General features: G+C 57.0%; 3 protein-coding genes across 5 annotated transcripts; 2 read left to right on the forward strand and 1 right to left on the reverse strand.

Moving 5' to 3' along the window:
* Window positions 1-256: 256 nt before the first annotated feature.
* Window positions 257-10,119, forward strand: TMEM145 (transmembrane protein 145). 3 transcript variants are annotated; one of them, XM_027515697.1, is made up of 15 exons: window positions 257-458; window positions 1,330-1,404; window positions 1,511-1,588; window positions 1,667-1,753; window positions 1,834-1,935; window positions 2,036-2,120; window positions 2,224-2,295; window positions 2,414-2,482; window positions 2,805-2,885; window positions 2,971-3,049; window positions 3,199-3,292; window positions 4,007-4,179; window positions 6,057-6,177; window positions 8,632-8,838; window positions 9,313-10,119. In XM_027515697.1, the coding sequence occupies exons 1-15, from the start codon at window positions 339-341 to the stop codon at window positions 9,559-9,561; spliced, it is 1,692 nt and encodes a 563-aa protein (XP_027371498.1). In that variant the 5' UTR covers window positions 257-338; the 3' UTR covers window positions 9,562-10,119. The 3 variants fall into 3 exon arrangements, with proteins under 3 accessions (XP_027371498.1, XP_027371500.1, XP_027371499.1); XM_027515699.1 differs by having other exon boundaries at window positions 9,777-10,119; XM_027515698.1 differs by lacking the exon at window positions 4,007-4,179.
* On the forward strand, window positions 9,963-51,494 carry MEGF8 (multiple EGF like domains 8). The gene is made up of 42 exons (XM_027515696.1): window positions 9,963-10,053; window positions 10,145-11,456; window positions 17,163-17,326; window positions 17,563-17,769; window positions 18,736-18,916; window positions 19,003-19,091; window positions 19,799-20,214; window positions 20,658-20,803; window positions 20,924-21,046; window positions 22,982-23,136; window positions 23,472-23,591; window positions 23,924-24,068; window positions 24,181-24,344; window positions 26,522-26,722; window positions 27,101-27,301; window positions 27,707-27,943; window positions 28,740-28,858; window positions 28,963-29,094; window positions 29,186-29,299; window positions 29,791-30,039; window positions 30,536-30,735; window positions 30,974-31,184; window positions 31,279-31,528; window positions 32,022-32,154; window positions 33,611-33,858; window positions 33,948-34,058; window positions 34,218-34,336; window positions 34,707-34,914; window positions 35,431-35,611; window positions 36,396-36,559; window positions 37,210-37,354; window positions 38,376-38,607; window positions 39,743-39,866; window positions 40,008-40,221; window positions 40,381-40,595; window positions 43,334-43,541; window positions 43,735-43,894; window positions 44,319-44,511; window positions 45,188-45,358; window positions 45,451-45,581; window positions 46,272-46,404; window positions 48,554-51,494. Exons 2-42 carry the CDS (start codon window positions 11,270-11,272, stop codon window positions 49,820-49,822), a joined length of 8,370 nt encoding a protein of 2,789 aa, XP_027371497.1. The 5' UTR covers window positions 9,963-10,053; window positions 10,145-11,269; the 3' UTR covers window positions 49,823-51,494.
* A 3,495-nt stretch (window positions 51,495-54,989) lies between these two features.
* On the reverse strand, window positions 54,990-57,229 carry CNFN (cornifelin). The gene is made up of 4 exons (XM_027514512.1): window positions 56,491-57,229; window positions 55,928-56,038; window positions 55,335-55,471; window positions 54,990-55,237 (listed from the first exon to the last, which is right to left on the reverse strand). Exons 1-4 carry the CDS (start codon window positions 56,525-56,527, stop codon window positions 55,148-55,150), a joined length of 375 nt encoding a protein of 124 aa, XP_027370313.1. The 5' UTR covers window positions 56,528-57,229; the 3' UTR covers window positions 54,990-55,147.
* Window positions 57,230-62,454: the final 5,225 nt, after the last annotated feature.

The raw sequence follows: 62,454 nt of genomic DNA on the forward strand, positions 1-62,454 counted from the left end.
ATCCTGAGATGGCAGCCTGGAGGAGGATGCTCGACTTGGGGGAGTGCATTGGAGTTCATTTTAGGACACCAGGAGCCTGAGGTATCAAGGAGACTACCCAAGGGGAGTACTGGGGCTGGAGAGGTGTGGTGCGGATGGGAAAGGGGCGGACCTTCCCACGGCGGTTAGATAGGGGCCAGGCTGGGTCATCCCGGAGGAGAAGGCAGGGAGCGCGGTGCCCAGCGGCCCCTTTAATCGGGGCCGCGCGCCAGCCGGCCCGCGCGCTCTCGCCACCGTCGCCGGGCCGGAGTGGGAGCCGGAGCGGAACCCGGGCCGGGGCCGGGGCCGGAGCGGGTGGAATGGAGCCCCCGCGCGCGCCCGCTCTGCGCCGCCTGCTGCCGCCGCTGCTGCTCCTAATGCTGCCGCTGCCCCCCCGCGCCCGGGCTAAGTACGTGCGGGGCAACCTCAGCTCCAAGGAGGTGAGCGCGCCCGGCCCTCCCCTGCCACCCGCCGGGCCCCCGAGGGACCAGAGGGAGAGAAGGGGGAAGGTGCCGCCCCGCCCCCTGCCGCCTCTCCCGGAAGGTCCCTGAGAGCCTGGGGGCTTGGGGCCAGGGGCGATGAGGGACTGGGTCTGGGTTGAGGCTGAGGGGGCCCCGAGGGTAGAGAGGAGCCTCGGGGATTGTAGGAGGGACATTGAGGTCAGAGTTGGGCGAGGAGCGGGGCGGGGTTGGGAGAGTCAGAGTTTGGGGTGGGGGTGGGGGACGCCGAGGTGGTGCTGAAGGGACAGCACTTTTCACTGCAAGAGAGCCTGAGTTCACTCTCCTGCTCAGGACCCAGAGGGGGCTATTTGGAATACTCCCCAGCATCTGATGGGTTCTGGGACCTGTGTGTGTGTGTGTGTGTGTGTGTGTGTGTCTGTGACAAAAGATGTCCTGTGTGTGTGTGTGTCTGTGACAAAAGATGTCCAGTGTGTTTGTGTGTGTGTGTCTGTGACAAAAGATGTCCAGTGTGTGTGTGTGTCTGTGACAAAAGATGTCCAGTGTGTGTGTGTGTGTCTGTGACAAAAGATGTCCAGGATGGGGATCTGGCCCTCCAGGCTTTCTCTGGCACCTGAGAAATGGGAGAAGTGTTTGAAAGGAGGGGAAGAAACTTGGGGGACATCCGAAGCAGGAATCCTGGAACCAAGGTGAAAGGATAACAGAAGAATTTTGGAGGTGACCTGGTCCCCTTTATGTTTCTTAGGAAACCAGGAACTCCAGGGTAGGGAGGAAAAGTTGAGGGGGGGGACTATGGAGTCAAGGAGAGTTCTCAAGGGGCTCAGAAGAAAGTCTGAGTGGGCCCCTTTTCCAGGACTGGGTGTTCCTGACGAGATTTTGCTTCCTCTCGGATTATGGCCGACTAGACTTCCGTTTCCGATACCCTGAGGTGAGCCTTCCCCAATCACTCACCATGCTGAGGCTGGACACCCCCTTGGCCTCCCAAGGCAAGGGCTACCCCAGCTCTCCAACTCCCCACATCTCTGGGTCTGCAGGCCAAGTGCTGTCAGAACATCCTCCTCTATTTCGATGACCCATCCCAGTGGCCAGCCGTGTACAAGGCAGGGGACAAGGTGAAGTCTGTGAGGAAGGTGGTGGGGGGACAAGGTTGAAGCTCGCCAAGGAGTGACCACATCCCTGTCCTTGCCTAGGACTGCCTGGCTAAGGAGTCAGTGATCAGGCCAGAGAACAACCAGGTCATCAACCTCACTACCCAGTATGCCTGGTCAGGCTGTCAGGTATGGGCCTGGCCTGGGGGAATGGGCAGGTGCTGAAAGCCCAGGTCCAGGCAGGCTTCAGCCTTTGCGCTCCTCCCCAGGTGGTGTCAGAGGAGGGAACTCGCTACCTGAGCTGCTCCAGTGGCCGCAGCTTCCGCTCCGTGCGTGAAAGGTGGTGGTACATCGCGCTCAGCAAGTGTGGTGTAAGTGACCGGGGCCTTCTCCTCCTTGCCTTCTTGCCAACCCCTTCCCTGCCCAGGGCTACCCCTGCCCCCCTTCCTTAGGCCACCACACTCCCCACAGGGAGATGGGCTGCAGCTGGAGTATGAGATGGTCCTCACCAACGGCAAGTCCTTCTGGACGCGGCATTTCTCTGCTGATGAATTTGGTGAGCACCTGGGGACCCAGCATCTCAGTGGGAACCTAGAACTGGGAGCCTGTTGAGGGAAGACCCCTCCTGACTGCAGGGTTTCCTTCTGCCAAATTGGCAGGGATCCTGGAGACCGATGTGACTTTCCTCCTCATCTTCATCCTCATCTTCCTCCTCTCCTGTTACTTTGGATGTGAGTCCAGCCCATGGCAGGGGCGGAGCGAGAGGGGAGAGGGAAGATGGGGGAGGGGGGACAAGGTTGGAGGGCAGCCAATCTGTCTGTGTACAGCCTTCCCTTATCCTCCTCCTAGATTTGCTGAAAGGTCGTCAGTTGCTTCACACGACTTATAAAATGTTCATGGCTGCAGCAGGAATGGAGGGTGAGGTTTAGAGTATCTTAACTTTTGAGTTCTATGAGAGGAGGAGCTTAGGGCTCAGATACTTAGGCCTAAGAAAGGAAGGGCTGGGGGCCTGGATTCTTAGGTCTGAGGGAGGGGGGCTGGGGATCTGGACTCCTGGGTCTGAGGGAGGAGGGGCTGGGGGTCTGGACTTCAGAGCATCCCAGGAAGTCGGCAGGAGTAGAGTCTAAATCCTGATAGGGATGAACGAAGGGCTCTGGTCATCTGGATCACAGTGCTAGGGAAGAGTGATGCTCTAAAGCCGGTGTCTGTCCTTTCCTCTCACTGCCTGTCCTCCCCTCAGTCCTGAGCCTCCTATTTTTCTGCATCTACTGGGGCCAGTATGCCACGGATGGCATTGGCAACGAGAGTCTGAAGATCCTGGGTGAGAAAGAAGTGGGCCCGGGAGGGTGTGGGGCTCCTCCCCCGGCGGAGCCCGCGTCTGAGCTGCCCTCTCCTCCTTCTACCAGCCAAGCTGCTCTTCTCCTCCAGCTTCCTCATCTTCCTGCTGATGCTGATCCTTCTGGGGAAGGGATTCACGGTGACACGGTGCCCATGCTGGGGCGGGAGGGAGCACAGCAGGGATAGGGTGGCTGGGCAGGGGGGCAGGGCAGAGATTGGGTTGGGGGAGGGGGTGGCCACCCCCTCCTCTCTGACGGCCCCCACCCCTGCTGTCTCCCCTCACGGCCTGTCGCCAGGGGCCGCATCAGCCACTCAGGCTCGGTGAAGTTGTCTGTCTACATGACCCTGTACACCCTCACACACGTGGCGCTGCTCATCTATGAGGCCGAGGTGAGTCCCCCTAAAAGCTCAGGCTTTGCTCCGTCCTCCCTACCCGCAAAGCTTTTAGTGGCCTCTTCCACCTGTCTGCTAGTGTTCTTCCTGGCTCTCCCACTCGGTGGTTTTCCGCCTTTCCATCTGTCTCCCTAAGTGCATTCCCGTCTCTCTACGTGGCTCTCCTCCTTCTGTCTCTCGCTGTCTGTCACATTTCATGCTCAGTGTCGTGACTAAGTTCAGGAGTCACACAGACCTGGAGTCCACTCTGGCTCTCCCATTTCCCAGCTGGTTGACCTTGACTGATGCCCACCCCACCCCCAAATCTGCTTCTTCTTTTGTAAAATGAGGAGGGTTTTACCTACCCCAGGGGACTTCTCTAAGGCTTTATATATCACCTTGACTTTGGCCGAAAGGCTTCCTGCTTAGCCTCAGTTTCCCCCTTCTGTAAAATGGGGTGAAAATAAGACCTGCTTTATCAACTCGGTGCAAACAGAAAAACTTACACTTGGTGGTGTTCAGCTCTGTGCTGGGCCATGGTAGCAGGGATAGTTTCTATCTTTTTACTCTCTCTCTGTGTCTATCCTTTCATCTCCATCTCTCATTCTCCTACTGCTTCTGTCTTGATCAAGTACCTCTGAGCCCTTTGAGGGTATTTGAGGGTGGGGTCTGGGGTCCCTGTGAGGAGGGCCAAAGGCCAGGGCTGTGACTGACCCTCTCCCTTGGGTCCAGTTCTTTGACCCGGGCCAGGTCCTGTACACCTATGAGTCGCCAGCGGGCTACGGGCTCATTGGGCTGCAGGTGGCGGCCTACGTGTGGTTCTCCTATGCTGTGCTCGTCTCCTTGCGCCACTTCCCGGAGAAGCAGCCCTTTTACGTGCCCTTCTTTGCTGCCTACACCCTCTGGTGAGATGTGCTGGGCCCCCAACCTGTCCATGCCTTCCCCGGCTCCCCAGAAATGGCTGTCTTCAACTCAGACCCTCTTCTGGGAGGCAGATGGACTTTAAGTTAGGCAGCTGTCACCAGAGTCTGCCACTTACTCACTGTGTAACCTGGAAACGATTCCTTTCCCAAAGTGAAAAAAACTATAAAAGCCTCAGGTTGCCTACCCAGAAAGAGGGATTGTCCAGAGTATCTCCTGCAAATGGGTGTCTTGAGAGTTGTATAGGGCAACAGATAAGGGCTTTGAGTGTGGCACATAGTAAATGTCCAACAAAAAGTAGTTGTGATTCTTTTCATTAACATAGCATAGCAGTAAAGTTCAGAGAAGGCAATGGCACCCCACTCCAGTACTCTTGCCTGGAAAATCCCATGGTTGGAGGAGCCTGGTAGGCTGCAGTCCATGGGGTCACTAAGAGTCGGACACGACTGAGCGGCTTCACTTTCACTTTCACTTTCATGCATTGGAGAAGGAAATGGCAACCCACTCCAGTGTTCTTGCCTGGAGAATCCCAGGGATGGCGGAGCCTGGTGGGCTGCTGTCTATGGGGTCGCACAGAGTCGGACACAACTGAAGTGACTTAGCAGCAGCAGCAGCAGCAAAGTTATGGGCTTCCCAGGTGGTGCAAGTGGTAAAGAGCTCGCCTGCCAATGCAGGAGATGTAAGAGACATGGGTTTGATCCCTGGGTGGGGAAGATTCCCCTGGAGGAGGAAATGGCAACCCACTCCAGTATTCTTGCCTGGAGAATCCCATGGACAAAAGAGCCTGGTGGGCTACACAGTCCAGAAGGTTGCAGAGTCGGACACGACTGAAACAACTTAGCACACACACACAGCAGTAAAGTAGGTGGATTCTTTTAAATGATTTACTTTCTCATATATGCATTTTAAATATTTATTTACTTATATATTTGGTTGCGCTGGGTCTTAGTTGAGGCATGTGGGATCATTAGTTGCAGCATGTGAACTCTTAATTGCAGCACGTGGGACCTAGTTTCCTGACTGGGGGTCAAACTCAGGATTGGGAGTGTGGAGTCTTAGCCACCGGACCACCAGGGAAGTCCCAAGTAGGTGGATTCTAAGCCAGATTACCTGGATTTAGATCCCAGTTCTAAAGCTTGTGGGGGTTCCCTGGTGGCTCAGATAGTAAAGAATCTGCCTGCAATGCAGCAGGAGATCTGGGTTTGATCCCTGGTTTGGGAAGATTCCCCTGGAGAAGGGAATGGAAACCCATTCCAATATTATTATTTTTTTTTTTTCCACTCCAGTATTCTTGCCTGGCAGGCTACAGTCCATGGGGTTGCAAAGAGTTGGACATGACTGAGTGACTAACACTTTTACTTCACTTTCTAAAGCTTGTAAATTGTGTGACATTACACACATCAATTAAATTCTCTCTGCCTCAGTTTCCACACCTGTTTAATAGGGATGGAAATTGTACCTGCCTCATAGAGTCACTGTGAGAGTTACATGAGTGTGTATTCATGAAATGCTTAGTAACAGGTCTGGCATGCAGCAATTCCTTAATTATTATTATCATATGTTAATTCAGTCATCAAACATCTTTGATTTCCTATCAGGTGCCAGAATTTGGGGTGGGGTTAGAACTGAGTTAAATTCAACCTACTGCTTGCCCACCCCCCTCACCACATTTCCCAGGCCAGTGGGATTCCTGTCTCCTTTTAACCTCTGGCTCTGAAGGTCACACTGGCTTCCCTCCAATTTGGGACCCACTTGGGGCGTGTGTGTGTGTGTGTGTGTGTGCATAGCAGGGGATTTGGGGCCATGGGGTGGGGTGGAAGGCAGGGATGGTGTCTCTACAGACCCACTGCCTCCCCTTCAGGTTCTTTGCAGTTCCGGTCATGGCCCTGATCGCCAACTTCGGGATCCCCAAGTGGGCCCGGGAGAAGATTGTCAATGGAATCCAGTTGGGGATCCATCTATATGCCCACGGCGTGTTCCTGGTGAGGCTGGGCATCCAGGGTGGGAGGCAGTGGGAAACCAGTGGGTGGAGGATGCATGAGGCCATCCACCCCTGAGCTGCCTGAATTTCTGTTCTGAGTGCTTGATCCATTTCCTTCAATTCATCCTTTAGGCATTCAACACATGCTTATTGAGAGCCTGCTGGGTCTTTGCAGGCTGTTCCACTGTATCCCCCAGAGTCCACCCTCTTCTATTCCTCTCTCCTACTTTTGTGTCCTGGGCTCTTCCCCCAGCCCTACTCTCTTTCTTTGCCCCCATCCCCATTTCCATCCTGACCCTGGGTCCCCGGACTCTCACTTTCCCCTTCTGTATCTCCACAGCCTTCCCTAAGCCCCTTGGTCTCTACTCTCCCGCTACCCTTCACATTCTCCCATCTCTGCCACTCCATCACAGGACGAAGCCACTGGGGTGGGTCAGGCTGGGGCTCCAGGGGGCCTAGATCTGAATGGCAGCAGGGGTTACTAACACCAACTCTCTTCTTTGCTCTGGTTTACATCCTATCTGGCTTTCTGGGAGACAGTCCAGTCCTTCTGTTCATTCATTCTTCCATCCATCCATCAACCATTCAGTGGGCACCTTTCTCAAACCACCCTGTTTCATGCTGGGAACACCCATATGCCTTTATTTCTGCTGTATTGTTTACTTGGCAGAGCAGCCCCAGGGCAAACAGAGAGGGGAAGCTAACGCCCAGAGAGGGGAAGTGACCTGCCAGGCTCCGTGGCCATTGGTGGGGGTGGTGGGGTTCTAAGATCTGGCATAAGTGGGAACCAGACAGGAAAATAGGCATTGCTGAGGGTCCCAGCTCCTGACTTGATGGGTCCACCATGTATTCTTTGTTGGGAATATACTCAGCCACTGAGAGAGGGGGCCAGGTTCCCCATGTTCTACCCTGGAACCCGACTTAGGTACAGACTCACTTTCCTGGGATGATTCCTCCTGAGGCTCTGCAGGAAGTCACAGAGGGACAGAGAGAGGCGAAATGCTAAGAACCCACCATGTGCCAGGGCTTCCCAGGTGGTGCTAGCAGTAAAGAACCTGCCTGCCAATGCAGGAGATCTAAGAGATGCAGGTTTGATCCCTGGGTTGGGAAGATCCCCTGGGGGTGGGCATGGCAACCCACTCTAGTACTCTTGCCTGGAGAATCCCATGGATAGAGACTGGCAGGCTGCAGTTCATAGAGTCGCACAGAGTCAGACACAATTTAGCACACATGCACACACCATGTACCAGAGTCTGCACCAGCGGTTTTCATTTCCACCCTCTTTTCATCTCCACGTAGGCACTGCAACTCCTTTTGTGCAGTGAGGCTCTGGGAGTGTAAGCAGCATGCCGCAGGTCCTATACTCAGTGAACTGTGGGGCCAGGAGGTGGGGTGCAGGCTCAGAACACAGTAACCTTTCTACTATACTTCACCTTCGCCCAGGTTCCTTCCTAAAAACACTCACATTGGCTCAGAACAGCTCCACCACCAGCAGGCATTCCATCGCTCTGGTTTCAGCTCCTTGTTCACTTATTCAGCAACAACCTTGGAGGGACTGAGCTGGGCTCCTATGTGCAGTGCTAGGGTCACCCCAGTCCCTGCCCTTGTGGCCTCCCAGCTAATCCAGAGACATGTCTACATTCAACCATTATTTATTGAGAGCTTATATGTGTCAGGCACTGTTCTAGAAGATGTTGGGGATTCAGCAGGGAAAAGAACCATCAAGTACCTGCCATCAAGGAGCTAACTTTCTAGAGTCTGTCAGTTGCTCTCCAATTGAATTTTCTGTTTATGAAAATATTTTACCATCTGTGCTGTCCCATACAATAGCTACTAACCCCATGTGGCTACTGAACACTTAAATGTGGCCAGTGTGACTGAGAAATTAAAGTTTTAGTTTAATTTTGGTTATTTTAAATTTAAATAGCCACAGATAGCTAGTAACTATTGTACTAGATGGGCTTCCCAGGCGGTGCTAGTGGTAAAGAACTTGCCTGCCAATGCAGGAGACCTAAGAGATCCAGGTTCAGTCTCTGAGTGGGGAAGATCCCCTGGAGGAGGGCACAGCAACCCACTCCAGTAGTCTTGCCTGGAGAATCCCATGGACAGAGGAGCCTGGCAGGCTACAGTCCATGGAGTTGAAGAGAGTTGGACACGACTGAAGCGACTTAGTACACCCACATCCTACTAGATATCATAGGATGCTGCAGCTTAACCATTCAGTGATAACTGGGAGCTCAGGGCTTTGACTGAGAAAGCGCCTGCAGAGTAGTGACGGACTGAAAGTTAGAGCTCAGGACTTTGTGAGAGCCCAGAGGAGGTGCCACATCCAGTTCAAGGGTTTCAGAGAAGCGGGGGTATCGAGTGAACAGGAGAATCCTTAGGGCTCCTGTTTATGAAGGCAGCCTGAGGCCTGGACAGCCCTTCTCCAACCTGCGCCTGCCTTTCACCCCAGATCATGACACGCCCTTCGGCGGCCAACAAGAACTTCCCATACCACGTGCGCACGTCGCAGATCGCCTCGGCCGGAGCCCCAGGCCCCGGAGGCAGCCAGTCCGCAGACAAGGCCTTCCCGCAGCACGTCTATGGGAACGTGACGTTCATCAGCGACTCGGTGCCCAACTTCACGGAGCTCTTCTCCATACCCCCGCCCGCCTCCTGCGTAAGCCCCGCGCCCCCGGCGCCCGAGGAGCTGCTGGCGCCGCCCCTGGAGTACCTGACCCCGCTCCCGGCCCCTCCACCGCCCTCCACGCCCAGGCGCCTGAGCCCACCCCCTGCCTTTCGCAACCCCCGCGCCCCCACGCCGCGCCGCGACCGACCCCCGGCGCCCGCGCCCACCTTGCCAGACTGGGTCCTGGCGCTGTTGCGTACGCCCCCTCAGACACCCCGCGCGGTGCCCCCGCCGCCGCTGGCCTTCCGCGGTTCTCCCCCACCTCCCCGGCCACCGCCGGAGTTCGCCCGGCGCACCCCGACGCCCCCGCTTGAGTACCTGGCCCCACTGCCCAGGCGCCCCTGACTGACCCCTGAGCCCACACCTCGGGAGGGGGGATCATCGCGGGGAGGGGGATGGGCCTTCGGGGCTGCATCTGCCCCTCCGTGGGTCCAGGACGGCATCTGATCCTGACCCCCCTCCCAGGCCGGGAAGCAGGTGGAGGAGACAGCGGTGGCGGCGGCGGTGGCCCCGAGGGGCCGCGTGGTGACCATGGCCGAGCCGGGCGCGGCCTCCCCGCCCCCTTCCTCTCGGTTCCCCAAGGCGGCCGACCCAAGCTGGGATGGCCCGACGCCGCCCTACCAGCCGCTCGTGCCCCAGACAGCGGCGCCGCACACCGGCTTCACCGAGTACTTCAGCATGCACACGGCCGGGGGCACCGCACCCCCGGTCTGAGCACCCCTGCCCCATGGGCCGCGCGCCGGGCCCCGGCCGGGCTCCAGATCCCCTCTCTAACCCGGCCCCAGGGCTCTGCCATTCCCGGCCTTGCCAAACCTCCCCACCCCTCGTGCCCAGGTAGGGGTGCGTAGTGTCCCGCTCCCTCCCAGTCCCCCTTTGACTTTTGTGCCAAACGGTCCCGCGGGAGCCGCTCTCCCCGTCCCCTCCCTCAGCCCCTGCCCCGAGCGGCACCGGATTCTGGGCTCCCGCTGTTCCGTGACCTCCGGCCCCCTGGCCCCCTCCGAGACCTCTGACCCCGCCGGACCCGGAACACCAGTGACGATCGCCGGGACCCTGCCTGAGGCTCTCCAGGAATCCGCGACCCCGAGCCACTGCTCCCAGGACAGATATTGTGAAGCTACTCTCGACTCTGAAACCTTCCCCTGGATCTCTGTGACCTCGGACCCGTACTCTGCCCACCCTATCTCCATCCCGGAGGCCCTCCCTCAGGTCCTTGGCAGAAAGACTTTTCCCCCTTCTTGCCAAAATAAAGATTCGTTGAGTTTTTATCTTTAAGATGGACTCTTTTACATCTTGATAGTGCTCAGAGACTGGGCTGAACACGAACCGTTCCAGGCTCGGGACCTCAGTGTGCCCAACTGTGAAATGGCATCTTGTGAGGGACCTGCATAACCTGACCTTTTGTTGACCCATAATCGGAGAGCCCTGAAGGTATGAATCATCATCTAGCAGAGTCCTCTTACTGTACAGCTTTATTTTTACCATCTCTGCCCCAGTTATAGGTAGAAGCGCCCTCCAGTGGCCGATGCTTTGTTCAGCCACCTGCACCAGGAGTTCGGATTAAGATTTGAGCACCGCGCATGTGTAATTCTCACTTCACCGGCCGAGGCGGTCACTGCTGCGCCTGCGTCTAGGAACAAATGGGCGGGGAAGTTTCCGGAAGTCTCCCTTTGTGGAGGGGTGGGGTTGGGTGCTCTGCAGTCCTCCCAGGGCCGCTCTGACCTGCGTCTCTGCAACTTCTCGCCTCCTCTTTATTTTTTATTCCACAGCGGCTGCTAGGCCCCCTCCCTCTCGTCCTCCCCGCGTTCTTCCCGTGGCCGCTCTCGCCCGAGTGTCCCCTCGTCTCTCTGATCTGGCTCATCCGGCTCGGACGGGAGTCGCGGGTGGGTGAGCAAGCGAGTTCGTCTATGGGGTCCAGGCCTGAGCCCCTGAAGACTGACTCTGCCCCGGGGCAGCCGCTCGCGCCCCGCCCCTGGCTGGAGGGTTCTCTCCCGGAGGACCCTCCGGTCCAGGACGTGCCCGCATCCTTGATGTAGGCCCCCGCCGAACTGTACACCTCTTCGCCCACTGGGGACCCGAGTGGTCTATAAGGTCCGTTTCGGCCTGCAGCGGCCCGCGACTGTAACTGCTGGACATCGTTTATGGGGTCAGCTAGCCTATGGGGGCCCATGTCTACAAGAGACTCCCATGGCCCCTAAGGGTCTGCCCCGACCATAACGACCCCCATTACAGGGTTTTCCATGGGTCTGTAGGGCCCACCCCTCCATCTCCAGAGCCCGGCGACAACGGCTGTCTCAGCGGCTCCTGGACCCCGCTGGTCTACAAGGCCATGTCCCATCCATAGAGGTCGCATTTGCAGGGCTTCAAACGGGGTGGAAGGCCCTCTCCGGGGCTTTACGACCCCTCAGTACGGGAGGAGGCGGCGATGGCCCTGGGTCGGGCTCTGGCTGTGGCGCTGGCTGTATCATTGGCCGTGCTGGGGCCACTGTCTCCTGGAGCCCAGGCAGGGGACTGCAAGGGGCAGCGGCAAGTGCTGCGGGAGGCTCCAGGCTTCGTGACAGATGGTGCGGGCAACTACAGCGTCAATGGCAATTGCGAATGGCTCATCGAGGGTGAGTGGGGCCGCGTGGGTCACACACCCGCTGGTGCGCTAATTCATTCATTTGTGCCCTCATTCATCCACTGACCACGAACGGGTCCAGGCCCTTTGCTCTAAAATGCAGCCAACCTGGGCCCTGCCTTGGAAGGCCTTGAAGTCTGGTCGGGGAGTTGCAACCAGCCTCAGATGGACAATTACAAGCCACAGCATCAGTGTGGGCTGTTCAGAGTAATCCTTAGATACTTAGGGACTACTCTGGCAGTCCAGCAATGAAGACTCAGTGCTTCAACTGCAGGGCAGGGGACCTGAGTTCCATCTCTAGTGGTGACTAGGATCCTGCATGCCGCTGGATGTGACCAAAAAAGTAAAAATAAATTAAAAAAAAATTTTTTTAATCTTCATTTAAAAAGAAGTTGTTGGAAACTCAGGCTTTGAGCCCAGCCACCTGGCTTCAAATTTGCGTTCCGCTTCTTCCTAGCTTTGTGAATTTAGGCAGGTGGCTTCCTTTCTCTAAGATTTGGCTTTCCCTCCCTGCACGTGGTGATAGTAATAGTACTCACCTCCTGGGGCTATTGCAATTAAATGAGAGCAGGTACTTACTGTGCCTGGTACATAATAAATATCCAATAAATGGTCTTAGGATTATTAGTGTTGTTCTTTTTAAAGTACTTCAACAAAAGCATTTTTTCAGTCATTCATGTACCAGGCATTGTCTTTGCCACTGGGATTCAGCAGAGAGACCCACAAGCCTCAGCAATCCGTGATGACTTGGGGCTTGGAATCTAGTGGCGGAGACAAACATGTTAATAGTTCAACCCGGAGTGGTCGGGGCTCTGATGGGGAACCCCACGGACCTGGGGGTGCCCAGAGGAGGTGGCTGATCCTGTGGGGTGAGTGAGAGCAGAGAAGGCTTCCTGGAGGAGGAGATGTCTGAGCTGAGGACTAAAGACCTATGGGAATCAGCCAGGAGGAGGAGAAAAGCATTCCAGGAAGAGGAAATAGCCTGTGCAAAGGCCCCATCTTTACTCTTCTGGGCTCCCAGTCTAGTGGGGGAAACAAACCCACCCCTAGGGAGTGATAACCTCAGAGATGGCATCTGATTTAGCCTGGGCTATGCCTGAGACCAGAGGTGAATGTAGGAGAGAGCAAAACGGCATTCCAGGTAAGGAGAATAGCCCACGCAAAGGCCCGGAAATACGAGTGTATGATGCTTTTGTGTGTGTGTTGCTCAGTCATGTCCTACTCTTTGCGACCCCATGGGCTGTAGCCCGCCAGGCTCCTCTGTCCGTGGAATTCTCCAGGCAGGACTACTGCAGTGGGTAGCTGTTCCCTTCTCCAGGGGAATCTTCCCAACCCAGGGATTGAACCCAGGTCTCCTGCATTGCAGGCAGATTATTTAAGATATCTGTGTGTTAGGACAGAATCCAAGGAGACAGTGAGCCAGAGGCTGGAGGGTTGGGAGGAACCGGAAGGTTTAGGATGTGGTGATTTTGAGCTGTGCCCTGAGGACAATAAGGAGGTGAAGCAGCAATCTAAGGCAGTGGCTAGAGAAGTCCAGGAAGGCCTCCCTTGGCAGCAAATGAGGAGCTGGCCTCCAGGGAGAGGTGGGAGTCCCCCAGAGGAGATCCTGGGCAAAGACCAGAGGTGTGACAGGGCTGGGGTCATGCCAGACCTCCTTTTGCAGGCTTTGGAGCTTGGTCTTTATTTGGGGACACGAGGCATCCATGGAAGGTTTTTGAACAGGGAAAGTCATGACTCAGTTTATGGTTTAGAAGGTCTCTATGGCTGTTGTGTGGGCTATGGGTGAAGCGCGTTTCTTGGGGTTGAGTGTGTCTGTCCCCAGTGTGGGGGCCATCCTCATCTAGGGGTTGAGAAGAGAGTGGGAAGTTTGTGTATGCACTGGGGATGTAAATTATTCTCTGGCCTTGAAGAGCTCCAGCCTGGTTGGGGATGGTAAGGCTAGACACAGACGTTCATCCTCCAGTGTGCTCAGGGCTGAGACGGAAGGAGGTGCCTGGTTGGGTAGACGGGCCTAGAGGAGTGAAAAGACTCTGCTGGGAGTCACAGAGGGGCAGCCACTGAGCAGGGTTCTGAAACATGCACTGGAGTGTTGTTCAATCGCTAAGTCTGGTCTGACTCTCCGCAACCCCATGGACTGCAGCAGGCCAGGCTTCCCTGTCCATCACTGTCTCCTGGCGTTTGCTCAGACTCATGTCCATTGAGTCCGTGGGTGCCATCCAACCATCTCATCCTCTGTCACCCCTGTCTCCTCCTGCCCTGAAGCTTTCCCAGCATCAGGGTCTTTTTCAGTGAGTCAGCTCTTCGGACTTGGTGGCCAAAGTATTGGAGCTTCCACTTCAGCATCAGTCCTTCCAATGAATATTCAGGGTTAGGAGTATACCAGGTGAAAAAAGCAAACAGCCCCATGAAGACAAAAGAAGGGCTGGTGGGGCTTTGCTCATGGTCCAGCGGTTAAGTCTTTACTGCAGGGCACATGGGTTCGATCCCTAGTTGGAGAACTAAGATCCCATGTGCCGCCAGCAAAATAAAAGAGAGGACTGGTGGGTCTCAGAGCCATGTCTCAGCTCATCTGATCTGGCCAAACTGTTGGCTGGGAAGAGCAAAGGGGGCCAGAAACAGGGGCGGAAAGGCCCTAAATGTCACAATGAGCAGCTTGACTTTTCTCTGGGAATTGATGGGGGGCCAGAGGGGGATTTTGAGCAGGAGTGAGGTGTCACTGTCAGGCTGGGTGAGGGGCAAACTGGAGACTTGGTGTTCTTGTCTTGTGGGAAAGGATGAGTTCTGAATTGGGGTAGGAACTAAGTGGGTGGAGAGGCATGGAGAATGCTGAGAGACGTGTGACATTTCACCCCTGAGACCTGGGGAGCGGTTGGCTGGATGTTGGGGTCAGGAGGAGTCTGGGAGACTTCTGGATCCCTCCTTGAGGCCCTATGCTTCCCAGTGTCTATCACCTCTAAGAACCAACATGTTCCCCCATCTATTAAAAAGGAAACAAATGATACACTTACTTTTTTTTTTTTTTACCATGTTCACACATTGTTGGGCCCGCTCCTCGTAAGGATTCATAACATCCTTATGAATAAGAGGCATTAAGCCTTTGAAAAGCAGGGGCATTTGGGCTCAGATCTCTGTCCAGCATAGTCTAGGGATTAGGCCTCTGTTGGATGGAAACAGAAGGACTTGGACTCAGGGAGGGACTTCAGGAAGGCAGATGGTGAGCCGGCGTCCCCCGGCAGACACTTGACAAAGATGTATTTGTTGTGATTCTAGGGACAGAGCTTTTATAGTGTGGTTGAGGCTGGTAAGATTCTGGGAGGTCTGGTTGCCCGGCCTGGCTGAATGGTTCTTCTGCATTCTCCAGACCACAGTTCTAGGTCTCTGTGATGTTCCTGGGGGCTCTGGCCAGAGCCAACAGGGGAGGTGTCAGCTTCAGTATTCTGTCTGGTGTGTTTCTTCCTTCCTTCATCCAGTATTTCCTGAGCCCTTGCTCAGCACCAGGCCCTGGTGGGCAGAATCGGGGAGGGACCCCCAAGATGAGCAGGCCCAGGCCCGGTCCTGTGGGCCTCCTCGGTTGCAGGGGAGGCAGACGTGGACACAGATGGTCCTGGTCCAGAGAAATGGAGGTTGTATTGGAAAGTCAGAACCTGGAGGGACCCCTCACCCAGCCGGGGGGCATCGGGGAAGGCTTCCTGGAGAAGCGGAGGAAGTGTGCTGGCAGGAAGGGAGAACGTGCTCAAGACAAAGAGAGGAGCTTGTGCAAAGGCCCAGCTCCTGATCAAACTGTAAGCCATGGGGAGATGTGGGGCAGGTTGAGACTCCAAACCCCCAGTTAGGGAGCTAAACTTTTTCCTGGAGATGGTGGGGAATCACCGAGGGCTTCTGAGCAGGGGAGGGTGAGGACCAGAGGTGGAGCCAGGGGGATCCTTCAGGGAGTCATGTCAGGGGAAGACAGGAGGTGAGGAAGGAGGCCAGCGCTGGCATGTTGAAGTCACCATCTGGGATCGTCACACCAGCATTGGTGGGTGAGAATCATCCCCAAATTACATCAAGGCAGTTGAGGCCCCGAGAGCCCCAGGAGCTGGTGGAGAGTGGATGGGCGCCTCCAGTGCACGGATGGGTGTAGTGAGGAGCATGGGAAAGGGGGCTGGTCCTCCAGCAGGTCCGAGCAGGGCTGGAGCCCAGGTCTCCTAGTTGCCCCAGCCCACAAGACCACCCTGAGCCCCAGTGAGAGATATGGAGTGAGAGAACCTTCTGGAACCAGATAGCAAGAATGGTGACTTTGCCAGGAGTAGTGGCATTATGAAGTGTGAGGCCCTATCATACATCAGCACTTAAGGCGCCTTATCCGTTACGGCCTCCTGTGTGGCCACAGTCATCTGAACAGTCCCCTGGGCTGGCCACTCAGGCTGCTCCCTCACGGGCAGGCAGTTGATGGCAGCTGGCAGCTCAGCTGGGAATGACAGCTGGGATACCCACACATGGCTCCTCCACGTGATGCTGGCTTTTCATAGCATGACAGCTGGGTTCTGAGAAGGAGTATTCTGCAAGGCCCAGGTAAAAGTGGCAGCTGCCTCTGATCTAGCCTTGAAAGTCCCAGAGCCTCAGGTCTGCTGTTGTGTATTGGCCAAGCTAGTCTCTTCCCAGATACAAGGGGTCAGGAATCAGCCCTTATCTCTCTCTCTTTTAATTTTAAAAAATTTACTTCTTTATTGGTTGCACTGGGTGTTCGTTGCTATGCATGGACTTTCTCTAGTTTCGGCAAGTGGGGGCTTCTCTAGTTATGACATGTGGGCTTCTCATTGCAGTGACTTGTCGTGTAGCACGGGCTCCAGAGCACAGTCTCAGTTGCTCCACAGCACGTGGAATCTTCCCAGACCAGGGATTGAACTTGTGTCCCCTGCATTGGCAGGTGGATTCTTATCCACTGTACCACTGGCGAAGTCCAGCCCTCATCTCTCAATGGGAGGAGTGAGCAAGAAGTTTGAATCGACCACAGTGATCACATCCCCATTTTACAGATGAAGAAACAGATCTAGAGAGGTCTGGTGACTTGCCTGACGTCACACAACTTAACTAGTGGCTAGTAAGTGGCAGAGCTAAGATTTGAGCCCAGACAGTCTGGCTTCAGAGGCTGTGCCCTTGGCTAGTACAATACACAGAGAGAAGAGACTCTGGGTCAGGGAGAGAGGAGCTGTGGTGCACCAAGTTTCGGTCCTTGCCCAGGGGGCAGAAATAGGCCTCTTCTCTTAGAGCTTGGAACACAAGACACCCACAAAGGCCCTTTTCCATCTGGGAGTTTGCCTCTCTGCTCGGGCGTGGACCCTGACCTTCAGGCTTAGGCGTGTTCAAGGCTCAAGAATAAATGGGAGCAGTTCTTTGTGACCACTGGGATGGGGTTCCTCTCTGCATTCCAATTTTCCGAATTTCTGAATGATAGCGGGTGTTCGGCCTGATCTTAGGAGCCCTTCCCAGGGCTGATACTGTCCTTTCTTCTTTGAGCTTCTGTCCCTCTTGCTGTTGCAGCCCCATCCTCCCTGGGCTGGGAGCCTGGGAGCCCCTTGAAGGCAAAGCCCAGGCCTGACTCATCTCGGGGCCCTAGCATTGTGAGGAGCAGGGCTTGGTGTTTGTGGGTGGGCTGCGTGGAGGTGGGAAGGGGAGGTCCACGTCTGAGCCCAGCCTCCCTGTTCTCACCGCGCAGCCCCGAGCTCCCAGCACCGGATCCTACTGGACTTCCTTTTCCTGGACACAGAATGCACTTATGACTACCTGTTCGTGTATGACGGTGACTCCCCCCGCGGGCCCCTGCTGGCCAGTCTGAGTGGGAGCACACGGCCTCCGCCCATCGAGGCTTCCTCGGGCAAGGTTGGTGGGGCTGGGCTGCGGGGCCGTGGCTGGAGGAGCCAAGTGAGTGCGTAGGACATGGGGGTAGACACACAGAGGGAAACACGAGGCCGGGGCACTCGACATCCATCGGAAGGATACGGGGACAAAGAAAGGTGGAGAGAGACAAAGACAGGAGATGGGGTGCCCCAGGGTAGGGGGTGCAGGAGCAGACCCCGCTCCGTGCCACCCCAGAGCCCCGTACCCCATGCCTGCAGATGCTGCTGCACCTCTTCAGCGATGCCAACTACAACCTGCTGGGCTTCAACGCCTCCTTCCGCTTCTCCCTGTGCCCGGGTGGCTGCCGCAGCCATGGGCAGTGCCAGCCCCCAGGGGTGTGTGTCTGCGAGCCGGGCTGGGGGGGCCCCGACTGCAGCCTGCAGGAGTGCTCAGCCTACTGCGGCAGCCATGGCACCTGCACCTCGGTGAGCCTGTCCCCCCGTGTCCCCCTGGACCCCGGCCTGTGGTCACACCTCCCACCCCCACCTCCTGGCTCTGACCCTGCCCCTGCCTGAGACAGCCCCTGCCAGCCTGCCCTCTCCCATGACGCTGACCGCCACCCCCCCCACCCCACCCCAGGACCCTGCTCCGTCCTACAGAATTCCCCTCTCCGTCCACACCCCACTCCCCACCTGTGACTCCATCCCACTCCACCAGGGGGCCCCTCCTCAGCTTGAACCCACTCCCAGCCTCACCTGTAACCCACCTGTCACCTGTGAACCCAGCTTCCTTCCTCTCGCCAGGCCCGACTCCACCTTCCCACCCCTCCACTCTGTCTGGCTTGGGCCCCCAGCTGTGACTTCTGACACCCCCCACCCCAAGTCTTTATTGAATTTGTTACAATATTGCTTGTTTCATGTTTTGGTTTTTTGGCTGCAAGGCACCTCTGCATTGGAAGGTGAAATCTTAACCACTAGGCTGCCAGGGAAATCCCATGATTTCTGACCTTTGACCACTGACCGGGGGCCTAAGCCGTGCATGTCCAGCTCTGGGACTGGATCAGCCTTGAGCCCTCTCTGCCTTGACCTCCCTGGACTTGAGTTCTTCCAGCCCAGGCCGACCCTGACCTCACCGCCGTCTTCTTTTTCTCCAACCCGTCTGTCTGTCTGTCCTCGTTTTTCTTTCTGGGTCTTTTTCCTTTTCCTTTCTCTGCTGGTCTGACTTCTCTCCACTCCTCTGCCTCCCTCCGGTTGTGTCTCTGTGTCCGTCTCTTCCTCTGTCTGCTGCCCTGTCTTGCTCCTGTCTCTCGCCTTGCCTCTCGGTTTTTCCATCTTCCCCTTTCGTGTTCATCTCTTTCCTTTTCACTTTCTGCTCCGCCTGTCTCACTCTGGCTCTTGTCTCTGTTCCCTGCCTGTCTGTCTGTCCCTGCCTGTGTGTCCCCTTGCCCCCAGCCCCTGGGACCGTGCCGCTGTGAGCCTGGTTTCCTGGGACGCGCCTGTGACCTGCACCTGTGGGAGAACCAGGGGGCTGGCTGGTGGCACAACGTGAGTGCCGGGGACCCCGCCTTCTCTGCCCGTATCGGGGCAGCCGGGGCCTTCCTGTCCCCACTGGGGCTGCTGGCTGTTTTTGGAGGTGAGCAGATGGCATGTGATCTGAGTCTGGGGTCTGGAGGCCTGGCAGCCTGTGGCCAGGGCCTGACACTGTCCTCCTCTCCATAGGCCAGGACCTCAACCGCGCGCTGGGGGACCTCGTCCTGTACAACTTCTCTGCCAACACCTGGGAGCGCTGGGACCTGAGCCCTGCCCCGGTACGGACCCCACCTCTGCCCCGCCAGGGGCGCCTGTCCCCTCTGCTGGAGCCAGCCAGGGCATCCTGGTTGCTGTTGTTCAGTCGCACAGTCGTGTCTGACTCTTTGCGACCCCAGGGACTGCAGCATGCCAGGCTTCCCCGTCCTTCATTATCTCCCCAAATTGGCTCGAACTTACACCCACTGAGTCGATGGCACTCCAGAGTGACCCTGTTACCCCGCACACCCCCAGCCCCTGCAGCTTTATGCAGGGTCACCGGCCCCTCCCACTTGTGCTTTTCTCTCTTCTTCCTTTATCTTCCTTTCTGCATCTTACCTCTCTGCGTGTCTCCTGTCTCTCTCTCGGTTCATCTTTCTGTTTTTTGTCTCTGACTCTGAGTCGTCTGCTCTTTTGGTCTCTGTGTCTCGCTCTCTGGGTTGTATCTCTGACTCTCTCTCTTGGTCTCTGTCATTCCTCCTTGACTGCTCCTTCTCTTCCTGTGTTTCTCTGCCACACCTCTCTTTGTGTTCACACGTGTCTGTCTCTCGGGATCTCTCTTTTTTCTCTTGGCACGTGTCCGTCTCTCTCTCTGCCTCTATCGCATCTTCTGTCTTGTCTCTCCGTCCTCCTGTGTCTCGGCATTTCTGTCTGTCTGGCTGTCCTTGTCCTTCTGGGTGGCACCACCTGTTTCCCTCTCCATCTCTGCATCCTGGTCTCTTCGTCGCAGGCTGCCCGTCACTCCCACGTGGCTGTGGCTTGGGCCGGCTCCCTGGTGCTGATGGGCGGTGAGCTGGCTGATGGCACCCTCACCAGCGACATCTGGGCCTTTAGCCCGATGGGTGGCGGCCGCTGGGAGCTTCTGGCACCACCTGCCTCCAGTCCCTCGGGGCCGCCCGGCCTGGCAGGTCATGCAGCAGCCCTGGTGGACAACACGTGGCTCTATGTGTCTGGTGGCCGCACCCAGCACGACCTCTTCTCCTCCGGCCTCTTCCGTTTCCGCCTCGACGGCACCAGTGGGGGCTATTGGGAGCAGGTGATGCCAGCAGGTGGGCGGCCCCCTGCCGCCACCGGCCATTCCATGGTGTTCCATGCCGCCTCCCGTGCCCTGCTGGTTCACGGTGGACACCGGCCCTCCACTGCCCGGTGAGTGACCTGCCCTCCACCCCCGCCTTGCAGAGCCAGGCCTGGGCCAACACCCCAGGCCTTTAGGCTCTAGCAGTCTTCGCCCACTGATAGACTCCTGTGGTCATTCAGCCACCCCTTCCTTTCTCCTTCACTCATTCATTTGCTCACCCACTCACCATTCTCTACTCTTGTCATCCAACCTCTTGGTCACATGCTTCCCCATGCACGCCCACTCGCCCATCCATCCACCTCACCTCTGCTTGGTGTCCAGCCCTGGCTAGATTATGCAGGGAACCCAGAAATCTGTCGGACTTGGGTCCTGCCTGTGAGTTGCTGCTAGTTCCAAGAGGATAAATATCCAGTAAAGCCAGTCTCAACCCTGGGGGATCATGACTCCTAAGAGCCCAGAGGAGGGAGAGGCCCTTCCTGCCCTGAGCCCCTCTCCTACCCGCCCCTGACAGATTCTCTGTGCGGGTGAACTCCACCGAGCTCTTCCATGTGGATCGGCGCGTGTGGACCACCCTGAAGGGCCGGGAGGGACTTCACGGCCCACGGGAGCGAGCCTTCCACACGGCCAGCGTCCTGGGCAACTACATGCTGGTCTATGGTGAGGAGGCTCCCCGTCCCCGCCCGCCTGCCAAGGGCCTGCGTCTGAGCTGAGACCCCCTGCATGGACGCCCTCACCTCCCCTAGGCTGGCCAGCTGTGCCCCTCTCCTCCTTCCCCAGGGGGCAACGTGCACACCCACTACCAGGAGGAAAAGTGCTATGAAGACGGCATCTTCTTCTACCACCTGGGCTGCCATCAGTGGGTGTCAGGGGCTGAGCTTGCCCCTCCAGGAACTCCAGAGGGTGAGTGGCCCATCTGTTTCTGTCAGGGGCTCCTGAAGGTCACTCATGCCCCCACAGTGATGTGGGACTTTGGGCAGAAACCACCCGGTCCTGTTTGGAGCTGGCCTCAGGAGGCATGGCGGCACTGGGGGCAGGACCAGGGCGTTGTTGCTGTGGAGATGGGAGACATATTCAGTAGCATCAGATCTGGGCTGCAATTGAGGTTTTGCCAGTTTTCAGCCATCCCAGGGAACTGCCTCCAAAGAAGCACCTTTCTCAAGATCAGACAGTGGGAAAATGCTGAAGCGGAATGGCCATTCCTCAACAACCTTTTGTATAAAAGCCATCATTTAATCTCTCTGTACCTCAGCTTCCCCCTCTGTAAACTGTAATAACACTTAAACCTCTGGGACGTGGTGAGAATAAATTGATAAAGTGAAGAACAAGTGAGCACCGTCCAGGAAGGGCCCAACACACCGTCCTAAGAGTGCAGGGCCAGAGGGCTCACTTGGAGGGCGCATGGAGAAGCCTTGCAAGCTCAGGAGATCAGGGGCAGCTTTGCAAATGGGAAGAAAGTCACAGGCCCTCTCCTCGGAAAGACACTTGTGTGCACAAGCCAGGTATATCCTTTCAGCGGGCTCTGGACTTCCCAGAGGCCCATCTGTTCTCCTCACCCTATTGAATAGAAGGGTGGGGACAAAGGGCAAGCGTAAGAGAAGGGACAGTAACATTTAAGGGGTGGGCAGGAGGAGGGGTCCCTAAGGAACTGTTTGACCGTCAGAAATAAAGCCTTGGCCTAGCATTGGAGGCCTCCCATCCCAGCCCCGCTTTAGGCTCCCTCACTAGATAGCCCAGAGTGTGAGGCTTCTGGAGGCCTCTTCTTTGTAGATTTTGACCCCTGGGCCAGGTCCCCTGAACTTACAGAGCAAATAGGTAAGAGAGTGAAGGAGTCACCAATCCCTGACCTCTTACCCATCAGTCAGGACTCTTGGTTGTAAGCGACAGAAAGCCCACTGCTTAAGCAAAAAGAAGAATGTCTTGACTCCCTTGAGTGAAAACTGGCTGCAGGCTGGCCTGGATCCAGGTGGGCGTGTGATGGCCTCAGCCATGTCTCTCTCCAGTTCTCAGTCTCCCGGTTTCCTTCTGTCTCTGGCAGGTTTGCTTTTGTAGATGGTCACCAGCAGCTCTGTGATTATATTCGCCCCCCTTAAAATGCCTGGAGAGAGGGGACAGATGTATATCAATGGCTAATTCATATTGATTTATGGCAGAAACCAACACAATATTGTAAAGCAATTATCCTTTAATTAAAAATAAAATAAATTTTTAAAAAATGCCTGGGAAAAAGACAGTGTCTTTTCCCCAAGAATAGTAGGAATTACGTTCCCTGCCTGAACTAGTCACTGACTCTGATCAGCCTGGGCTCAAGCCCCACTGCTGCCAGAGTCCAGGCCAGCTTGACTTGAGCCTTGGGGAGTGTGAGTGGGAGGGTTGGTTTCCCAGAGGAAATGCAGAGGCTGTCCCTGGAGGGAGGCGGGTGTCGGACAGATGCGAGCCATGTAGCCCACCTCAGCTCCCCGAGGGCAAGGTTCCGTTTACAGAGGAGGAAAGCAGGACTCAGAAAAATCTAGTCTCTTGCCCAAGGTCACACAACTAGTCAGCAGTTGATCTGTGATTTGAAAGCCAGGAAGTGGTAGACCCAGGATTTGAACCCAAGTCCTGATCCCAGAGAGCATGCTCTGTCTGAAAGATGACTCGGGCAGTGGTGTGGGAGCTACAGGAGGTGAGAGAACTTGGGCCAGAGCAGGGCCAGGCAGGCTGGGAGTGTTGCATTGGACAAGTGGGGTCGAAGCATGGGGGGGGGGTCAGGGGTGGTCCTCTAGGTGGGTAACCATGAAGGTGAGAGGGGGAGTTGGGGGGTGGTCTCATGTCCTTGAGGGGTCTGTATTCTCCTAGGCCGAGCAGCGCCTCCTAGTGGCCGGTACTCACACGTGGCGGCTGTGCTTGGTGGCAGTGTCCTGTTGGTGGCCGGGGGGTACAGTGGCCGGCCTCGTGGGGACTTGATGGCCTACAAAGTGCCCCCCTTTGTGTTCCAGGCGCCTGCTCCAGATGTGAGCACTGGGGTGACCGGGAGAGGGTGGCTGAGGAGGAGGTGGCCTGGTTCCCATGGTTAAGGGAAGTTGTGGGCGGAGGGTCCCTGGGAGAAAGGGAAGAGATCCGGAGGGCTGTGACAGGAGGGAGGTCAGACCCCAGGTCCAGGGGAAGAGAAATGGTGATCCCTGGGGCTGAGGGCAGAGGAGCAGTGGTCCCTGGGGCTGCAGAGAAGTGGACGGGGGTCCTCAATGATCTGAGCAGTTGGGGTCCCCTGGAACCATCAGGGTGAGTGGGGGTGTGGGAGAAGGCGCCGGGTCTGAGCACCCTCTCCTCCCTGCCCACCTCTCTGCAGTACCACTTGGACTATTGCTCCATGTACACGGACCACAGCGTCTGCTCCCGAGACCCCGAATGCAGTTGGTGTCAGGGGGCCTGCCAAGCTGCCCCACCTCCTGGGACTCCCTCAGGGGCTGTGAGTGACTGTCCTCGTCCTCTGTCCCCTAGCACAAGACCTGGTCCTCAGTGTCGTCTTCTGCCTAAACCAAGTTGAGACGGAGTTTGCTGCACTTGGGAGACTCATTTTCACTCTTGAGATGGGAATTCCTGACCCTTCACCCTCTTCCCCATCCTTTTGTACTTCTGATCTGTCCCTAGATCCCCCACCCCGTCCTCTTGATCTTTCTGGTTCCAAGTCGGCTCTCAGTCCCTTTCTTCAGTTTCCTGACCTTTCTGCCCCAAGACTCCTGAATCCCAGGTCCCTTAAGCTCCCGTGGGTGGTGACTGCCATGTGTCCCTTCTCTGTAGTGTCCGGCTGCCAGCTGCCTGGGCCTGAGCCGTCTCCTGGGTGACTGCCAGGCCTGCCTGGCGTTCAGCAGCAGTGCGGCTCCCCCCCAGGGGCCCGGTGCCCTGGGCTGGTGCGTGCACAATGAGAGCTGCCTCCCTCGGCCTGGTAAGTGTCCAGTAGCAGCGTTAGCGGGGGGGCGGGGGAGGGGAGGTGGTGGTGGGGGGCACCTCAGCCACCGCACACCGACTTCCCTCTCCCGACCCTCCTGTCCCCACAGAGCAGGCCCGCTGCCGCGGGGAGCAGATCTCCGGCACCGTGGGCTGGTGGGGGCCCGCTCCTGTCTTTGTGACCTCCCTGGAGGCCTGTGTCACCCAGAGCTTCCTGCCTGGCCTGCACCTGCTCACCTTCCAGCAGCCACCCAACGCCTCCCAGCCTGACAAGGTGGGGAAGCCAGGGTGAGGAGCCCAGCATAGAGTGTCGAAGGGCCTGGTCTTAAGATTTCTCATTTTTTTCAAATGGATCTTTTTTAAAAAAAAAGTTTTAAAATTTGTTTATTTATCTTTGGCTTTGGCTGTGCTGGGTCTTCATCGCTGTGTAGGCTTTTCTCTAGTTGCAGAGGGCAGAGGCTGCTCTCTAGATTCGGTGCACAGGCTTGTCACTGTGGTGGCTTCTCTTGTGGGGAGGACGGGCTCCTGGGCGTGTGGGCTTCGGTAGTTGCAGCACGCAGGCTCAGCAGTTGTAGCTCTCAGGGTCTAGAGCACAAACTCAATAGTTGTGGCACAGGGGCTTATTTGCTCCATGGCATGTGGGATCTTCCCGGACCAGGGATTGAACTTGTGTTTCCTGCATTGGCAAGGTGGATTCTTTACCACTGAGCCACCAGGGAAGCCCTCACGTGGACCTTTATCACTCTTGTGTTTACCCCTTAAGTCTTCACATTCAAGGATCTGATTTTCCTTATTGACTTAAATTTTTTTTTTTTTCCCTGAAAAACTGTGGTGAGATAACACATAACATAAAATTTACCCTTAGTGATATTTAGCGCATTCACGATATAGTGCAACTGTCACCACTCTCTAGTTTGAAAATATTTTTATCACCCCAAGGGGAAGCCCCAGATCCATTAAGGTACCACTCTCCGCTCCTCTCTCCCTTTGGCCTCTGGCAGCCACTGACCAAATCCACTGTATCTGGATTTGTTAACCCTGAATAGGTCGTACGATGGAATCGTATAATACATGGCCTTTTGTGTGTGGCTTCATCCACTCAGCAAACGTTTTCGAGGCTCATCCGTGTAGTGGCACGTGTCAGAGCTTCATTCCTTTTCTAAAAAATCATTTGTTTGTTGTGCTGGGTCTTCGTTGCTGTGGGTGGGCTCTCTGCAGCTGCAGTGAGGGGGACAGTCTGTTGCATTGCACGGGGGTCTCATTGCAGTGGCTTCTCTTGTTGCAGAGCACAGACTCGAGGTGCACGGGGCTCAGTAGTTGTGGCACATTTGGATTTCTAAACTATCCTTCCACAGTTTACCCATTCAAATATGAGTAAATTGATATTTAATTATTTTTGTTTCTTGTGGAAAAAGTAACATGCCGTCTACACTGTACTGCTGCTTTCCTTTTTTTTCTTGGTGTATCCTGGCAAGCTTCCCATAGCAGAACTTGGGAAACATTCTCTCTCTCTTTTTTTAACAGCTTCATAATATTCCATTTACATTCGAATGCCGTAGTGTTCTAGTTTATTTAAACAGTCTCCCGTGGGCTTTCCCAGGTGGCCTAGTGATAAAGAATCTGCCTGTCAGTGCAGGAGACATAAGAGATACTGGTTTGATCCCTGGATTGGGAAGATCCCCTGGAGGAGGGCATGGCAACCCACTCCAGTATTCTTGCCTAGAGAATCCCATGGACAGAGGAGCCTGTTGGGCTATGGTTCATAGGGTTGCAAAGAGTCAGGCACAACTGAAGCAACTTAGCATGCACGTACCCATGATGAATACTTGGGTTGTTCTCCCTTTCACAATTATAAAAACACATACTAGCAGTAAATCATGTAATACGTCCGTTGCTCTCAATGTTGGATCTGGACTCCTTTTTTTTAATCTTTTTAACTTATAACTTACATACTGGTTCATTTTACAACAAAGAACAGGATACATAGGGTGAGGTCCTGAAGGGATCTCATCTTCTGTCCCCATGGAGTTGGGGTGAGACATCTTCCTAGAACATGAGTGTGTTCACTAACCTGTAACCTGGAAGTTTTCCAAACCCCCTAGTTAAGGGAGCTGGACTCTTAAGGGCTTAAGTGGAAAGATAGGATGTTGAGGAAGAAGCTGCTGAGAGGTCCAGGGCCCTGGAGTTTAATGAGAGGTGGAGATGAGCAGGGCCTGGGACCCTGCTGTCTGCTATCCGATTTGGAGCCCAGCTCCCTTCCTAGAGTGACGATGGGTGAGCTGTCTGTCACCCCTGCACCCCTAATCCTGGCCTCAGACTCCCATTTAGTAAAACAGAAGAGGAGATTAGGTTGCTTGGTCTCTTCGGTTCGGCTGTGGCTGGAGAGGCCTGAGACGCACGGGGCCGGGCAGAGAAGTCCTCAAGCTCACCTCCCCTGCTTGGCCGGCACAGGTCTTGATCGTCCGCAGCACGACCATCACCCTGACGCCGAGCTCAGAGACCGACGTGTCCCTGGTCTACCGTGGCTTCATCCACCCGCTGCTGCCGGGAGGCCCTGGGGGGTCTGGGGCTGAGGATGTGGCCGTGTGGGCCCGGGCCCAGCGCCTGCATGTGCTGGCCCGGATGGCCCGGGGCCCGGACACAGAAAACATGGTAAGAATGCCTGGGACACTCAGCAGGCTATTTGCGGTAAATACAGGGGGCATAGGTGTGTGGCAGGGAGTCGCACTGGGGAGAATCTGGAGGCCTGGGATATATCCTTAGTGGAGGGAGGGCCTGGGGGGTCTTCATTTGAACAGAATTGGAGGGGAATTTTGAAAAAAGTGGAAGCTCTCAGTTACCAGGTCAGACTCCCCTGAGTAGAAGGTGGGTCGCTGGGAGGTTTGGGGGTGCTGGGAGGTTCTTAGGGTCTAAGGAACTCAGGCCCTCCTCTTCCCTGGAGGGGGTAGGTGCTTGGTGGGTTTGGGGCTCTTGGGGATTTCAGGAGCCAGAGTGTGGGTGGCACATTCAGGGGCCTCATCTGTCCCCCAGGAGGAGGTGGGGCGCTGGGTGGCACAGCAGGAGAAGGAGACGAGGCGGCTGCAGCGCCCAGGGTCAGCTCGCCTCTTCCCACTGCCCGGCCGGGGCCACAAGTATGCAGTAGAGATCCGGGGCCAGCTCAATGGCTCAGCAGGCCCCGGGCACAGTGAGCTCACCCTGCTGTGGGACCGGACTGGCGTGCCAGGTGGCAGCGTAAGTACCCAGACGCCCTGGACTTGCTGAACCCAGGGCCATGAATTAACTCCCTTGACCCTCACCTCTTACTTGTTGACTCCTGAACTCTGGGCCTTACCTTGAACCTCCCAGACCCCAGTATCTGACCTCCAGAGTCTGACCCCTCGCCACATCTCCGAGGCCTCCCACCCTGACCTCGCTGACCCTGACTTCTGCCCTCCCTACTTTGACCTCTGATCTCTAGATTCTCTCAAACCCCGATCCCTTTAGTCTCCCAGTGGCCTAGATCCTGACTTTTTGCATGTCCAAATTCTCAGCCTTGTCTCCAAACCCTTAAGTCTTTGGCTCCAAACACTGATCCCTGTCCCAAACCTTGACCTGGAGCATGGAGCCCTCACCCTCCTCTGACACCCTCACCCCCAGGAGATCTCCTTCTTCTTCCTGGAGCCCTACCGCTCGTCGGCCTGCGCCTCCTACTCCTCCTGCCTGGGCTGCCTGGCAGACCAGGGCTGCGGCTGGTGCCTGGCCAGCGCCACCTGCCACCTGCGCCAGAGCGGCGCCCACTGTAGGGACGCTGGGGCCGGCGGGTCCCTGCTCGTGCTGGTGCCTGCCCTCTGCCCGCTCTGCGAGGAGCATCGCGACTGCCACGCCTGCACCCAGGTGCGCACCAGGCTGCAGCGGGGAGGTCTCGGAGCGGAGTCGGCCAGAGCAGGCGACTCAGCCCTGGGGGGTGGGTCCCCAGGACTGGCTGAGGGACCCTGGGTAGTGGTGAGGGCAGACAGCTGGGGCGCTTGTTGTTAGCAGGTGAGAGTCAGGTGGGAGAGGGGCTGGAGAGCGGGCTTGACATAGGCATGACTCTGCACGTGGCAGGGACTGGAGAACCGAGCTGGACATCTCTGCACCAGAGGGGCGTTATCCGCTGGACAGCAGAGCCCGAGAGCAGGTCTTAAGGCCTGCTGGCTTCAGAAGTTCAAGTCCCGTAGTCAGCCCTTCACCTCCTTCCTTCCACATTGCTTGGGAGGGTCAAGGGAGCCTCAAGGGCTCCAGACTTTCACCCCCCACCCCCACCCTGGGCACTCGAGTCCCAAGGGGAAGGAGAACACCTTCCTGTCCCCACCGCACCGCCATCCCTCAGCTCAACAGAGATTGCCAAAGAGCCTTTCCTGTGCTTCTGTTGGGGCTGGTGCCAGCTCCTGGACCAGTGAGGCTGGGGGGAGGGAGGGTGACCCCTCGCCCATCTCTGGATCCTGGGGATTGGGTCAGCCCCACCTGGACCACACAAAGTGGCGCTACTGCCCCGAAAGCGAGCCGTGCGGGTCAGGCGGAACCCGTGGATCTCCCTGGCTGCAGGAGGGAGGCGGGCTTGGACCAGGGATCTGTGAGCCGGTGCTGGGGGCCTGGCGCCAGGAGGCCCAGGGGAAGCTTCAGCTGGGCTCTTCCTCTTCTGTCCTCCCAGGACCCCTTCTGTGAGTGGCATCAGAGCACCAGCCGCAAGGGGGACGCGGCGTGCAGCCGGCGCGGCCGGGGTCGGGGCGCCCTGAAGAGTCCGGAAGAGTGCCCCCCACTCTGCAGCCAGTGAGCTCCGCTGGGCTCAGGGAGAGGGCGTGTGAGGGTGTGTGGGGGGCCGGGCTGCGCCCTGACCCGGTGCCCCCGTGCCCCCGTGCCCTGCCTGCCCCCAGGCGCCTGACCTGTGACGACTGCCTGGCCAACTCGAGCCAGTGCGCCTGGTGCCAGTCCACCCGCACCTGCTTCCTGTTCGCCGCCTACCTGGCCCGGTACCCGCACGGGGGCTGCCGAGGCTGGGACGACAGGTGCGGGCGGGCGGCAGGGGCGCGGAAGGGGAGGGTGGAGGTGGGGCGGGGCGGGGGTAGCTCGGGCGGCCTCACACCCGCCTCCCCGCAGCGTACACTCGGAGCCTCGGTGCCGGAGCTGTGACCGCTTCCCGAGCTGTCACGAGTGTCTGCAGAGCCATGAGTGTGGCTGGTGTGGAAACGAGGACAACCCCATGCTGGGCCGGTGAGGGGGCGGGGCCGGGGGCGGGGCCGCGGGGGCTCGCTGCCCACCCTGATTCTCACAGCCTCTTTGTTTCTCTGCCCCTTGGCCTTTTTCTCTGTTCTTCTCCCCCTTCTCTCTCTCTCTCTTCTCCCTCCCAACTCTTTCCCTGTTTCTGTGACTTGTTTTCTCTCATCTTCCCTTCTGTTTTCTTTCTTCTGATCTTTGTGTTTCTCCTCTGTCTCCCTTTGTCTATAATACCCCCCCCCGCCCCCCCCCCGCCCCCCCCCCGCCCCCCCCCCCCCCCCCCCCCCCCCCCGCCGCTGTCCTTTAAAATCGTTTTTGCCTGGCTTCCCTGGGGTTTTCTCTGCCTCTCTTCCATTTCTCCTGTCTGTCTCCATATTCATCTTTGTGTCTCTCTGGTTTATCTCCTCTCTCCCTGTCCCCGTCTCTCTGTCTCTCTCCTTACTTTGCCCCTCCACCCCAATCGCCTTCTTCAACCCCACTCCCCGCAGTTGCCTCCAAGGGGACTTCTCAGGGCCTCTGAGTGGGGGGAACTGCTCCCTGTGGGTCGGGGAGGGCCTGGGGCTGTCTGTGGCCCTCCCCGCCCGCTGGGCGTATGCCCGCTGTCCGGATGTAGACGAGTGCCGCCTGGGCCTGGCGCGGTGCCACCTGCGGGCGACCTGCCTGAACACACCCCTCAGCTACGAGTGTCACTGCCAGAGGGGCTACCAGGGCGATGGCGTCACTTACTGCAACCGCACGTGAGTGGGGCCTGGGTTTCCATGGAGACATCGGCCCAGGGCGGGTCCGGGCGGAGACGCTGGGAGGAACTGATCCTGGTGTTAGGCTGCCTTCCCCGGAGCAAGCCTCCCCAGTGAGCCTTGGGTTTTTACCTGGCAGAACAGGCCCTCATTAGAGTGACAGGGTCCTCAGTGTTACACAGTTACTGTGGAGACGGGTCACCCTTGGACTGGAGGCCGCAGTTGCCATAGAGATGGAGGAGGACCAAGTTGAAAGGGGTTTTCACAGAGAACAGACCACCAGTGGTGATATTTGGTTTCTATAGAGACAGGAGTTACTACATGTGATGGGGTTACCTTGGAGACAGGGCCACCCACGGAGTCCAGGATCCTGGAACAGGCAGTAGCTTCTGATGGTGTTGCCATGGAGATACTGGGGTGGAGCCGGGAGAGGGGTGGATGCCTTGGGGGCTCCAGGCCTGCCCATCCTTCCCCCACCCCCACCACGCCCCCTCAGGTGCCTGGAGGACTGTGGCCACGGTGTGTGCAGCGGCCCCCCAGACTTCACCTGCGTGTGTGACCTGGGCTGGACATCAGACCTGCCCCTTCCCACGCCGGCCCCCGGCCCCCCCGCCCCCCGCTGTTCGCGGGACTGTGGCTGCAACTTCCACAGCCACTGCCACAAGCGGGGGCCCGGCTTCTGCGATGAGTGCCAGGGTGAGCAGCCAGCCCGCTGGCCTCGGGCACCTCCCTGGGGCTCCTGAGTCCCCACCCCCAGCTCCAGGTCCCTCGGTCCCACTGCCTGTTCAGCGCCCGCCCTCCCTCCTGGTATCTGCACTTCCTCCTCAGTCTGGGTCCCAGTTGCCCTGCTTTGAGCCAGGTGGGGTCAGACAGGGTTGGGCTCCTTCCTGCCTTGGCCCCTGACCCTGCCTCCTGCCCGCGGGGACCTCCACAGACTGGACGTGGGGGGAGCACTGTGAGCGGTGCCGGCCTGGAAGCTTCGGGAATGCCACAGGCTCCGGCGGCTGCCGGCCCTGCCAGTGCAACGGGCATGGGGACCCTCGCCGAGGCCACTGTGACAACCTCAGCGGGCTCTGCTTCTGCCAGGACCACACCGAGGGTGCCCACTGCCAGCTCTGCTCCCCTGGCTACTACGGGGACCCTCGGTGAGCCAGGGGCCAGCCAGGCCGGGGTGCGAGGCAGGGACGTGGCGGGCTAGGACAGGACTGATCTGACGCTGCCTTTCCTCTCTCCCCCCAGGGCAGGTGGCTCCTGCTTCCGGGAGTGTGGGGGTCGTGCCCTCCTCACCAACGTGTCCTCAGTGGCACTGGGCTCACGCCGGTTTGGGGGGCTCCTGCCTGCAGGTGGCGGGGCAGCAAGAGCGGGGCCTGGCCTGTCCTACTGTGTGTGGGTTGTCTCGGCCACTGAGGTGCTGCAGCCCTGTGCCCCCGGGACCCTCTGTCCCCCGCTTACCCTCACCTTCTCCCCCGACAGCAGCACCCCGTGCACGGTGAGCACCAAGGGCGCTCATGACAGGCCCACTTTCCCCCACCCAGGGGGAACCTTCAGACAGACCCTGGCCCCCATGTCCCTCCCAACTCTATTCCTCAGGCCCCTACCCCTCTGTTCCTCAGCCCACAGACCCTCCCACTTCCCAGGCTGCCTCCTGTTTCCTGGACCCCAGTTTCCCATTCCCCAGTCCAGGCATGGTAAACGTTTGTACCTTGAGGGCCAACTCTGATCGATTGGTAGTGGCTGCCAGGATCTGTGTATTGAGAGACTCCATGCACAAGTGCCTGATTGATTAACCATGTCTGCTGTCAACACAGGCGTGGGAATGGTGGCCTCCATGCCACAGCGTGACAGTCAGATTAGGTGGTTCAAGCAGCTTTTGCCCCCATCTCAGATTGCTCTCTCTTTTTGAGCTCCTCTCCTCCCAGACCCCAAGCATAGCTTTGTCTCTTCCTCATCATCCCCTGATCCTTGACTCCTCACCCCTCCAGCTGAGCTATGTCCTGGCCTTTGATGGATTCCCACGCTTCCTAGACACTGGTGTCGTCCAGTCGGACCGTAGCCTCATCGCTGCGTTTTGCGGCCAGCGGCGGGACCGGCCCCTCACTGTGCAGGCCCTGTCTGGTATGGGCACTGGGGGAATGGGACCGCTGTCTGGGACTGTCCTTTGTCCCTGTACTTTGCTGCCTGAGGTGGGCTCAAGACCCAGCCTGACTGTCCCAGCAACTGATTTGCTGGGTGATGCAATCCTTGCCACCTCTGGGTCTCAGTTTCTTCAGCTGAAGATTGTACTGCCTGGGTTATGTTTCTGGAAAGAAGGTCCAAATGGGGGACACAGAATGTAGCTGGTGTGGCCCCTGAGCATCTCTCTCCTCAGCCTAGTGGTTCTCAACCAGGAGTGACTTTGCCCCTTGGGGTATTTGGCTGTGTCTGGCGATGTTCTGATTGTCACGATTGGAGGTACTACTGGTATCCCATGGTTAGGGGTATCCCATGGGTGGGGGCCAGAGATGCTGCTCTGCAGTGAAAGGGCCCACGTTTGAAGTGCTTCTCTTCATGTTGTAAAACCAAGTGGCTGCAAGGTTGTGAGAGGGCAGAGTTGGAGTTGTTCTGCTGGCGATGGCATGCAAGCCCAGACCCTGCACAGCGAGCTTCTAGAGCTGAGGGGTCCTCTGTGTCATTTCACCCAGAAAACATTTACTGAGCACCCAGCTGTCAAGCTGGGCCTGCCTGGGCTCCATGCTGGGCGTGTCGAAGGGAATCAGGGACACAGGCACTGCCTTCATGGACTCACAGCAGAAGGGGACGTGACAAACAGCAGTGAACAAATTATAGTCAGAATAGTGACACTTTTTTGAGAAGGAACGAGAGGAAATGGAAAGGACTGGGGACCTGGCCTGTCTGGGGAGGTGAGGAAGGATTCTTTGCAGAAGTGAAATTTTACTTGAGGCCTGAAGGGGGCGGTGTGGGCAAGGACGACTACTGAGGGAGGCATAGCAGATGCCTGCCCAGGCTCTGAGACCTGCCAGCCCAGGAGACGCGGGTTCGATCCCTGGGTCAGAAAGATTCCCCTGGAGAAGGAAATGGCAACCCACTCCCTTATTCTTGCCTGGGAAATCCAGTGGACAGAGGAACCCTGCAGGCTACAGTCCAGGGAGTCGCAAAGAGTCGGACACGACTTGGCGACTAAACAACGACAAACAATAACTTCCTATTCTGAGAATAGGAAGCTGGTCAGTGGTGCTGGAGTGCAAAGAGCTGGGAGGGTGAGAGGTGATGCGATCAGAGAGCCCGCAGGCCTACCGACTCTGTATTTTTAAAAAATATTTATTTATTTGGCTGCACTGGGTCTTAGTTGTAGCACGAGCTTAGTTGCAACATGTGAGCTCTTAATTGGCAGCATGCAGTTAGTTGTGGCGTGTGGGATCTAGTTCCCTGATCAGGGATCGAACCCATCCCCCCCTGCATGGGGAGCGCGGAGTCTCAACCACTGGACCACCAGGGACGCCCAACCCCTGTCTCTTTGGATATCACTTTGTTGTGGTCTTGTGATGAACCTCTGGACTCTCTCCTCCAACAGGGCTGCTGGTACTGCACTGGGAGGCCAATGGCTCCTCATCCTGGGGCTTCAATGCCTCCGTGGGCTCTGCCCGCTGTGGGTCAGGGGGCCCCGGGAGCTGCCCTGTCCCCCAGGAGTGTGTGCCCCAGGATGGGGTCCCAGGTGCTGGACTCTGCCGGTGTCCCCAGGGCTGGGCTGGCCCGCACTGCCGCATGGCTGTGTGTCCTGAGAACTGTAATGCCCACAACGGGGCGGGGACGTGTAATCAGGTACGGGTAGAAGAGAGCAAGCCAGGTGGGATGGAGGGTGGGGGTGGTAATCAGGGCAACCCCCCCCAGCTGCTTCTGCTGTCCCCCAGAGCCTGGGCGTGTGCGTCTGTGCTGAGGGCTTTGGGGGTCCTGACTGTGCCACGAAGCTGGATGGTGGGCAGCTGGTCTGGGAGACCCTCATGGACAGCCGCCTCTCAGCTGTGAGTTATGGACACCACTCCCCAGGGAGGTGCCGGGCAGCGCGCCTCCTGGATCATTCTCCCCGCTCCACTCCCCAGACTACCCCCAGAGACCCTGTACCCAGCCTGCCACTTGGTAATGACCTCCCCTGAGCCCTCCTGTCCGCGCCCCACCCCCAGGACACTGCCAGCCGCTTCCTGCACCGCCTGGGGCACACGATGGTGGAGGGACCTGATGCCACCTTGTGGATGTTTGGGGGCCTGGGCCTGCCCCAGGGGCTGCTGGGAAACCTGTATAGGTGAGGACGGCCCTGGGAAGGTGGGACGCCTGAATGACAAAAGGTCTCCTCAGGGGAGGCTGAGATGCCTGTCCATAAGAGTCCCCTGTGGGGGGTGCAGAAAAGTCTCCACAGGTGCAGGGTACCTCAAAGGATGCTGGGATGCTTGCACAGGAGGCTTACCTCATGGGCTGGGGTGCTTACTGGGGTGGTGGTACCCCAGAGGATGGCACAGTGATTGTCATAGAAGGGTCACCTTAAGGGTGTTGGGGTACCTACCAAGTGGGGGGTGATCCCAGGGGATGCTGGGGTACAGTGGGGGGATGTCACCCCAGGGGGTTATGGGCTGACTGCCACATAGTGAGGCTGCTTTTTTGCATCTTGGCCCCAGGTACTCAGTGAGTGAACGGCGGTGGACACAGATGTTGGCAGGAGCCGAGGATGGGGGCCCAGGCCCCTCCCCTCGCTCTTTCCACGCTGCTGCCTACGTGCCTGCTGGCCGTGGGGCCATGTACCTGCTGGGGGGGCTCACAGCTGGGGGCATCGCCCGGGACTTCTGGGTCCTCAACCTCACCACCCTGCAGTGGCGGCAGGAGAAGGTAAGCATCTCAATCCCCAGGTCCCCACAGCCAGGCTCCAGCAGGGATGGCAAGAGCAGCTCCAGCCATCCTTGCCCCCAGAGGAGGACGCTTCCTCCTGGGGCCCCAGCACAAGTCCCAGAAGTTGAATTTCCTTGGCCATCCTGGGTCACACTTAATTCCTGAGCCAGTCCCCAGCCAAGGGGATGTGACCCTCTGGGTGGCCAGGCTGGGACACAGTCCCCTTGTCGAGCTGGTATACTCAGCCCTGTGCAGCCAGAGTAAGAGCCGGGGAGCAAGGGCTTCCCAGAGGAACCCTGGGCTATTCCCACCTGAAGAAGTGACACCAAGCAGGCAGAAATAGTGATAGGTCTGCTTGTCTGCCGGGACCATGACTGGTGGGAAGGCCTGGGGTCTGACCTGTACCCCCTTAGCGGTTCAAGGGGAGAATGGGGAGCTCTGAGCCTTGCTTCTACGCACAAAATGACCCCTGATCTCTGCCCCTCTCCCTGGTGACCTCCACCCTTCATCCCCCAGGCCCCTCAGACTGTGGAGCTGCCAGCCGTTGCTGGTCACACGCTTACTGCCCGCCGAGGCCTATCTCTGCTCCTGGTGGGTGGTTACTCCCCGGAAAATGGCTTCAACCAGCAGCTGCTTGAGTACCAGCTGGCGACTGGCACCTGGGTGTCCGGGGCTCAGAGCGGGACACCCCCCACAGGTGGGCCTGGGGACAGGGCACGGCGTTGGGGCTGGGCACAGCGCTTTTGACTCGACTGTCCTCTCTACCCACTCCTGTACTCTGTGGTCACTGCCTCCTACACCTGTTGTCTCTCTGTGTACCCCGTCACTCACCCACCTTCTCAGGATGCTGTCTTTTGAGAAGTTCAGTTTCTCTCCTTACCCCTCCCAGACTTCATGAGAAGCTGCCCCACCTCCTGCCTAGTAGCAGTGGGGCACTTTCCCTCTCCCAGGCTCTAGAACACTGCCCCTCAGGTATTTTCCTTTCTCTCCCTCTCCTCTTCCTTTCTTTCTTTGGCTACACCGGATCTTAGTTGTAGCACATGGGATCTTTCGATGTGGTGCACGGACTGCCTAATTGTGGCGCACAGGCTCAGGAGTTGTAACATGAGGGCTCTGTAGTTCCATGGCCTGTGGGATCTTTGTTCCCCAACCAGGAATCAAACTCTCATCCCCTGCATTACAAGGTGGATTCCTAACCACTGGACTACCAGGGAAGTCCCTGTCCCTTTCCTTCTGCATTCTTTGATCACTGTCCCCAAGGTCCCTCTGGTCACCCTGTCTCCCTCTTTTCCCTTTCCCAGAGTCTCCAATGGCTGTCCTTTAGCACTGAAGGGAGAGGGAGGTGTTGAGAAAGGCTCCCAGGTCTCCGGCGTCAGGGCCTGGTAGGGTGGTGTCGTGGTCACGAGAAGGGGAGCCTGGGGGGCCTTCTTGACTCCTGGCCCTTACCCCAGCCTCTGTGCTCACTCTCCCTGCACCCCCAGGTCTCTACGGTCACTCTGCTGTGTATCATGAGGCCACCGACTCCCTCTACGTGTTCGGGGGTTTCCGCTTCCACGTGGAGCTGGCAGCCCCGTCCCCTGAGCTCTACTCCCTGCACTGCCCTGACCGCACCTGGAGCCTGCTGGCCCCTTCTCAGGGAGCAAAGGTCAGGAAAAAGGGCCAGAGAGATGAGTCGGTGGGGGGGAGCGGGGGGAGGGCCCCTCCTTTCCCAGTGCCGCAGGGAGTGGCTCAACCCTGGATTCCTACTCTGCCTCCTTTCCAGTTCCCTCCCCCCACGCCTTCCCCAAGTCTCCCCTTCTACTGTCTGACCTGGAAGTAAGAATCATCCACCAGGAGATCAGAGGCCTGTCTTTTGACCTGGTGCTCCCACACTCTGGGTGTGGCCCCGACAGGCCCCTCCACTTCCTGGCGCCCCCAGCTATGAAACAGGGAGCTGAGGTCTCTTGTACTTCTGCCTCCAAGGCCAAAGGAGTCAGTGTGCGTGAGAGCAGGAAACCTGGGTGCCTAGAGACAGCTGCATTTTCCATCCATGAACAAGTTTCCAAGCCCATCTTGGGGCTAGACTGCAAGGGAGATGGAAGTATGAGCCTCAGCAGGAGACCCCCCAGTCCAGCTGGCGAGGTCACACAAGAAACCAGGGGTTCATCTCAAGCCATCCAGGCTGGCTTCCTGGGGAACAACATGGGGCATGAGGGTTCTGGGGGTTCACATAAAGGAGATGGCTCTTGGGTGGGATGAGAGGGAGCGGAGGACGTGGGCTCTCACAGGCCACCCTGCCACGTGTCCCCCCAACAGCCCCGGCCCCGACTCTTCCACGCCTCGGCCTTGCTAGGGGACACCATGGTGGTCCTCGGGGGGCGCTCAGACCCCGACGAGTTCAGCAGCGACGTGCTGCTCTACCAGGTCAACTGCAACACCTGGCTCCTGCCCGACCTCATCGGTGAGTCCGCCGCCCTCCCGGGAGGCCCTGGGACCACCAGGGGGCTCTCTGGCCTGGCCTGAGACCCCCCACTCATTGGCAGTCACGTGGACCCCTTCAGACCAACAGGCAAAGCTCCCGTCCTCTCCACATTATCTCAACACCCACAGAAACACCCTCCTTCCTTTTTTCTTTTTTTAGGAATGTTTTAAATTCTGATTATGAAGTCGTGGTAGATAATTCGTAAAAAAGGAGGAAAAGCATCCCCCGTAATCCCATTCTCTAGAGATGACTGTCATATGTGAGGGTGTTTCCTCTCAGTTCATAGGCTGGCAAGGGGCTGTATCCTGCCTTTGTATTTCATTTGACCATTGTACGTGACTGACTGTGTTTCTGGCTCCGTCTCCTTTTCATTTTGTTTCTCTCTGTTCCTCTGTCTCTAGTTCTCTTTTGCTTTTAATCTATCTTTTCCACCACTCTGTGACTGTTTATTTTTTTAGGATTTAAAAAAGTGTAGGTGCTCTGTGATGACCTAGATGGGTGGGATGGAGGTGGGAGGGAGGTCCAAGAGGGAGGGGATATATGTATACAGATAGCCGGTTCACTTTGTTGTACAGCAGAAACTAACACAACATTGTAAAGCAGTTATATTCCGATAAAAATAAATTTAAAAAGTGAAAATTTAGGGGAAATTCACGTAACGAAATTAGCCACTGTCAAATGACTTGAGTGCCATTCAGTACCTCCACAAAGTTGCTCACCCACCACCGTGGTCTGCTTCCACAAAATTTGCCTCTGTTTATACTCCACTCTTTCTGTTTTTTCCTGTTGATGTGTCTCTCTCCCTCTTTCTGTCTTGCTGTGTGTGTCTGATTGTCTCGTTCTGTTTGGCCTTGTCTATCTTCTCGCTGCCTTTTCTTGTCTGTCTCTGCTCTTTTTAGATCGTCTCTCTGCCCAGCATCCCTCTCTGACTGGCTCCTGTGAGTGAATCTCTGCCTCCAGCTACCTGTTCCCTGTCTCTGAACTTTCTGTCTTTCCCCAGGCCCAGCCTCTGTGGGACCGCCAATGGAAGAGTCTGTGGCTCACGCCGTGGCCGCGGTAGGGGGTCACCTGTTTATCTCAGGAGGCTTTGGGGGAGTGGCCCTGGGCCGCCTGCTGGCCCTGACCCTGCCCCCTGACCCCTGCCGCCTGCTGCCCTCGCCCGAAGCTTGTAACCAGACTGGGGCCTGTACCTGGTGCCATGGAGCCTGCCTGTCTGGGGACCAGGCCCACAGGTAACCGTGGAGACTGACAGCACATGGGTGGGTGGTATTGGTGCCATCCAAAGGGGGCTCTGTGCTGGGCTGGGCTTGTTGGGGAGGCCTCAGGCAGGTACTGTCTGGTCGGGACACCAGCTCCCCTGGGAGAAGGGCCAGCTCATCACAGGCGGGGCAGGCATGGGGAGTGCCCGAGTGGGGAACCCTGTTTGTGGGCTGGGGCAGCTGAGTCTGAACTGGGCCCCAAATGACCAGCTTGGGGTCATTTAGACCACAAAGATTCGGAAGTAGGGCTGTGTCTAGTGGCTTTTAGAAACACCTGAGTTGGGGAAGACAGCCTGGAGAGGTGGGTGGGTCTGCTCAGAGAGGGCTCCAGGGCCCAGCCGCCCTGGGCTATGTCCAGCTCTGGAGACTCCTTGTCTGTAGTTTGGGAATCCAGGCATCTCAGGAGGCTGAAAGTACTTTGCTGGGTTTAGCACAAACTGTACTGGCCGCAGTTACCCTTTGCTGACGTGAGGCTACTACTGGGCTTTGTTTTGTCCCATTACCTGTGTCACCATGTTTACTACAGACTATTATAGGGTCTGATTTTTAGGGTGCTCCCCCAGACTCTGCTTGGGGTGTTACATAACAGTGGGTACACCCACTGCTTTTCTAAAACCTAGAAAATTCTGAAACGTGTATGCCTTCAAGGATTTTGAGTCAGGGATTGTGAGCCTCCATGTGGGTGATGGGGAGTCATCGAAGGGGTGAGCAGGAGAGGGCAGGGGTGGGCTCATGGAGGAGGGGATGGGGAGGGGAGGCTGCAGGTGGAGGCCTGAGAGGAGGAGCCTTGACCTGGGCAGGGGGCTGCAGGGGTTGGGGAGGAGGGGTTGGTCAGGGAAGAAGTTAGGAGACAGAGGCCTCCATGGGTGGAGTGCCAGGAGGACATGGGGTGTTGTCCAGTGTCTCTGGCCTGGGATGACAGGTGGCCATGGGACTGTCACCAAGTGAGCTCAGGAGGGGCCGGTCTGGGAGGCCTGTGCTGAGGCCAGTTTGAGATGGACCTGCGGGGCCTGCAGACCAGTGTCCAGGAGGCACCAGGGAGGGGCGCCGGGTGCGGGGAGGATGGAGCCTGGCTGAGTGTGACAGGCCAGGCCTCTCGCCTCCCCAGGCTGGGCTGTGGCGGCACCCCCTGCTCCCCTATGCCCCACTCCCCCGAGGAATGTCGACGTCTGCGGACCTGCAGCGAGTGCCTGGCCCGCCATCCCCGGACCCTGCAGCCTGGAGATGGAGAGGTGAGTGATGGGGTGGGGGGGTGGTGGGGAATGTGTTTCAGGCACCACGGGGCTCTTCACCTGGGATCAGGTGGCAGGGACTGAGACCGGAGGGGTGCTGGGGGCCCTGACGACCCCTCTGAGCCAGTACCTCTCCCCCAGGCCTCTGCCCCACGCTGTAAGTGGTGTACCAACTGCCCCGAGGGTGCCTGCATTGGGCGCAACGGGTCCTGCACCTCAGAGAATGACTGTCGCATCAACCAGCGCGAGGTCTTCTGGGCCGGGAACTGCTCGGAGGCTGTGTGCGGGGCGGCCGACTGCGAGCAGTGCACCAGGGAGGGCAAATGCATGTGGACGCGGCAGTTCAAGAGGACGGGTGAGCGCCAGGCCTGCTCCCCGAGAGGACAGTCCGGGGCGCCTGGACTCCTGCTCCAGGGATGCCAGGGGCTCAGCGGCCTGGTGTGAGGTGGGGAGGTGGGGAGCGGGCAAAGGACCCGGACCCACTTCTTAATCCCTGCGCCCCCCCCAACCTCAGGGGAGACCCGCCGCATCCTTTCGGTGCAGCCCACCTACGACTGGACGTGCTTCAGCCACTCACTGCTGAACGTGTCCCCGATGCCAGTGGAGTCATCGCCCCCGCTGCCCTGCCCCACACCCTGTCACCTCCTGCCCAACTGCACCTCCTGCCTGGACTCCAAGGGTGCTGACGGGGGCTGGCAGCACTGCGTCTGGAGCAGCAGCCTCCAGCAGGTACCACACCCGGCCGGGGATGCGGGTGGGCCTCCCCGCCCGCCACGTTCACCTTTCTCACCACCGCCGCCTCTGCCCCAGTCCTCCATCTGCTTAGGTCTGCTCCCACCATCACACTTGCTCTTCCTTCCCACTTTCTCTCCCCACATCTCTTTCTTCCTTCTTTGTCTTGTTCTTTTTTCTTTTTTGGCCACGTCATGGGGCTTGTGGGGTCTTCCCCAACCAGGGATTGAACTTGTGCCCACGGCAGTGAAAGCGCAGAGTCCTAACCACTGGACCACCAGGGAAGTCCCTGAATCTCATTGTTCAAGTGTTTTTAGAGACCTCAGTCTCTGCCCTAAACCCTGGTGACTGGTAACTCCCCTAAGTCACCCCATTAACATAAACTTAGGTGTAAAGGGGTTCCTCCTGAATAACGAAAGACGTGCCCATCACTCAGGAACCCCTGTGTATTTTAGTAGCTCAGTACCAGGAACCTGGGACAAAGACCAAATATATTTGGTGTCATACCACTCCATCCCATAGGAGGGTTGTCCACATTAGATGGGAGAATTATTTAGAGCCTGGAGCAGTGCCTGCTCTTCAGTAGAAACTCAGTGATACCACCCCCGCCCCACGTCCCACCCCCTGGGAAGATCTCCATTCTCAGCTGTCTGTGCCACACGGAGAGGGTCAGTGCAGCGGCTGGGGGTGGGGGTTGCTTCCTGTGGGGGCGCTCAGTGTGGCTGCAAGGGCAGAGCCCCCTGCGGTGGCTCCTCTAACAAGCAGAGGCCTCTCTCATCCTCAAGTCTGGGCTCCTTCTGGTGATACAAGGTCTCCCTAAGTATTTTTGAGGTTGGTATTATTTGTCTTTACTGGGATTCCAGGGACTGGAAGACAACACCAGAGAGCCCGCAGGCAGCTGAGGAGCTGGGAGGCGGGAGGGAGTGGTGGGGCGGCTGAGTGGATAGCACGGAGCTGAAGCTGCGTGGGAATGTCAGAGGGCCGCTGCCACACCTGACTTCTAGGAGAAGCAGTTAAAAACTAAAGTGTGTTGGCTCAGGGTTTTTTTTTAAGACATAGGTCAAGGGGACTTCCCTGGCGATCAGTGGCTGAGACTTCACCTCCCAGTGCTGGGCTGCGAGTTTGATCCCTGGTAGGGAACTAACATCCCACATGCCTCGTGGCCAAAAAAAAAACCAACTAAAAACATAAAAAAATACCACTGCGCATCCACTCCAGCAACAGATCAAATGTAACAGGTATGCAGATAAGACCTGTTGGGCTGTGGCTCAAGGGCAGCCATGTTGTAACTGTTAGACTTTGTTCTGAATGACTTTGGCCTCAGAGCCTGGGGCAGGCAACAGGGTGCTCTCTTCCCCACTGACTGGCTGGCTTCTTCCTTCCTTCCCTTTCTCCTTTCACCAAATTCATCACCGAGCACCTTCCTCGTGCCGGGCACTTTGCCAGGTGGTGGGCATAGGTCAGCAGACAAGCTGGGATCCTGCATCTCTTCCAGGAAACGCAGTTAATGGTGTTGGGCAGCATTGCATTGGGCCACTACAGTGGTCCCAGAAGAGAACACTTGGCCGACTGGAGCCTTGGGCTTCTCTCGGCCCCCTTCCCGATGGCCCTGCTGTCTGCCAAGGGGGGCACTAATTTTAGATCTGGAAGCCTGACCTGGAGGAGAATTTGGCTCCAGCTGTTCAGCCAGGGTCAGCTCATCACCGGCATAGCCCACAGTGGGTTCAGAGCTCCGGCCACAGCAATCAGGGTTTTCTATTTCAGGATTGCACAATTGCTTTGTTTCTTCCTGAGTGCGTCCAGAAAGACAGCCTAGACTAACCCCTTTCCCCTTGTACTTTACTTAAGGCCAGAGCTGTAAATAAAATGCTCTCATACAGTGAGGTAAGTTCCTGACCTCATTGCATACCCTGTCTGAGTGCCCGGACACAATAAGTGATGGTGTGTGAGCTGCACTGCAGCCCCTGACCACAGACCCCAAATCCTCCCAGCCAAGGGCAGGAGGGTCCTGTTGCCCCAACGGCTGGGCCCAGGTTCTTTTTTTTTTTTTTTTTTAAGTGGGGTTTTTTTGGCCACTCTGTGCCTCATGAGGGATCTTAGTTCCCCAACCAGAGATTGAACCTGCAACCCCTGCAAAGGAAGTTCAAGGTCCTGACCACTGGACTGCCAGGGAGGCCTCTTCCACGTTCTAAGAGACTGTGGCTGGCATCCCCCCTCCTGAATCTAGTTTCTGTGTCCACCTGGGACCATTGCCTTTCTTTGATCGTAAGAAACGGCTGTATCCCAAGCCAGGTGGTAGAGAGGGCTCACTGCACCAACACAGTGGTGCCTCTGATAAGGCGGGTGGGAAGTGCAGCCAGGCACTGGAGACGGAGCCCGGAAGGCTGCCTCTCTCCTCGTCTTTAGTGTGTGGGTCTCGTCTTTGCTGCCTTCTGCCTCTGCTCTTTCCTCGCCCCTCCTCACTCTCTTCCTCTGCTGTCACTTGTTCATCCAAACGGCCTGGCCAGCCCTGGTCCACAGTCTAGTTTTAAGGCTGTCCCTAGCCTGACTTCCGGTCTGAACTTCCAGTTCCAAAGGCTGAGAAGGGAGGATGCAGTGGCCCCAGGTGATGTCCATTTTGGCCCACCTGGTTGTGGCCAGCAGGGGTGAGGTCTCTGAGAAGAGGGTGCGGCCCAGGGAGCTCCCCAGGACGTGCGTGTCTGATGCTCTTCCTCTGCCGTTTCTGCTCCCCGCAGTGTCTGAGCCCCTCCTATCTGCCCCTGCGGTGTATGGCCGGAGGCTGTGGGCGGCTGCTCCGCGGACCCGAGAGCTGCTCCCTGGGCTGTGCTCAGGCAACCCAGTGTGCCCTGTGCCTGCGGCGCCCCCACTGTGGCTGGTGTACCTGGGGGGGCCAGGATGGGGGCGGCCGCTGCCTGGAGGGTGGACTCAGTGGCCCCCGTGACGGTGAGACAGATGGCTCTGGGGATGGGGTGAGGGGGGCCGGCCCATCTGGGTTCCGACATGGGGGTTGGTGCAGAGAATGAACGTGTGGGCCTCACAGGTGGTGTTCAGGGAAAGTAGGAGCAAGGGCCAGGGTGGCTGGGTGGGAGGTACAGAGGCCCTTGCCCCCCAGTGAAGCCTGATATCTTCATGTCAGGGCTGACGTGTGGGCGACCTGGGGCCTCCTGGGCCTTTCTTTCCTGCCCCCCGGAGGACGAATGTGCCAACGGGCACCATGACTGCAACGAGACCCAGAACTGCCACGACCGGCCCCACGGTTACGAGTGCAGCTGCAAGGCAGGCTACACCATGGACAAGTGAGGTTCCGGCTGGACCAGGGCTCTGGTGGGGTTGAGGGGAGCAGGCCAGACCGACCGTGGAGTGGGAGAGCCTGTGAGGAGCAGTTAAGGATGGGGCATGGACCCAAGCAGGATGCAAGGAACCACAGTCCAAGGTGTGGAGGAGGGCGTGAGGTAGGCACTTGGTCCAGGGAGGGCAGGTTGGTACGCTGGTTTGAGAGGGTGCCCTGGAGTGGGAGCTCATCGCTCCCACAGGAGGTTCTGGGCTGGACCCAGGAGCAGGGCAGTGATGGGACAGACCTGGGGCGGGGTGGACTAGTGGAGAAGAGGGTGGGTGGTCGGGGTGGGCTCTGAGAAGCTGTGAGGACCCTGACGCCAGCCAGGTCTGCCCTGCGGAGGGGGCGGCTGCTTCCCTGCCCTGACCCCCACCCCCTCCCCGCAGCGTGACGGGGCTGTGCCGCCCAGTGTGCGCCCAGGGTTGCGTGAACGGCTCGTGTGTGGAGCCCGACCACTGCCGCTGCCACTTCGGCTTCGTCGGCCGCAACTGTTCCACGGAGTGTCGCTGCAACCGCCACAGCGACTGCGCCGGCGTGGGGGCCCGCGACCACTGCCTGCTCTGCCACAATCACACCAAGGTGGCCGTCCAGGATTTCCAGGCCTGCCCCCGGGCCCTGCTGGCCTCCGCCTGCGCTCAGGCATCTTGAGCCTTGTCCCAAGCCCCAGTGAGCTAGACGCAGGGAGGAGATGGCATAGCCCCATCTCAGGGGGGATGAGAGGACAGTGGGGACACCTTCTGGGGCTGTGTCACAGTGGAGTGCCTGGAAATAGTGTGACAGAGTTAGTGCTGGGCCAGGGAGGGTGAACACATGGAACAGCATTTAGGATCAGGTAGGGAATGGCTTTCCGAGCTCAACACCCTGGACTGAAGCGGACTGAGACCCCGTCACTGGAGGTGTGCAAGTGAATGTGGCGGGCTAAACGGTAGAGGGGCTGGGGTGGTCCAAGCCAAATGCCGGAGCCACTGCTGCCTTCCCATGGTGCTCTCAGAAAGTGAAAAGTGTTAGTTGCTCAGTTGTGTCTGACTCTGCAACCCTGTGGACTGTTGCCTGCCAGGCTCCTCTGTCCATGGAATACTGGAGTGGGTAGCCACTTTCTTCTCCAGGCCAGGAATTAAACCCGAGTCTCCTGCATTGCAGGCAGGTTTTTTACTCTCTGAGCCACAGGGAAGCTGGGTGCTCTCAGAACCTCCCCCGACTCTCACACCCACCAGGACCCTTAACTCCCTCTGACCACTCTGTCCCTGGTTTCCAGGGCAGCCACTGTGAGCAGTGCCTCCCACTGTTCGTGGGCTCAGCCGTAGGGGGAGGGACCTGCCGGCCCTGCCACGCCTTTTGTCGCGGAAACAGCCACGTCTGTGTCTCCAGGAAGGAGCTTGAGATAGCCAGGAGGGAGCCGGAGAAGTACTCGCTGGATCCAGATGAGGTGAAAGAGGCTGGGGTCCTGAGCTCCTGGGTCTGAAGGAGGAGGGGTCTGGTCCGTGTTGGTTTGTGATCGTCCTGTCGGCCCTTGGCCAGATTGAACACTGGGCGACAGAGGGTCCCAGCGAAGATGAGGCTGTGTGTGTGAACTGCCAGAATAACAGCTATGGGGATAAGTGTGAGAGCTGCCTCCACGGCTACTTCCTCCTCGACGGGAAATGCACCAAGTAAGTGGAGGCGGGCCTGGGACCTCCGCCTTGCCCAGTAGGAGCAGCTCTGAGAGCCAGAGTCCTCTCCCCAGTCCTCAGCCCTCAGGCAAGGATGGGGTCCCCTGAGGCTAGGGCTGGGGGCAATAGATAGACTCAGGTGGGAGACCTTCCACCTCAGAGGCTGGTGCTGAAATGCAGGCTGCTGAGCAGCCCTGGTGGAGACTGTTGGGCAGAGAGACGGCCCTGGAATGTCTCTGGTGGGCCAGTGGTTAAGAATCCACCTTCCGATGCAGGGGACGTGGGTTCTATCCCTGGTCCAAGAATTAAGATCCCCCATGCTGGAGAGTAACTAAGCCTGTGCACTGAAACTTGAGAGCCCACATGCCACAACGAAGACCCAGTGCAGCCAAAAATTTAAAAAAAAATTTGAATTTAAAAATAAAAAATAGAGAGGACCCTGAGGAAGAGGCCTCACGCCAGTCTTCCCATTCCATCCCCTTCCTTGTGACCCTGGAGTCCATCCAACCTGGGTTCTAATCCTGACTCAGCCACTGAACAGCTCTGTGGCCTTGGGATAAACGGCTTGACCTCTGTGAGCCTCAGCTTCCTCTTCTGGCCTCACGGATTGGAGCTTGTGTTTACAGCATCCAGCCTGGCCCCTGTAGGTCATGGGAGCTCTATAACCCTCATTTTCTTCCCTGTCTTCAGATGCCAGTGTAATGGCCACGCGGACACGTGTAATGAGCAGGATGGGACAGGCTGCCCATGTCAGAACAACACAGAGACAGGCACGTGCCAGGGCAGCTCCCCCAGTGACCGCCGAGACTGCTACAAATACCAGGTATGGCTGGAGATGCAAGTTATGGGTCAAGGGCCCCAAGCCCAGAAGAGGTCCAAGTTGGGATGAGGCAGCCTGGCTCAGGCAGGACTGACAACATGGTTCTGGTATCTGTGGTCCTGGGGATCGAGGTCAGCTTGATAAACTGATCCCTAGTCAGTGTCAGGCCCTCAGCGTGATACTGGGAACCCAGAAATGAGCCTCCTGGGGGCTTTCAGGGTGGTAAGGAGACAGACTCCGTTACAGGTAGTCACAACTTAAAGATGGCAAATGCTGGAAAACTCGTATCATGGTAGCTTGAGCAAAAAACAAAACTTTCAAAACCGAGTTCTGGAGTCTGCCTTCAGGACTGGCCAGATCCAGGTGCTCACACCTGGGACTGACCAGGGTCAGTCGAAGCTGCAAACCCAACCAGCTGTCTGACCCGGGATAGGTGTCACCCAGGACTAGTTTTGCTTTCTTGATGTTTAATCAAAAGGCCTGTTGGTCTTTGTCTGAACAGACAGCTTTGGAGATGAGTTCAGACCTTCTCCTCCAGCAGCTCTGTTTAGGGGCTCTGATTAAGCAGTTTCTTTCACTTCTAATGATAGCAGTTGTTGCTGTTTAGTTGCTTAGTCATATCTGACTCTTTGCCACCCCATGGACTGTAGCTCACCAGGCTCCTCTGTCCGTGGGATTCTCCAGGCAAGGATACTGGAGTGGGTTGCCATTTCCTTCTCCAGGGGATCTTCCTGACCTAGGGATCAAATCTGCATCTCCTGAATTGGTAGGTAGATTCTTTACCACTGAGCCACCTGGGAAGCACCCCGTGATAGCAGTGGTAGCTACTACATAGGGAGTGCTTGCCACTGAGCTGGAGCTATGCCACAGATACAGCGGAGACAGCGCACACATGGAAGGCTCAGGAAGGCTGTGCTGGGGCCTCAGTGAGCTGTGGGCAGAAGAGGGAGAGGCTCAGAGACCTGTCCTGGGTCAAACAGCTGCTTGGGTTTGGAGCTTGGACTGGCTCTGGTCAACCTCAGAGACTGAGTGATTTCTACTGGACTACAGGAATCAAGTGAGCTGTTATCCATCCACTCATTCATTCCACACGTATTAACTGAGCGCCTAGTTATGCCAGGCACTATGCAGAGCGCTGGGACACAGTAGGAAACAAAACAGGCAAAATGTCTCATCCTTCCCTGGTGGCTCAGACGGTAGAGAATCTGCCTGCAATGCAGGAGACCTGGGTTTGATCTCTGGGTCAGGAAGGTCCCCTGGAGAAGGAAATGACAACCTACTCCAGTATTCTTGCCTGGAGAATTCCATGGTCAGAGGAACCTGGTGGGCTTGAGGTCATAAAGAGTCAAGCATGACTGAGTGACTTAATGCTTTCAATTTCTGGGGAACTCATGGAGAAGTCCAGAAATAAACAGAAAAATAAGTCAAGACACGCAGGGTGTTAGTGATGAGCAGTAAGGAGGAAAATGAAGCAGCGAGGAGGGCTCGGGGGTGTGGGGAGTAGAAATGGTAGATACAGTGGCCAAGAAGGGCCTGAGCAAGAAGGTAAGTAAGTGTCACTCAAGGTGACACTTGAGTAAAGAGCCAATGGACGTGAGGACACTGGACATTCAGACTTGGGGGAGCAGGGGAGTGATCCAGGCAGAGGCTCAACCAGTACAAAGGCCCCGAGGGAGGACCTACCTGCTACAGTCAGAAACAGCAAGGCCAGCAGGCCAGGCGGGCCTACTCCTGTGGAGGCTATGATTTCAGCAGTGTTTACTCCCCGGGTACAGAGGAAGAGTCTCCAGTTAAGCAAGGGTAGGTCACTAGTCCAAGGATACATGGCTAGGGAGGTGGTCAAGCCAGGATTCAACAGAGCTCTGCATCGCTGTGTCTCAGAGTTCCAGAGGCCTCGCCATCAGGGTGCTGTGGTTGCTGGGGTGACACCAGGAACCACAGTGCTGGAGTGTAGGGTGCTCTTAGTGTCCACACTGTGTCAGGGACCTTCAGGGCCGGGGTCACAGGGAAGCTGCTGGGACATGGGCTAATGAGTAGATACAAAATAGAGGACCTGCTACAGTGGCAGAGGTTACTTACCAGTAGGTACAAAATACAGTCTGTCTCCTTGGAGGGCTGGACACTGAGTTGTTCTACCCTGCCCTGCCCGCAGTGTGCCAAGTGCCGAGAGTCATTCCACGGGAGCCCGCTAGGGGGCCAGCAGTGCTACCGCCTCATCTCCGTGGAACAGGAGTACTGCCTGGACCCCACGTCCCAAACCAACTGTTTCCACGAGCCCAAGCGCCGGGCTCTGGGTCCCGGACGCACCGTTCTCTTTGGAGTGCAGCCTAAGTTCACCAACGTGGACATCCGCCTGACGCTGGACGTGACCTTTGGCGCCGTGGACCTCTACGTCTCCACCTCCTATGACACCTTCGTGGTCCGCGTGGCTCCCGACACTGGTGTCCACACCGTGCATATCCAGCCACCACCACCTCCCCCACCCCCACCACCCCCTGCTGACGGCGGGCCCCGGGGACCTGGGGATCTCGGGGGACCTGGGGCTGGAGGTGGGCCGGCTACCCCAGCAGAGCCGCGAGTGCGGGAGGTCTGGCCACGGGGCCTGATCACCTACGTGACAGTGACAGAGCCGTTGGCGGTGCTGGTGGTCCGTGGCGTGAGGGACCGGCTGGTCATCACCTACCCGCACGAGCACCACACCCTCAAGTCCAGCCGCTTCTACCTGCTCCTGCTGGGTGTGGGAGACCCAAGTGGGCCCAGTGCCAACGGCTCAGCTGACTCGCAGGGCTTGCTGTTCTTCCGGCAGGACCAGGCCCACATTGACCTGTTTGTCTTCTTCTCTGTCTTCTTCTCCTGCTTCTTCCTCTTCCTCTCGCTCTGTGTGCTGCTCTGGAAGGCCAAGCAGGCCCTGGACCACCGGCAGGAACAGCGCCGGCACCTGCAGGAGATGACCAAGATGGCCAGCCGCCCCTTCGCCAAGGTCACTGTCTGCTTCCCGCCAGACCCTGCTGCCCCAGCCCCCACCTGGAAGCCTGCCGGGCTCCCGCCACCCGCCTTCCGCCGCTCCGAGCCCTTCTTGGCACCCTTGCTGCTGACCGGGGCCGGCGGGCCCTGGGGACCTGTAGGAGGGGGCTGCTGCCCACCGGCCATCCCCACCACCACTGCCGGCCTGCGAGCCGGGCCTATCACCCTTGAGCCCACCGAGGATGGCATGGCTGGCGTGGCCACACTGCTGCTCCAACTGCCTGGCGGGCCCCACGCACCCAACGGCGCCTGCCTGGGGTCAGCGCTCGTCACACTGCGGCACCGGCTGCACGAATACTGCGGCGGCGGCGGGGGCGCTGGGGGCAGTGGGCATGGGGCTGGTGCGGGCCGGAAGGGGCTGTTGAGCCAGGACAACCTCACCAGCATGTCCCTCTGACCCTCGGCAGGACCTTCGGCCCCAGCAGTCGAGTCCCCTTAGGGTGGCCGCCCTGGACTTGGGGCCCCTCCAACTGGGACACTGTGTCCTCAGAGACTTCTGGTTTCCTTCCCCTGGGGGGAGGGTCCCCAGACAGAGCCTTCTTTGTTCTGCGTTCAACAATTACTGACTGAATACCTACTACGTGCCAGGCACTGTTGAAGGCACTGGGCGTGAGTAGGAACCAAGACAGTCAAGGTCCCTGATCTCGCGGGATTTTAGGTCCCAGTGCCAGGAGACAGTCGACGTGCGCATGCGCACGCACACGCGTAAATGAGGAAAAGCATGTTGAATCGGGCGAGTGGAGTGAGTTAGCAACGGGATGCGCTTGTGAGGGACCTCGGGGTCGTCAGTTGTTCACTGTGCGAAGCTCGACTTTAAGAAGGAAACCGACTGTGGGAGGACCTGTGGGGAGCGGGATCCAGGCAGAAGGAACTACAAGGACAGAGGCACAGAGGCGGGAAGTGGTTGATGTTACTGAAAAGGGTCGGAAAGCTGGCCAGTGTGACCCTGACCGAATGTGCAGAGGCGGTGGGGTCAGGGTCGAGCAGGGGGCAGATCACCCGGGGCCCACCAACCCCGGGTAGGGCTTAGGGTTTTATTCTCAGGGCATTGGGAAGCCATTGGACAGTCTTCTGAGGGAGAATGACAGGATCCGATGTATTTAAGAGGTCACTCAGCTGTGTGGAGAATAGACTGGAGATGCCGAGAGAAGCCGCAGTGGGGCAGGACCCGAGATGGGCCAGGTCAGGGCAGAGGCTGTGAGAGGAGACTGGGACAGAAGCGGGTGAGTGGAAGGATGTTATGATGGCAAACATGGACATCGGAGTAGGGGAGGGAAGGAGGCCAGGCTGACGCCAGCTTTGTGGCCCAAACTGGGCCGAGGTGGGGTTGTTGGTGAAGGTGGGACAGACTGGGGCTGTGGGGGAAGATTAGGAGTCCAGCTTTAGACCTGAGATGCCTTTCAGCGACATCTCTTCAGTCAGGTCCCACCAGGGACACAGCGGCTGCCCTGAGGATCTGGGCAGAGGGGGCTGAGTGTGGGGGTTGGCTCAGTGGTGAAGGAGGGGTGCTGCTGTGAGGAGACTGGAAATGGGGCCGCCCAGTGAGCCAGAGCAAGATGCTGTTTCTGCCACCACGAGGCTGCAGGGACAAGCTCAGGTGGTGGTCCCCGACGTCTGGGCCAGGGTCGCTGCGCTGCCAGGGCGCATGAGGAGACAAAGCCCCTGCCTGAGATACCCTCCTGGGTGAGGTTGTGGGGGGAGGGGGATACCCAGGTTGGGAATAGAAATGACAGTTTTCAACCTATAATTCTCTTCCCAGATGACATTTCCTTGAAGCAGCATCTGGCCTTTCCCCAAGGCCTCCTCTTGCCCCAGCCGCCACCTTGGATTTCTGAGCCCTTCTGTCCCTAGACTGCCCCACCTCCCCCAGTCCTAACCATCTTGAACTTCGGACTCCTCCTTTCCCAAGACTCCACCCCCCAGCTCTTTTTTGGACCTTGGAAAGCAGGGACCCTGTGTCTTCCTATCTGCTGGGGGCCTTTGTCTAAGAGGCTGATCCCTATGTTGCCATCAGAGGCTGTGGGAAATTGGGGGAGCAGTAAAAGCAACAAATAAAGAGTGTGTGAAGACCCGGTGTTAAGTGCTGTCTGTAGGGGATGGGCTGGCTTGGCTCTCTGACCGGGCACCTGAGAGCTGGTTACGTTGGATAAACATCCTTATCTTGGTGCCCCTGCCCCCCAAGCCATGTGGCCAGGGCCTGACTCCTCACCATCTCTTCTGATGGGCATGGGAGTGGTACCACTACAGAAGCTCTTGTTTCTCAGAAGGCATGAACTGAGGGGACCTGAGGGCAGTGAGACCTTTTACCCTTGCCCAAATCCCTATCGAAAAGAGACCCCCTACTCAGCTCAAGAAGGAAAACAGCCTGCCTTGGTCCCAAGTTCAGGTTTTATTCTGGCCCCTGACATTAAGAGAACTCAGACAGCACAAAGACTGAAATGAGGCCTTGGCACAGTGAGTGTTCTCCACTTCAAGTAGATTCTCTCAACCCAAATGGAAAGCATCACGGGAACTTCTATTTGCCAGTCCTCTGGGTGAGCAAGAGCCCTGTTGTGAGGGAAGGTAGGGACAGGAGACCCCATCCCTTCAGTCTGGCTGGGAGTGTTCAACAGTGTACTTTTGGGGGGCATCCCTGGTGGCTCAGTGATAAAAGGTCCACCTGCCAATGCAGGATAGAGGGGTTCAACCCCTGGTCTGGGAAGATGCCACATGCCACGGAGCAACTAAGCCCGGGTGCCACAACCACTGAGCCTGTGCTCTAGCATCGGAGCCAAAACCTCTGAGGCCCGACAAGCCCATGCTCCCCAACAAGAGAAGCCGCTGCAGTAAGAAACCTTCACCCTGCAACTAGAGAGTAGCCTTGGCGCAAGGAGGACCCAGCACAGCCAAAAATAAATGAAAAAAATTTTTTAAAGTTAACTTTCTGCAAACCCAGCCCCTAGGCACAGGCTGGCCACCTCTGATATTTAGCCAAGAACACAGAAATGTGTTGCATCGAGGGGGCCAGTGAGCCTTCAGTGCAGCCTGTGAGTATCGCGATATTTTCAGACTTGATGGGCAGTTTAAAGAATTTTGGGGGATTACTCTGCCCATACACATTTTGCCTTCATGAGATGATAGTCACACCTGACCTCCAAGACGTGACTGTGAACTTACATTGCTAAGTATCAATGCTAGATGGCTCGCTTGATCTTTGCATTTGATCTTTCCAACAACCAATTGTATAAGGTAGGTACCGTGTAGTCTCCATCTTGCAGATGAAAAAACAGTACTTCATAGACATTATGGAGAAGGAAATGGCAACCCACTCCAGTACTTGTGCCTGGGAAACCCCATGGACCGAGGAGCCTGGTAGGTTACAGTCCATGGAGTCGCAAAGACTCGGACACGAGTGAGCGACTTCACTTTCTTTTTCTTTGAGTGACAGCTGCCATATGAATCCGGACCTTCTGACTCTCTCACCCACGTTCCTGACCACCAGGCTCTTCCACGTCCCAAGGAAGGACGGCATTACTCAGCACAGATAGACCTCACTGAAAGCTATCTCAGCGCAGAGCAGACGCTAGGAGTCGGTGTTCAAAATGGCCAATTTGTGCTCAGGATAAGGCAGAATTGCCCAACTGGGGAAGCTAGGTAGCAGTGGGACATGCTGCCTCAGGGAGTCCTGGAGCCAGTGGTCACGCATAATCAGAAAGGAGCTGAGGTTCTTCCAGACTCTTACATGTTGTGCTCAGACACTTTGGTAAGGTCTCTGCCTAACACTCACGCTGTGACTTTGCCTTCCTAAGCAGAACGTTTGCTCTTGGACTGGACTTTTCCTCTGGGACAGAGCTACCCTCCCTCCAACCCCTGTCACTGCTATGTAGATGTCCCTGTACAGATGCCCCATGGCGTGTGTTCCTCCTTCCTCCATGTCAGCCCCTTGCCTGGCACCTCTCCCTGGTATCCACACACCTGAGTGCACACCTAAGAGGCTCATAGTGAAGTGAGAGAAAGCCTGGACACGGGAGGCTAGGGACCTGGATTCTAGCCTGTGTGTGGCCACTGACATCCTAGGGACTTCAGGAGAAATTTTACCGAGGGCCTACAGCACTCCAGCACTGTGCTCGGTGCTTGGCATGAGTTTTTTTTTAATTTATTTGACAGCGCTGAGTCCTACCTGTAGCATGTAGGGTCTTTAGTTGTGGCATGCAGAATCTAGTTCCCCAACCAGGGATCAAACCTGGGCCCCCTGCACTGGACGTGCAGAGTCTTGGCCACTGGACCACCAGGGAAGTCCCAGGGAGGGCCTAGCTCTTAAGATGACATGTGAGCAGCAGTGAAGGAATCAGCCATAAGGACATCCGAGGAAAGAACTCTGAGTTGCGGGAACAGCCAGAGCAAAGATCCTAACGTGGGAGCGCGCCTAACATTTCAGAGAAACAACAAAGAGGCTCCTGTGGAATAAAGAGAATAAAGAGGGAAGGTCACAGGGGGAAAAAGAGGCAGATTGTGTAGATCCTTAAGTTGCTGTGAGGACGCTGTTTCTTTTCTTTTCTTTTTTTTTTTAAATACTTATTTTTATCTGTGTCGTATCTTAGCTGTGGCTTGTTGTGGCTCACAGGCTTAGTTGCTCTCTAGCATGTGTGATCTTAGTTCCCCGACCAATGCTTGAACCCATTTCCCTTGCATTGGAAGGCAGATTCTTAACCACTGGACCACCAGCGAAGTCCCCATACTCTGGCTTTTTCCTCCATGCAGGAGGTGCCATCAGAGGGTTCTGAGCCCAGGAGACATGTGATCTACTTCCACACATGTGTCCACAGGGCTCCTCTGTGGGGGAGAAACTAAAAACAGGCTGGAGGCAAGGCAGGAAGCTCAGTGGGGGACCCACTATGGTTGGAGCAAGTCTTGCAGTAGAGTGGGAAGAAGGGAGACTCTGGATATGTTCTGAAAGTAGAACCACCAGAATTTGTGGGGGCAAGAGGCTCAGAAACGTTTATTAATTTATTAAGATAACATAGCTAGAAAGTGGCAAGAGTCAAGGTTGAGCCCCAGGTCTGTCCAGTGTTGAAACCTGAACAGTTTTTAATCTGCTAGTTGCTTTTGCAATAAAGAGGGTGAATTGAATCAGATGATCCTTGAATGTTCCTTTCTACAGCACTAGGGTTGTAAAGCTGACAGTTCTGTGCTTTGAAGACAGAGCCCTCAGATCTGTTAGCAATGTAAGTAGACCAAGAGTCCATAGGCAATGACTGACCAAGGGGACTCTTCTAAATTTGTTCTTTGGAAGGGTTAGTGCCTGCATGGTTCCCAGACAGCCTTTCTGGGTTTGCTTCTTTTCAGGCTGCAGTCAAGAGCTTTAGGTTGGCAGCTAAGGAGTTAGTGGTTTTACTTTGTTAGCGAGGACTCCCTGACTTAGTGAGGAAGAGACTTGCCAACGACGTACACAGCAGATGCAGGTCAAGCATCTGCCTCCGGAACTCCCTCCACACCAAGGCATCTCCCCTGTGTCCCCGCCTCCCTCATCAAACCTCCTTCTCCACCCAGATTCCTTCCCTGGGAGAAAAAGGATGTAGGCGGAGTTGGTTTTCAGGTTTTTATTGTGGATGCATTTTTGGTGAGGGATGGGGTGGAGGGGTAGGCCCTCCCAGGAGAGGGCAAAGGAGGGCAGGCGTCTCGGGGGCGGAAAGGAGAAGGGTCGGGGGCGGGGGGCGGGAAGGAGAAGGTGGGGGAAACTTCTTTACTCTCGGATCTTCAGTTCCCGCGCCATCTGACAGAGCGCGCAGGGCAAACAAAAGGTGAGGGCTGCCCAGTCCTTCCCGATGGAACCCTAGAGAGTGGGAGAGAGAGGTTAGCAGCCCTAACCTGGCACCAGAGGAGGCCAGTCCCCCAGCCCTCGGCTCCCACGGGCCCCGGCGCGCACGCACCTGGATGCGGTAGCGCTCGCGCATGCCGGTGCGCAGGGAGTGCAGGCCTCCGGGCAGGTAGGGCGTGCAGCAGCACTCGCCGAAGTCGTCGGAGATGCGGCAGGCGAGGCACAGGGGGGCGAAGGTGCCGCACAGACCTGGAGCGTACGCAGGGCGCTAAGGGCGGGGCCCACCGGGCGCCTCCGGCCGGCTCCGCCTCGGGGAGGGGCGAGGCGGGGTCCGCGGGGCGCGGGGTGAGGGTCCCAGAGGCAACTGAGTGTTGGAAGAAGTGAAAGTCCCAGAGGAAATTAGGGGTCCGAAGAGTAAGGGTTTCTAGAGCGGGAAAGAGGGTTTAAAGAAGGAGTTGGAGCCACAAGGAAAACAGTCGAGGGTGCAAGGGGCACGAGGAGGGTCCCCGTGAGAGTTGGAAGGTGTGATGAAGCCAGGATCCTAGGGAGTGTCGGGCGTCGGAGAAAGGCGGGAGGGTTAGAGACCGGGTATTCAGGGCCCACGGGAGGGACCGGGGAGTGGGGTGAGAAGGGTGAAGCTGAGGGTGACCCTCCTTCCCCTCCCGCTCCTTCCCGGGTCTGGAGAGGGAGCGACAGGGCACTCACAGACGGGCATGTCGTTGCAGCAGTCCGTGAGGCCGGTGTGCCAGTCACTGAGCTGGGTCTGGTAGCAGGTGCTGGCGCTTTGGGGCTGACTGGTCACTGGGTAGGACATGGCTGCAGAGGGAGGGGGCGGGGGTCAGCGGGCAGCCTCGCAGCACCTCCCCGGCCCTGGCACCTCTGCCGCCCCTCCCTCTGCCGGGCAGTCCGGGCAAGGCCTCCAGGCCGCCCATCGAGGGGACACCACTGCGTCTTCCCAGTCCCTGCCGCCACTTCTGGGCATCGCCACCCCCATTCTGTCCCCGGAGTTGCTGCCTCCTGCATGTCTGGTTCAGCTAGGGGTGAGGGGGGCATCCTGCAGGTGTAGGGGAGGTTGGCGCCACATGTGGGCGGGGCCGAGACGTGCCACCGCCTCCTCCAGGTCTGGGCTTGGGGTGCTGGGTTCCCGCGCTTCAGGGCTTCTGGGGTGCAAGCAGGCGCCGTCTGTCTTCGAAGCCAGAGTGCCCAGGGGAAGGAAGTGGCCATGGTGCAGGGACTGGAAGGTTTGAGGGTCCATCCAGCGATCCCACCTTTGCCTTTCACGTTGTCGTGCATCTCAAACTGCATCTTGCTGGCCCTGAGGAGGTGGCGTTGGGGACGGCAGAGGTGGCGGCGGTGACAGCGTCAGGGTCTGCCCAGGGGGTGCTGGATACTGAGGGAGGTCAGGGCAAGGGGCGGGGCACTGGGGGCTGAGTTCTCAGGGGTAAGGATGCTGGGGAGAAAGAGGCCAAGTCAGCTTGCCTGCTAGGAAAGAATGGGACAGGGATGTATGGGGTTGGGGGCGAGAAACTCGCCCATCTCTGTACAGCTGCCCGACAGACCCCAGAGGACCCTCTTATACCAGAGGCAGTGCTGGAGAGAACGACCAAGAGACAGGCAGAGTCAGAGACAAGGGCAGAGAGAGATCAGAGCTGGGTGCCTATAGAGACGCCACCAGTAGCACTCACACTTGCCCAGTACCTTTTTTTTCTGCAAGCCCATTTCACAGACAGAACACTGAGGCTCAGTGAGCTGAAGAAAAACGCCTCACACCTGATGGCCCAGCCAAGAGGGTTAGCAGAGGGGGAACCAGGCCCCAGAACTTCCAAATTCAACCCAGTGTCAACAGGTTGAGAAGAGAGGCGGTCACAGGGGGCATGAGGAAGACAGGGATGTCCAAAGAGGTAAGCAGTCAGAGGAATGTAAGGAGACAGATGTGGAGTCATTTGCAGGAAGAACAGAGCAGAGGCACCAGCCTCTGAGCAGAGAGCTGTGGGCGGATGCTCCTACCTGCAGGACTGCTGCGCGATGATGGAGACAGAGGTATGCGTGACACCTGGGCACCGAGTGGCTTATAAATGGGCGGGCTGTGTGGTGCTGGGCGGGGCTCTGACGAAGATGCCCAGGGAGCCAAGCCGGTCTGGCTGACCCTCTTCTCCCCACTGGGACTTCCCCTCCCTCCCTCTCCATCCTTCATCCCATTTCTGCTCAGAGGACCTAGGAAATAGTGGGGGAGGGGGCCCAAGGGTGAGGAGCTGGGAGTAGAGGTCTAAAGCGAAGGCGGCAGAAAGACAGAGAGATGGAGACAGAGGGCAGAGGGGAGGTGCAAGGGGCACAGCTGTCCAGAGACCAAAGAGGGAGAGATAGAGAGATGGGGAGGGACTGGGAGAGGAGAGGACCAGAGGGGAGAGAGAGACAAGGAGATTCAGAGAGATGGAGAGAGACAAGAAGACAGAGAGAGAGAGATGCTGAGACAGCGGGGCACAGACATCTGGGGAGAAATAACAAGAAAAGGGGAGCCCGAGATTCAGGAAAAATAAAACAAGTCAGGTGAGTCGGGGTGCCAGCCACTGGCCGACCCACGACCCACAGCTTCGGGGGAAGGGAAAGGGCTAGAAGAGAAAGGCCGGTGGTGCTCCCACCACCCTTAGTGAGGCCCCAACTTCCCTGGGAGTGGGGGCTTTGGGTCCTCCCATTCAGGCCTACCAGGCACATGGAGGGGGGCCAGTGTGTTTGGGGGGGGGGTGACCCATGCTGGAACCAAAGTAAATAAACACACCTCACCCAACTCCAACTTGGGAAGGGCGGACGCTGGGAGCTGAGAAACCTGTGGTTCCTAAAGGAGGAAGATGTGGTCCAGGATGCTTGAGTCCAAACAGAGCACTGTGGGCCGGGACTCCCGGGTTTGAGGGCAGAGGGGGCTGGGACTCCAGACTCTCAGGGCTAAGCTAGACTGTGGCCCTGAGTCGGGTAGGGGTCCTAGGACACCCAGACTGCTGGCTTCCTGGGAAATGAAAGAGCTGGGGGCCTGGATGCCTGAGTCACCCAGAAGTCTCCCCTCAACAGGTCTGGCGGGGTTGGAGGTGACTCAGTGAAGGAAGCGGCATTAGAGCCGGGTGGGTGAGGTTCCCAGCACGGGTGTCACTCCAAAAATGTAGGAGGCACTGGAAAATCGGGGTGTTAGCTGCAGAGGGAGTGGTGTCGTCACCACGCTGGGCATCACCTTACTGATCTGGGGTCCTGCTTTCCCCCAAGCCTTGGTCTCTTGCAGAGGGAGTGGTGTCGTCACCACGCTGGGCATCACCTTACTGATCTGGGGTCCTGCTTTCCCCCAAGCCTTGGTCTCTTGGCACCACCCCAAAGTGGCTTGCTGTCCTTGTCCCAGACCTGAGGGCAGCACCCAGCCTCTTGCCTGTTATCTCCATCACTTGGTCTGGGAGCCTGAATGTCTGGGAAACATCTCCCTGCTCTGTACCCCATCTCTGCATTATTGTCTCTCTGGCTCTGAATCTCTCCTTTCTTTCTTTCTTTCCCCATCTCTGCAGATCTGTCTCCCAGTTTCTCCTGGTTCTCTGTCTCCTCATCTCTGAGGCCCTCCTCTCAAGCTCTGTGTCTCAGTGCCCTTATCCGGGAGTCTCTGTGCCCCGTCTTGGCATCTCTCCCCACCTTGAGGCCTGCTCCATGGAGGTAGCCACAGGGCCCCCTCCCCCAGCAGACAAGACCACGGGCTGCAGGTGACTCAGTCAGGATCAGATTCTAGGGCTCCCAAGATGACAACCTGAGTCTTCCTCAAATTTCCTCTTCCTACTCTGACACAGCCCAAGGGCCCCAATTAGATACAGCAACTCATGTAGATGAGGAAATCAGGACTGGAGAAGCTGTGAGTTGGCCTGTGAGGTGGCCTCACTCCTCCGGGGTGAGGAGGAGGGCAGAGGGAAGGACAGGGAGAGCTGGGGGCTGAGGGGTGACCATGGCAGAGTCTCTGGGCACCTGGCCTACATCCCCCTCAAATGGGGTTGCCAGATAAAATACCGGATGTCCAGTTAAATTAGAGTTTCAGATAAATAATACTTTTTTTCTGTAAGTATATCCCATATGGGGCTTGCCAGGTGGCTCAGAGCCTACCAAAGAGGAGACTCAGGTTTGGTCCCTGAGTTGGGAAGATCCTCTGGAGAAGGAAATGGCAATCCACTCCAGTATTCTTGCCTGGGAAATCCCATGGACAGAGGACCCTGGTGGGCTACAGTCCACAGGGTTGCAAAGAATCGGACATGACTGAGCGCCTAAACAGTAACAGCAGCAGTGTCCCATATGTTGGAGGGAATACACTTACTCTTAAAAAAGTATTGGGTTGGCCAACAAGTTCATTCAAGCTTTTCTGTACCATCTCTGTACTATCTTCTGTACCATTTATGAAAAAACCCGATTGAACTTTCAGGCCAGCCGAATATTTGCTGTTTACCTGAAATTCCAATTTAACTTGGTGTCCAGTATTTTTATTTGATAAATCTGGAAACTCAGTTTCAAAGAAGGGAATCCATAAAGAAGGCAATCTACTCCAGTATTCTTGCCTGGAAAATTCCATGGACAGAAGAGCCTGGCACACTGCAGTCCATGGAGTCACACAACTGAGCATGTACACATGAGGGGAGAGGAGGGAGATGGTTTGGTAGCAATAAACAGAAGGAAAATAAAGCGGGGGGTGGGGGCGGGGATCCAAGTGTCTGTGCCCCTCTTTCCTGAGAACACAGGAATCCCTCCTCAGAGTTCAGGTCCTACTCACCCTCCTCGCCTCCCTTAGAACCCAGTCCCTACTCCAGAACCCAGGCTCCTAGCCTCTTTCTCCCCAGAATTCAGGTGTCCAGGCCAGGTCAGGGTCCAGTTGCCCAACGTGGGTTTCACAAGGAGGGTGGTGCCATCCATGACCCTGGTGGAACCAGTCTGGCTGAGCAGACAAGTGGGGTGGCCCCCATCCCATCCTGAGCCTGCTGCTTCCTCGAAGGCCAGCCCAGCAGGGCTGGGAGCAGAACAGGACGGACTCAGGGCGCTCTGGGTGCGTCAGAGTCTGGGTTTGGGTGTGTTGTATCTCTGCTGTGCGGTGTGTGTGCCTCTCTGGGTGCTGTTGCTTCTGTGTGGGGATTGTCACGCTGTGTCTCTTTCTGAGTGTTCCCGTGTCTTTTCTGTTTATGTGTCTGTATTGCCCTCCTGTGCTTCTCCCTCCTCTGCACCTGTGTTTGGGTGCAGTCTCAGTTGTCAAGTTTCTGTAATTCTGACTAGGTTAAGGCAGGAATTATTATTTTGTAGCACTTTATTTATTTATTTTTGGCTGTTCTCCGTCTCCGTGGCTGCCCGGTCTTTTCTCTAGTTGTGGCGAGCGGGAGCTAATCTCTAGCTATGGGGTGCGGACTGTTTATTTCGGCGGCTTCTCTTGTTGCAGAGCACAGGCTCTAGGGCATGTGGGTTTCAGTACTTGTGGCACTTGGGCTCAGAAGCTGTGGTTCCCAGGTTCTAGAGCGCAGGCTCAGTAGCTGTGGCTCATGGGCTTAGTTGCTCTGTAGCATGTGGGGTCTTCCTGGATCAGAAATTGAACCCATGTCCCCTGCAATGGCAGGTGGATTCTTTACCACTGAGCCACCAGGGAAGCCAAGGAATTAGTTGTTGAGTGCTAGCTTTGTTTTCTGGACTCTATAGCCAGAAAGTGAGTGAAGTCACTCAGTCATGAGATCGCAAAGAGTCGGACACGACTGAGTGACTTCACTCACTTTCTGGCTACAGAGTCCAGAAAACAAAGCTACCACTCAAAAACTAATTCCTTGGCTTCCCTGGTGGCTCAGTGGTAAAGAATCCACCTGCCATTTCAGGGGACATGGGTTCAATTTCTGATCCAGGAAACCTTAGTTCAAATCTTGATGGCCTCTGAATGGCTGTGAAACTTTGCACAAACCACTCAACTTCCCTGGACCTCAGTTTTCCCGTCTACAAAATGGGTTTTTGCCAATAGAGTTGCTGAGAGGATTAAATGAGTTAATTCATGTAAAGAAACTGCACGTGGCCCATAGGAAACATTTTGTGTTTATGAGGATAGTGGGGATGATGTTCTAGTTGCTGGTGATGCAACAGTGAATAAAACCAAGTCTTTGCTCATGGTCCTAGTAGGGATTGGATGAATGGCCTGTGGCTGGGCATATAATCACATAACTGAGGTGTCTCTTTTGCATATGGAATGGGATATTTCTATGTGGTGTCAGTGCAAGTGATTTCACAATTGTGCACCCCTGTGTGTGTGTTTGTACGTAACTTCACGTGCTGTGTGTGGGTTCTCTGCTTGTGTGGGTATAAATACAAGATAACACCAAGCAGGTGTTGGAGGACACATATTTGTTCTGATCTTGCATTCCTGACTCTGAGGTGCTAGGGGTATGCCTGTATTTGGGGTCTTGAGAACTCTTCTCTCCATCGTATTAAAAAAAATTTATTTATTTAAAAATTTGTTTTTGGCTGTTCTGAGTCTTCGTTGTCTTGAGGGCTTTTCTCTAGTTGCGGAGAGTGTGGGCTTCTCTTGTGGAGCACAGGCTCTAGGGCTCTCGGGCTTCAGTGGTTGTGGTGTGTGGCCCAGTAGTTGCAGTTCCCAGGCTCTAGAGTGCAGGCTCAGTAGCTGTAGTGCCCGGGTTCAGCTGCCCCACCACACGTGGGATCTTCTTGGACCAGGGATCAAACCCATAGCTCAGGGTAAAGAATCTGTCTGCCAATGCAGCTGGCTGTAGTTTCTCCTTAATGGGAATGGTGGGCCCAGCGGCTTTAGGAGAAACACCAGGGTGAAAGGGAAGATGAGAGGAGATAGGTGAGGCCTGGGCGGGGATGAGAAAGAACATGGTGGGAAAGCAGGGAGAGATGGCGGATGGGGAACAGAGGAAGACCTGCACGAAGAGATGTGGCTGTTTGTCCATCCATTCCATAAGCATTTGGTGAGCCCTTGCAAATGTGCCAGGACCTCTGGCAGGCATTGGTTCAAGGCTTGGGGGAAAGCAGAGAGACCCAGAGGGATGAAGACCCACCAGGAAATCTTTTGGTGCCCCAGGGTGGCCCACCTGTGTCCAGAGTGGGCCTCAGTGACAGTTCTGGGTGATGGGGATCCAGCGATGGGGAGGGACAGAGAGGGACCTGCCCTTCTCCAATCCTCCCTGAGGCTGATCTGGGCAGATCAAAGAACACAGGCCGGGGGGCTGCGGGCCCGG

The sequence above is a fragment of the Bos indicus x Bos taurus genome, chromosome 18, assembly GCF_003369695.1.
Source record: "Bos indicus x Bos taurus breed Angus x Brahman F1 hybrid chromosome 18, Bos_hybrid_MaternalHap_v2.0, whole genome shotgun sequence".
NCBI classification, from domain to species: Eukaryota; Metazoa; Chordata; class Mammalia; order Artiodactyla; family Bovidae; genus Bos; species Bos indicus x Bos taurus.

Bases quoted from the DNA above. Each gene is read 5' to 3' on its own strand.
- TMEM145 (XM_027515697.1), top strand. From the start codon at position 339: ATGGAGCCCCCGCGCGCGCCCGCTCTGCGCCGCCTGCTGCCGCCGCTG. The intron at 1,589-1,666 runs GTGAAGTCTGTG...GTCCTTGCCTAG, and splicing joins TGTACAAGGCAGGGGACAAG to GACTGCCTGGCTAAGGAGTC. The intron at 2,483-2,804 runs GTGAGGTTTAGA...TCCTCCCCTCAG, and splicing joins GGCTGCAGCAGGAATGGAGG to TCCTGAGCCTCCTATTTTTC.
- MEGF8 (XM_027515696.1), top strand. From the start codon at position 11,270: ATGGCCCTGGGTCGGGCTCTGGCTGTGGCGCTGGCTGTATCATTGGCC. The intron at 11,457-17,162 runs GTGAGTGGGGCC...CTCACCGCGCAG, and splicing joins TTGCGAATGGCTCATCGAGG to CCCCGAGCTCCCAGCACCGG. The intron at 31,185-31,278 runs GTGAGCCAGGGG...CTCTCCCCCCAG, and splicing joins GGCTACTACGGGGACCCTCG to GGCAGGTGGCTCCTGCTTCC.
- CNFN (XM_027514512.1), bottom strand. From the start codon at position 56,527: ATGCAGTTTGAGATGCACGACAACGTGAAAGGCAAAG. The intron at 56,039-56,490 runs GTGGGATCGCTG...CTCCCTCTGCAG, and splicing joins CGACAACGTGAAAGGCAAAG to CCATGTCCTACCCAGTGACC. The intron at 55,472-55,927 runs GTGAGTGCCCTG...CGTACGCTCCAG, and splicing joins CTGCAACGACATGCCCGTCT to GTCTGTGCGGCACCTTCGCC.